Genomic DNA, 72,089 nt, shown 5'->3' on the forward strand with positions numbered 1-72,089 from the left:
TGTTCTAGGCGTTGTTCTACCCACAATGGGTTGGCATGTCATTTATTCTGGAATAAGCTTTCATGGACTATAGCCCACTTCATCTAAGGGTGGGCTAGGGTTTAAATAATAATTTTAGAAGTTTTGGCTGACTGAAGTAAGTTCTCCACAGAGGACCTGAGTGTGCAGGGTGGACTGTATGGGAGAAGGCAATCCCGCAGGTAAACTGGACCCAAACCATTTAGGGCTTTAAAGCGTTAAAGACTAACACTTTGTACTTTGCCCAGAAACTAATTGGCAGCCAGTGGAGTGAGTTTAATGTTGGGGTAATATGCTCACCCCTAGATGTACTGGTGACCAAATTGGCTGCCATATTTTGAACTAATTGAACTTTCCGAACTAGGTACAACAGTGGCCCTAAGTAGAGCACATTACAGAAGTCGAGCCCTGAAGTTACCACCGTGTGCAATACTGTCTTTAGGTCTTCCAACTCTAGAAAAGGGTGCAAATGGTGCAACAGCCGAAGCTGATAGGAGGCACTCTTGGCCGTCACATTTATTTGGGCTGTCATTTGGAGTACAGGATCCAGGAGAACCCCAAGCTGTGAATGCAGTCTTTCAGGGGAAGTGGAGCCCCATCCAGAACTGGTTGTCACACCTCCAAATCCAGGTCAGGGCCCTTGACAGCAAGCACCTCCCGTTTTGTCTGGATTCAGCTTCAATTTACTTTTCTTCATCCAGCCCATTACCACCTCCAAGCATTCATCCAGAAGAGACACACTGTCCTTAACTGATGTTGTTATTGAAGGTATAGAGAAATATATTTGGGTGTCATTGGCATACTGATAGGACCCTGCCCCATGCCTCTGGATGATCTCTCCCAGAAGTTTCATGTAGATATTAAACAGCATTGGGGATAGGATGACGCCTCGTGGTATGCCATACAACAGCTCCTTCTTTGAGGAGCAACTATTATTATTATTATTATTATTATTATTATTATTATTATTTATTTATTTATATAGCACCATCAATGTACATGGTGCTGTACAGAGTAAAACAGTAAATAGCAAGACCCTGCCGCATAGGCTTACATTCTAATAAAATCATAATAAAACAATAAGGAAGGGAAGAGAATGCACCAAACAGGCACAGGGTAGGGTAAAACTAGCAGTATAAAGCACTATCCCCAAGCATCACCATTTGGAACTTACTCCAGAACCACTGAAGCACAGTGCACTCAATTCCCAAACTCCTCAGGCATTACAGAAGGATACCATGGTCAATGGTATCAAAAGCCGCTGAAAGGTCCAAAAGTACCAGCAGGGACACACTCCCCCTGTCAATGCTCATGCGGAGATCATCCACTAAGGTGACCATAGCTGTCTCATCTCTGAAGCGAGTTTGAAATGGGTCTAGAAAATCTGTATCATCCAAGACTGTTTGGAGTTGGAAGGCAACTGCCCTCTCAATCACCTTGCCCAAAAATGAAAGATTTGACACCGGTCTGTAATTATTAAGGTCCAGGGGGTCCAGGGAGGGCTTTTTTAGAAACAGCCGTTCCACCGCTTCTTTTAAACATGGTGGAAAACTCCCCTCCCTGAGAGATGCATTAATAATATATTGTAGTTGTAGTCTGACTGCATCTCCTCTCTGGGCGACTAGCCAAGAAGGACAGGGATCAAGAAGACAAGTTGTCTTCCTTACATGTCCAAGCAGCTTGTCCACATCCACAGTACTCACCAAGTGAAACTGATCCAGTGTAATCCTACTTGCAGAGTTGGTGGACACTTCATTGTCACCTTCTGTTATAATGACCGCATCTAAATTGGCTCTTATCCAAGAGAGATTTTATTTGTGAAATGATCATTAAAGGCATCACAGCGAACTACCAAAGGCTATAAAACTGGGTTCAGCGGGGAAGGTGCCTGAGTTAGACCCCTCACCACCCTGAACAGTTCTGCTGGACGTGTATTCGCAGATGCAATTTGTGCAGAGAAGAAAGCTTTCTTTGCTGCATGTATTGCCACCCCATAGGAACAAAGATGTTCTCTATGTCATGTCTTGTCAGATATAAGTTGAGTTTTCCACCATCAGCGCTCCAGTTGTTGTCCTTGCCACTTCAACTCTCTGAGATCTTCTGTATACCAAGATGCCCGATTGGGCGGAGAGGACATTTGGGAGCAATTGTGTTGATAGCTCTAGTAGACCAGGGCTTCAACAGGATTGTCGATGATACCAGCCATGGCACCATCTAAGGCTTTCTGGAATCCAAGAGGTTCCATCAGCCTTCGAGGGTGGATCCTCTTAATAGGTCCGCCAGCCCTGCAAGGGCGGATGGTAGCCATAATACTAACCCTGACCAGAAAATGGTCTGTCCGTGACAATGCAGAGGTATTTATCACCTCCACCCACAGATCCAACTTTTTGGAACTGAAAACAGCATCAAGGGGTCTGAATGTGTGGGTCCAGAGACCAGTTGGGATAGGCCTATGTTTGTCATGGATGTCATGAACTCCCGAGCTGCACCTGAAACAACACCACTTCTGTGAGCTCAGCTAGGGACTCTGATAGGTAGCAGGGTGGCTGGTAAACTAACAGAATCCCCAGTCTATCCCTGGTCTTCAGACTCAGGTACACACATTCAATGTGATTCAATTCTCGGACAGGAAGTCTGGTCAGGTTAAGATTGTCTTTGTAGACCACAGCTATTCTGCCCCTCTGCTCATTTATCCTCACCTGCTCGCTAACAGCTGGGAGGGCCTGGGCCTATGTCGGGCCACTGTCATCTCCCAACCAGGTCTCTGTGAAGCATGCCAGGTTGGCATCCTCATCTGTAAGAAGATCATACATGATATTTGTTTATCATAACAACTGGAGATCCCCTTAATGCCAAGGGCTGAAACTTCTCAAGGCGCAAGACCCCAAAGAGGAGGTTTGACAACCTGAGTTTGATGGATATGGCTCCAACGGGTTTTTTTTTTAAAAAAAATAATTTTAAAACTTCCAACTTAGAAAAATTCTGTGAAATCAATGGATGAATGGATCTGATTCAAACTTGGCACAACTAAATTCCTCCTTAAGAGGAGGAATTCCTTAAGAGGAATTTAATGCTTAATGCTGCCCAGTTTCATCTCTTAATCCTTTAAAAATGATGGGTTTTCAAAAAATTGATTTTTAAAACCTCAAACTTTTTTAAAAAAACATTCCTAAAAATTAACGGATATGATTCAACCTTGGCATGGCTAAAGCCCTCCTTAAGAGCTATCATGGTGCCAAGTTGCATCTCTTTATTTTAAAAAAACGATGGAGCTGTAAATATTTTTGTTAATTCCCATTAAAGTAGAGCTGCCCTTTTGGTGGGGAAGATGGGAAAAATCCAGATTTTTCCTCAAATTTCATAATTCCCCCTGTTCCTAGGTTTGTTACCAAAAATCCTAGTAATCTGGGTTTTTCCTGGACACCCTACATTTCACCCCAGAGTGCAGGACACACGGAATAATGGAAGCCAGATTCCAGCTGGACATCAGGAAAAACTTCCTGACTGTTAGAGCAGTATGACAATGGAACCAATTACCAAGGGAGGTCATGGGCTTTCTTACACCAAAGGCCTTCAAGAGGCAGCTGGACAACCATCTGTTAGGTATGCGTTAAGATGGATTCCTGCATTAAGCAGGGGGTTGGACTCAATGGCCTTGTAGGCCCCTTCCAACTCTACTATACTGTGGTTCTATAAAATGACAAAGTTTATGTTAGAATCCTATATCTTGAGCAACAATATAACACTCCCAGTTGACCAGCAGCTTCAGAATTTAAAATCATGTTTACTGAGAAGTATTTGGGTGTATTTGGGTTTACTGAGAAGTATTTGGCTGGCATCAAACACAGCTCATAGTCAAGTCATTTTATAAATCTGCTCTTCCAGAGTTCGTCAAAATCTTGCAGGAAGGGAAACACCCATGATGTGATATTTATTTTATATTAGACTGTGATGAGGTCATGAAGTGGGTTGCCAAAAAAGCAGGCGTGTTTCTCTTTTCAAAATAAAATAGCATTGCCTGTTTCTGTTATGGCAGGCTAGAGAAAGATTTAATTCTTGATTCATTAACTTACCATTTCATCAATTAACAGTGTAGTCCAGGCAGTTGTCTATAGAGAAACTTTCTAAAAGCTGACAAGAGTCCAAAAACTGTCATTTTATATAGTCCATTATAAAAAGCACTTGATTCTGGTTTGTGCCAGTATTGAATAGTTATGTGTGCTAAAAGAACAACAACAACTTATAATTTATACCCCACTTCTCTACTAAATGTACCGAAGTGACCTACAGCATAATTGTAAAACCATGCAATAGAACCATACAAATACAAGAAATGCCTAAAAGCAGCAACAAAAATATAATTCCACCAACACTAAAACTAACAACTGAACGGTTGAAATACATTACTCATTAAAAGTAATCGATAGTAATGAAACTAATATTACATTTTAAAAGCCTGTCAAAGCATGAGTGTATGCCCTTTCTTTCTTTTACAGAAAACACAAAGAAGGAGCCTGCCAGAACCAAATTGGAGGGGATTCCAGAGATGTGGAGCAGAGAAGGCCTTGTCTCTTGTACTCACTCGGCACAATTCCCAAGATGGCACTGAGGATAAAGCCTCTGAAGTTCAGCTTAATTCCCAGGCAGGCCTATATGATAGGGTGACCATATTTTGGAAACCAAAAAGGAGGACAAAATGGCTGCCCTCAGGAGGCGTGACCACCCCAACATGCCCACCCCCAAAGCAGTGCCAACTCAACATGTCCGGCCTCCAAGGGGGCGTGGCCTCGGTCACATTTATTTATTTATTACATTTTTATACTGCCCAACAGCCGAAGCTCTCTGGGCGGTTCACAAAAAGTAAATGATAGCAACCAATGAGTAGCAAAGGCACACAACTACTATAATAATATACTAAATACTAAAAAAGGAACTTACACTTATATAAAACCATTTCTTTATTTTTTATAACATAATAAACAACCACAACAGTCATAGTACTAGGGTGACCATATTTGGGAAACCAAAAAAGAGGACACCTAGTGTGCATGTGGGGAAGCAGCTTTCTGAGTCCTGCAGAAAGTACGTTATTCCCCCGCCACCTTAAAGAACCCGATTGGAGTGGAGGAGGGGAAAGGATTTCATTCTGCACCACCACCATCCACTCCAATTGGGGCCTTTTCTATAATGTCCATGAATGACACACTTTCCCCTTTAAGACCTCAATTGGAGCTCGGGGTGGGAGAATGATGTGCCTCAAGAAAGCATGACATTCCCTCCTGCCATGCTAATGGCAGCCTTAAAGGGGAAGGTGTGTCATTCCAGGACATTATTGAAAATTATAGAAAATCCCCCCTGACACCATGGAAAGAACAAAAACCAGGACAAATCCGGGGCAATCCTGACAGTTGGTCACCCTACTATATGGAAGCAAGCAGTCTCTAAAGGGATTTGGTTCTACTCCTTTAAGGACAGGGATGGAGAAGAACAGGTTGCTTACCTGTAACTGTGGTTCTTCGAGTGGTCATCTGTGCATTCACACGTATTCACAGTGTGAATGGGCACAGAGCCCATTCTGGGACTTTTAAAACTGAGTAGTTTGGCAGGAACCCCTCCCCCACCGTCTGCTGCGCATGTCCTCAGGTTCCCGCCTATCCCCTCAGTTCTCTGAGACCAGTTCAGGCCCCAAAGCGAGGAGACAGCCACTTTGCATCGACATCAGTAGACATCAGCAGAAAGCGGGGATGGTGGGAGGGTTGTGCAACTGCACAGATGGCCACTTGAAGAACCACAGTTACAGGTAAGCAACCTGCATTTCTTCTTCATCGTGGTCTCTGTGCATCACACATATGGGCGATTTACAAGCTCACTTACCGGAAGTGGGTATTTATTTCTTTATTTAAAACATTTATATCCCGCCCTGTATCATTACGATCTCAGAGCGGCGTACAGATAAAAACATACAGTATAAAACAATAAATATGCACAGTTAAAAACAAATTAAACCATGATCCAAGTTAAAACGATATATAATTTAAAAGCAGAGATGTCCCAGCCCAGAATCGATGATAGGGCTGCTCGTCCAAAGTTGCAGTCAGCTCTGGAGTACACATCAAGGCGATAATGCGAAATAAATGTTGATGGTTGAGACCATGTAGCTGCCCTGCAGAGGTCCGGTATAGCGACTCCTCCGAGGAATGCCGTCGATGTTGATACTGCTCTGGTCGAATGAGCTTTAATAGTATCGTCGAGAGGCAAGCCAGCTATCTGATAAGACGATCTTATAGTACTGACAATCCACCTTGCCAGCCTCTGAGAAGACAGTGGTTGTCCTTGATTGGGTCCACTATGATACACAAAGAGTCTGTTCGTTTTGCGGAAAGAGTCAGTCCATGACTTGTAAAATGCAACTGCTCTCCTGACATCAAGAGAGTTCAACTTCGACTCTAAAGTTGTTGAAGGCGAAGGAAAAAAGGTTGGGAGGGTTATGTCCTGGTTTAAATGGAACTTAGACATGACCTTAAGCAAGAACTGTAGGTCCGGCCTCAGGATCACTTTGTCCTTATTATTTCTTTATTATTATTTATTTAGAATATTTATATACCGCTCCCCATTGAAAAATTTTGGAGCGGTGTACAAGGTAAAATGAAAGTAAAAACAGAATAAAACAGTTAAAACAAAATTTAAAAGAAGCAAGAACAGAAATCCAAGGCTGCATGTTAAAGAAAGGCTTCTTGGAATAAAGATGTTTTCAGGAGGTGCCGAAAGGAGTACAAGGTTGGCGCCTGCCTGACCTCCAGAGGCAGGGAATTCCACAGGAGGGGGGCCACCATGCTGAAGGCTCTTCCCCTGGTGGACTCCAATCGGAGGATGGATCTATGTGGAACCACCAGGAGCAGGCCTTGGATGACCTCAGTGACCGGGCAGGTTGGTAAGGGAGAAGGCGCTCTCTCAGGTATCCTGGTCCCAAGTTGTTTAGGGTGTTTATTGAAAGTAAGATATGGTGTATCTATTCGCAGAGCAACCAGTTCCCCAGCTCTGTGTGCCGAAGTGATTGCTATTAGAAAAGCAACCTTCCATGATAATAATCTCAGGTCTGAGGTGGCCATGGGTTCAAATGGTTTAGACATCATGGACTGAAGTACAACAGATAAGCTCCATGCTGGGATAATGGAGCATACAGGACGTGCCAGATTTTGTACCCCTCTCAGAAATTATTGAACAACAGGGTGAGTAAAACTTGAAAAACCTTGGATTGGAGCATGAGATGCAGATATGGCTGCTTAGTATATGCAAATGGAAGATAACTTAAGACCCTTATCGTATAGTGAAGGAAGGAAGAGCAGAATATCCTTTAGGGAAGCACAAAATGGATCAAATTACATCATCACAGCAAAGTTTGTGAACTTTGTCCATTTAGCCTTGTACAACTTTCTAGGTGTGGGTTTCCTAGTTGTGAGCAGAATGGAATTGATGGTGTCCCCAAAATCTCTCATTATATTATGATCCTGCATTCCGTCAGATTGAGTGTTTCTGATTCTAGGCATCTTGCCCTGCCTCTGTCCTTGGTTAGGAGCGTTACAGAGGTTGGGAGGCGAATGAAGCAGCTGTGTGACATTGTCTTTAGGAGAGAGAACCAGTGCTGGCGGGGCCACCACGGGGCCACCAGAATACAATTTGTTCTGTCTCGTCGAATCTTCTGAAGTGATTTGGCGATGAGTGGAAACGATGGGAAAAGGTAAAATAGAGTTCCTGTCCATTGGAGTTGGAATGCATCTCCTAGTGAGCCTTTGCCCACTCTCGAGCAATAGTTCATGCAAATCCTGTTATGAGCTGTTGCAAAGAGGTCCACCTGAGGTTGCCCCCAGGTTTGAAATAGCCGGTGTAGTATCATTGGGTCTAATTCCCACTCGTGCAACGTCCGGTGCACCCTGCTCAGAGCATCTGCTAGGTAGTTGTTTTCGCCCGCTATGTGGATTGCAGACAGCAGGATATTCCTGTTGATCGCCCAGGTGAGCATCGTTATAGTCAGGTGGTTGAGTTTTGAGGAATGAGTTCTTCCTTCTTTGTTTATGAACCAAAGAACCGTGGTGTTGTCTGTAAGGACTCTCACGTGATGCTCTGATAGGTAAGTCTTGAAGGAGCGGAGGGCCATGAAAACCACTGTAAGTTCTAATAGGTTTATATGTAATGCCCTCTCTGAGGCGGTCCACACTCCCAGTGCTTGGAGGGGCCTGCAATGTGCCCCCCAGCCAAGAAGCGATGCATCTGTCACTAATGTACTGGACACCCGCTCTGGGGTAAAGGACATGCCTTGTGGGAGATTCTCGATATCCATCCTCCATTGGAGGTCGAATTGGATCTCTGTTGGTATTGTAAGACTGACCCTTTGTGCATTTTGTTCCTCATGGAAATTCCGCAGAAACCATTCTTGGAGCTTCCCATCTGACCACCATGACCATGGAAGCCATGAGGCCCAGCAACCTCCATACCACAAAGGCTGTAGTCTGGTGATGACGGCATAGTCTGTCGGACAGTGTTGACAAAGCAACTTGTCTTTGGAGGGGGAGAAAGACCTTTTCTGATATGGCGTCTAGGGTTGCCCCGATAAAGAGAATAGTCTTTCGCTAGATTGACTTTGAGGCCAAGAAAATCCAGGATGTCTAGAACAAACACCACGACATTTGAAAGTTGATCTTTTGACTCCGCTACAAGGAGACAATAATCCAAACAGGGGTGTATCTCCACATCGTACAGTCTGAGAAAAGCACACACTGCTGCCATGCACTTTGTAAACACTCTGGGTGCTGTGACTAGTCCGAACAGCAGGACTTGAAACTCAAACATCTCTGTGCCAATTATGAACTGAATTTGCAATGAACATCCCGGATTACAATGTGGAAATAAGTGTCCTGCAGGTCTATGGAGGCAAACCAGACTCCTGGATGGAGGAGAGGTAGTATATCTTCAAAAAGGACAAAAAGGAGGAACCTGGGAACTACAGACCAGTCAGTCTGACATCCATCCCTGGGAAAAGGCTGTCCCCTTCCTGGGGTGGAGAGTATGGGTGAGCTGGAAAATATCTTAGATAGTATCCCCTGTCCCTAGAGTCATACTTTTGATACTTGTTACAGTATCAAGGTAATGGAGGTTGACTTGGTTGTGGCTGAGCCAGTGATCGCTGTGGTGATGGGGCCTGGATCTCGCCCTCCGAGATTGATGTTGTCAGGATGGTCTCGATCTTTGGTACCGATGGGTTGGGAGGAGCTGTCGGTATCGAGAGAATCTGTGGAATTGGTGATTGCGCCAACGGTGGCAGAGTAGGGATCCGCAACACTGGTGTAGAGGAAGGAGGCTTGTCTTTTGAAGACTTCCCCTTATCCTTCTTCCCCCCATCCTTAGGGGGCTTATTAGAACTAGCCTTTTTTAAAACATTTTTTTATAGTTGAGACTGCGAGAGACATCTCCAATGTTTGTGGATCTATTGACATCGTCTTGGCTGTGTCTGTAGCCTCTAGTGCTTTTTCCCCGAGTATCGCCTTTAGGCGATCAGCATGATATTTCTTTGTTTGTCTTGTGAATCTAGTGCAGAAACGGCAGGTCTCCACGATATGAGACTCCCCCAAGCACAGCAAACACAACAAGTGGCCGTCTGATGGGGGTAACTTACTTCCACATTCGAGACACTTTCAAAAAGGTGCCTTAACAGCCATGCGATCACTAAACAAAACTAAATAACTCTCTTTTTTTAGAAATAGAAGAAGATAGAGAAAGAACTATATACCGAAACTCAGCTAAACTATCTCATTTGAGACGTTTGAAGAAGTCCCTCATAAAGTGTCCTTGCAAGAAGGTGGTTGAAGAGAACTGAGGGAATAGAGGCGAACCCGAGGACATGCGCAGTAGATGGTAGGGGAGAGGTTCCTGTCAAATTTACTCAGCTTTAGAAGTTCTGGAATGAGCTCAGCGCAGGCGCAGAGCCCATATGTGTGATGCACAAAGATCACGATGAAGAACCTCTGGCCGCCAGTTGGATATGGCCTGTAGGCCATATCCAACAATGTTCCTTCCTCAGGCTTTGTTCCTCCCTCCTGGCAGGGAAAAGCTCCCATCTTCAATAAATTGCTGACTGGAGGAGATTAGAGTTTTCTTTTCAGGACAGAGGGCAGCAGCACATGGGCGGGATGCTACTGAGTGATTCAATCCTGCTTGACCCTGAGGTTCATCCTGCTCATTGTGAGCAGACATGCAAAGTCTTGCCCATCTTATGTGTGAATAGACATGCTATTCATGCTTATTTGTGAGTAGACATGCGGGCGCTTGGTACTTGGAATGCTATTTGAAAGTGCTGCTGAGCGATTTAGAAATTGCTTACTTGTGAGTAGAGATGTAGAAACTTTGTTTTGCTTGCTTCCAAATAGGCTTCAAACAGGTAATAATCACATTTTGGCCCTGGCCCGACTGCATTTGTTCATGCCCACATTGCGTTTGGCCCCACCCACAGATGAAATGTGGCCCCAAGACCTTTTGGAGATTGGAATTAGGTCCTCAGGCTGAAAAAGACTCCCCGCTCCTTCTTTCAGGGTTTTAAAGGCTAACATTAGCAGTGTGTGTTCCAGATCTGGGTAGATTAGGTAGTGCTGAGATGGTGTGAGGTAGGTCTGCTTTCTTATATACAGATTGAGTCTTTTGTTCCATTAACAACGGTTCTGTAATTAGGGTGACCATATTTTGGAAACCAAAAAGGAGGACAACATGGCCACCCTATGAGGGGGTGCCCACCAACATGTCCAACCCCCAAGGGGGCATGCTCACCAACATGTCCAGCCCCCAAAGGGGCGTGCCCACCCAAACATGGCCTTGGTCACAGGTCTGATTTCACAGTACACAATTAAGACAAACCTGTTCTACGTAACATCTTAATTTTAAAATCACTGGAATAAAGTATAAGTGAGACATTCAATGTATCTGAAATTAACTTCACTCATTCCTACTTTTGTAGCTTTTGCTGTACGTTGAAGCTTTTGCTATACTGTGTGCTCAGCTACACCAAGCAGGGTATTCCACTATGAAAGCGGTATATAAAAGACAGGAGCCACACTATTACTTTATAGATTGATTGAACTGCACTGCAGGATCTACCCTACTGCTTTATAGTGGTACTGAAGTGCACTGACAACTGTTGGGACCCATGACACATCTACACCAAGCAGGATATAACACTATGAAAGTGGTATGAAAGCAGTATATGGTATGTGTCATGGGCCCCAACAGTTGCCAGTGCACTTCAATACTGCTATAAAGCAGTAGTGTGGCTCCTGGCTTTTCTCTACCATAGTCTAACCTTTCCTAACATTTAACACTGTTTCCCCATCACCTTACTGCATACTGCTACCACTGAACAAATGAAGCAGTTGACAAGTATACAACAAACAAACAAACAAGCATTCAGAAACAGTATAAACTATTAGCCTGCAAATGTTAGCCATGGAACAAAATGGACTAAAGGCTACCACCTCTTAGCTTGTTTCAACTTCAACCAGACATAACAGTCAAAAACAACTGAGAAAAACACACCTACTTCATTGAAATTGCAATACCTAATGACAAAAATATTGCAGAAAAGGAAGAGGAAAAGAGAGAGAAATATACACCACTGGCTATGGAAGTTAAAGAACTATGGCAACAGGAAAAACTTACAATTATTTGTTAGTCACATCAGTCACCAGCATGACATCATTGTTTTTTTTACAGAAAACCTCCAGAAGTTAGGCCTACCAAAATACATGCACGCCAACATCTAGAAAGCAGTCATACTTAAATGTTCAATAGTGAGGACATTTCTGAATCAGTAAAAGTCAGCATGACTTGGCAAAGCCCATCATGTTCATCTAGAAAAACCACCACAAGCAAGAGAGAGAGATGATGATGATGATGATGATGATAATAGCAAACCCTGTTAATTTTTTAAAGTTTCTTTAAGAAGGATGAACAATTGTCAGCCACTGTTACAAAATATACGTCATGCCAATTATAGCAAACAAATTGGAAAGAAAGGTCTATGAGTCTAAAATGCATTATTCAATAGGAACATCACCTCCAAATCATCCCCCAAACTCACAGAAAACTACAGCCACAACAACATCACACTGATTAGAACATTAGAACATGGACCCAAAATGTTTTGGACCTGTGGGCACATTTGGGAATGTGAGAAACTGCTCTGGGCACCACCACAAAACTAGATGTGGCTAGTCACAAAATGGCTGCCATGGAGGCCTAGCTAGTCAAAAGAGAGCTAAAGAGGGAGGCGGAAGAGCAAGGCTAGAAGCTAGAAAGGCAGATAAAGAAGATGGTCCTAACATTTTTCAAGATTTTCCTTAAAAATAATAGTTTTGAAGGGGGCTGGGAGGGCACAGCTTCACATAAAATTATTCAAATAGTCTTTTATCAAAAGGTTTACACCTTCACCTTCACACAATTGTTCTTTTCTGAGGCGTCTAAAACAACCAAAAACAACTCTTTTTTCTTTTGACCAGTAAAAACCAGCATGCCTTGGGTTGCGCTGCAGTTCCACTGTCAAAACAACTCTGCCTGGCCTGCACCCCATAGGTCCAAAAGTACACTTTCCAATTCTATATCACGAAACACACACAGCTGTAGCCCTTGTGTTGGCCTTAAGAAAAATTCCAACACCCATATTCACGTTATACATTAGCGTTATGAAAATTAAATGATGGGGGTCTTTGGGTTAAATTAGAATGTTGATTTCTGAAGTAGACTATTCCAAGGAAGCACATGTGCAAATCTAGCTTGAATGAGAAGCAAACACATGTGTAAGAGTGAAAGGCTCAACATGGATGAAAGGCCAAGCCAAGACTAGTGCCACTGAACAGCAATAATGCCCATGGTTACGACGTTGCTAAGGTAATTGTGACATGTCCTCCACTTCTTCATGAGCCAGGAGGGCAGAGTTGCTCAGTGTGGGAAGAGGCTGAATGCTTTCAGACCACAGTTGGTTAGATCATCGGTTTCCGATATCTTAACAGAGAGAGAGAGAGAGAGAGAGAGAGTGAGAGAGAGTGAGAGATGTAAGTGGAATTTCTTAGCAGCTTCTGCATTCTTGTCTGATCATTGTTCACCATGCTCCCTAGTGGGTTCCTTCTTCTGGTGGGATTTTCTGTAAAAGATCCAGATATTCAGAGAAAAACTTACATACCTCCCCCCTACCCCGCCCATATCATTGAGAAGGGATGGGGAAGATCAGCAAATTATTCTTTGAATATTTCTGACCACCCTCCTCCCTATGTAAAACATTTCATGGTAGGGTACAAGTCAATCAAAGTAATTTGACATCAAGTCACTGGGCTCCTGTATTTGAGTGATTTATAGCACCCTCATGACTGGCTGCTCACGGATGTTCGTGGCTCATGTTGACGCTGCCATGAGCCACCTGTAAGTCTCCTTTCCCAGTCTTTACATTAAAAAATAAGCCTCAAATAACCCGACTCTTCTAAAATATGTTGGGATTTGTCAGCATTTCCTGCCATGTGCAGGTGAAGCTGCGCTGCAAAAGAATCACTAGAGGGTGCTGTCCCATTCTAGGGTGACCATATGACAGGAAAAACCCAGATTTGTTTGGATTTTTGGTAACAATTCTGGTAAGTGGGGGGGGGGTGTTATGAAATCTAAAGACAAATCTGTATTTTTCCCATCCTCCCAACCCAAAGGGCAGCTCTGCTTTAATGAGAATTAAGCCACAGCAAAATCCCACAATCCAATATAGCATCAGCCACAGTAAGCCCCAAAGTTTAGTCCTGCAGATCAGGAGGCCTCTGCAAGCCCCGTTCCTCATGTTCTCCTCACTCTCTTTCAGGCTGTCCAAGCTGCAGCGCTTATTTCACTCCCACCAATCTAAGGTGGACCCAAAAAAAGGAAGCGGCGAAGAACCGGGAGCCGCTGCAGCCACGTCCTCTGGAAATCGCAGGGGCTGGCAGTTCCCCTCTTTCCTGAGGAAGAATAAGATCAAGCCCCTGCAGAAGGATGGTGGGCTGAGCCCAAAGGCCAGATGGTTCCCCATTTGTCCGTGGAAAAAATCCATCTTGCTGGACAATGGGGGACAATGCCCTGGAGCCCCCAACATCGTGGCCCAGGGAGATGCATCTGCACAAGACAAAGGCCACAACTCACAGAGATGCCTGAGTGCAGGTGAGGAGAAGCCCGGGACTTGGGAGGGGAGGGGGAAGCTCATCAGGAAAGTGCAGCACCGCTGTGTATCCAGCCAAGATAGTCAACTTCGGCTATTCAGCGGAATAAAAATGCAATAAATAATAAGTTAAATGACATGACATGGGCTTGGGGGAAATTGCAAGGGTTGAAGAAGTAAAAAGTATTGACGGAAAACCTGAAAAGTGGGAGGGGACACACACACACACACACACACACACACACACACCTGTTGGGTTTAAATGGAAAACCGGGGGAGCTGGAAGGGAATAGATAGGCTGCCATCATGAAATGGAAGCACTCCACATCCTGGGAAAGTGCGTGTCAAAAGCCTATGAGCTTAAAGAATGCTGATGGCAGTGGGGCTGGAAGAGAGGGGTGGGAGATCATGTCTGAAGCAGTGGAGGGGTGCAGGATCGGTCCTGGTGATCAGCTTGTCCACCAGTGTCAATCTGGACAGCTGGATGATATCGGGGTGGAACAGCTGAAGCCCCGCCCCACCCCACCCGTAAGCCCCACCCCTGGCATCATCTGGGCCATTTTGCTTCTCTCCACGCAGAGAGAACTCTGTGCCCACCAACCTAGCAGATTCATATGGGAGGAGGTGGTCCTTCAGCTATCCCAATCCCACGCCATTTGGTATATTACAGTTAGCACCAGCGCCTTCAGTTGCACCTGGAAACAGAGGGGCACCCACTGCAGCTGATACAGGACTAGTGTAATATGGTCGACAAAGGACTTACCAGAAAGCAATCATATAGTGATCGCTAGTATAGCTAGAGTGACCAGATACAAAAGAGGGCAGGGCTCCTGCCGCTTTAACTGTAGTGATGAAGAGGGAATTTCACCAGGTGCTGCATACATACAAAGGACACCTGATGAAATGCCCTTTTCTATACAATTGTTAAAGAGACAGGAGCCCTTTCCTCCTTTCCATATGGTCACCCTAATTCCACGCTAGTTGCCGTTTCTGAATAGTCTTTGATCCATTGCACCTATAACTGAGAAAGGTTGGGAAGTTTGGGTAACATGGGATTTTGGAGAGACAGGTTGGGTGGAGGGAAACGGAGAGGATTCCTCCAGGGATCTATGAGTAAGAGAGGAAAGGAAATAGAACTGCTCCCCCCCAACTCCACTAGAGATAAAAAGAATAGGAAGGGCAAGCCAGGGAGGGCAGGAATGAAGGTGTCCACTCATATCGCTGCCCCACTCCTGAAACAACCCCCCAAGGGCCTCAAACAAAGGCACTATAGGTTAGTAAGGTAAGGTGGGCTTCCTTGAGAAGGATCTGGCTCTGCCTTTGGTGAAGGAAGGGGATATGACTATGAGCTCCATCCGACAAGCTCGTTACTGGGCACTCATGGAGTTTGCTCAGGTCCCTCACATGACGTCGCCTGCCCCTTCTGGCCTTCCTTGCGTGACAAAAAAAACCCCTCACTTACTCTGATGTTTTTTAAAACTCGGAATTGCTGCTGTCTCTCCTGCTGCGTGCAGGAGAAGCAGCGCCATTAGAGCAGCAGACTCAATGGGCCTCGTGCTCGTTCTGTACTTCCTCTTTTGAAAAGAGGAAGTAACTGAGGAACAAAAACACGGGCGGAGAAGTGACGGTAGGGAGAGCGTTAACCCTCGGTGTGATGGGGCTTTATGTCTACTAGATCTGTGTGTTCCCTCTCCCCCCCACCCCAGAATCCGCATCACAGACAAAAAGTGACATCTCCTCTTCATGCAAAGCTGAGGATCTGTGCATCATCATCCTGGAGCGTATGCGCGATGGAGAGGAGGTAAAAACAAAAACAAGCAAGCAAACACTTCCGCAGAGATATTCCCCTCACATGTAAGAGACCTTTAGGGCTGCCCAGCCATTGCCTTTCAGCAGTCAGGCGGAAGCTGCATTAAAACTGTGCAATTCAGCCAGTGGTACTAAATCCACCGCTATGTTCCCCATAAAAATCCCCATGGACAAGGGCCTCCACTACTGGACGCTTACTCAGAAGTAACGCCCATTCAGCAGCTGTGTCTTCATTTAGTCTTCTCCTCCTCCTTTCTTTTAAAGTAGCTTCCGCTTCCTGGCTTCTGCCCCTTTGGGTGGTTGCTTCCTATTCACTCGTGCGACCATGAATCAGCCCAGAATGACTCAGGTCCTGTTCCCTGTAGAAAAGCGGGCTTTAATGAATAGTTTTTTATGTGCAGCCCAAAGAATTCCTCTTTAAATTAAAATCTTGAATAATCACAATTGAGCAATTATGATGAGAAGAAAAGAATATGAATGAACCACGCCCCTGATTAACAGCCTGACTCTCTTCCTACCGCCAGATCAATCGGGATGACAAAGAGGACATCCGCTTCCTTGACAGCATCTCCACTTTATGTTCTGCTATTAATCAGAACCATCAGGAGCAACTGGAGCTTCCATGCTCCAAGGGGGAATTGGCACGGGCCATAGTGGTGAGTGAGAGGCAGCACCAGAAATCTAGTGGGGAAGTGTCAGCAAGGCGGTGGGTGGAGAGCCCAGGGTTCGAATTTGTGGGAGGTTTTGTGGAGGCCTTAGAAAGAAAGACTATGCAACCATTTAGAATAGGATCACTACTTTTGCCCGTGATAGTATAGAATTGGTACTCCTGTTCTGAGGGTTATGCGGAGGGCTCCAAGGTGCCCGAGGGCTCAGACAAAACCAGTCGGAGGGTCAGGTTAGGATGGAAGTGTAGGACTGGGGCTGGAGCAGCCCTACTGGAGTCCATATGGGGACCTGGCCCTCACTTGCTCTGTTCTGCCCACTTGGTTTTCTCCTAGGTGGTTATGGAAACTCTCCCGATGCCTTCTGCACTGTCGCCAGTGCTCCCTAGTGCCATGGCCGCAATCAATCATTTGAGGTATGTCTTTTTGGGGGGAGAAGGGTCAGGGAGGGGGAGATCTATAAGGGACAGATAAAGGCAGGGAACAGAACATTTTCAGAAAAGCAAACAAAATAGTAGAGGCACAAGAGGAAGCCAGAAAGCAACCAACCCATTAAAAAACCACAGTCTGTCTCAGCAGCCCTCAATGCTATCAAAACACCAGAGAGCCCTCTGAGCTCCACAGTGCAGAAAAGGGCACTCAGGAGCGATTGCATCCGTGGCCTGTAGCACTTCCCCATTCCACAGCGCGACAAGGGACTCAACAGAATCGCCAGCTCTAGTTGCTGAAAAATGCCCCAATGCATTCAGGAATTGCTGGGATTCCATAAGTCTTCACTGGTGGGCCATTTTAATAGGTCCCCCAGTCCTGTGTTGGGCCAGTGACAACCTGGGACAGCTTGATGGTTGTCATGAAAGACATGATGTCCCGATTTGGTCCTATTAAGGCATAGATGTTGAAATCTCCTGGAAGCAGAATCCTAAAGATTTCCAACATCACATCTTAGACCACCTCAGCCAGGGAATCCACTGGGCAGCAGGGTGGGCAGTACACTCACGGTATGCCCACGTACAGGCGTTTGCCTCGTGTTACCTTGGGGGACCTGACCTCAGTGCCCAAGGATCTCGTCCTCCTTCCCCTTCCACCCCTGGTGGGGACTCCCTCGGTCCTCGTCTCTGCACCTCTTGGTGTTCAGAGTCTGAAGGTCTGTGCTTCTCCAGGCCCAAGTGGAGCCTCCATGTAGGAGATTTGCAAAGGGAAGTTTAGAGCTGGTAGCCAATCATCCTGAGAGGGATAAAATCAAATATCAGCTCTCTAGCACAGCTAAGCCTATTATGTTTAACACAGGCAAATTTGCCAGGGAAACTTCCCAACTTAGGCAAGCCTATAAGGCTAATGCTTTTGTCGAAGGACTTCACCTCTTGTGCATGATCTAGGTATTGTATATGTTTGATTTGTTTGGTGGTAAATTTCCTTATTGATCACAATTTGTAATTGGCATAAGAAACATGATTTGGAATGGGCAAGTGCCAGGCAAGCTATCGGTTCGGGCATCAGTTACTTTCTGGTGGAGTCAATCTGGATGGCCGCCCCTCCCTCTAATACTTTCCCCTCTGCCCTGCCAGCAAATTCAGGCCTCCCCTTGCGCCGGAGCTGGAGTCCAGCCTCCTTCGCTTGGCTCTGCAAGCTGTCATCAACGTGGATGTGGCCAGCAGTGATGCCAGCGACCAGGTAAGTTCATGTTGAGCTCATCAGCATTGTGGCAAATGCTCCTACTTCAGAGCCTGTGGTACTTGATTCCTTACCTGAATCTCTGAGACAGTTTCTGCATTTGGGGCGCAGCGGGCAAAACTCTGTGCCCAGAAAAGGTAGGAAGGGGCGGTGGGGGGGGAGTTATTATTCATAAGCTCCATCTTATAGTCCAGAATCCACAGGACCACTTCTAGTACAAAAGTCTCTGTTCGACAGGCAGAACGACACAGCTTTGTGTCGCCTGCATGCAGGAAGGCCTTGTTAAGGAGAGACTCCAGCAAGCACAGTGTGGCTTTCTCTTTACTTTCAGGCAGCATACAGGAGATCTTTTGCAGCCCTGGAAGCAATGCTGGAGTCCTTACTAGAGGAGGACCCCACGACAGCACACCTCCTCCGAATCTTAGATGTAAGTACATTGAAGCAAGGGTGGAAAAGACATTTTTATGTGCTGGATAGGGTGACCCTATGAAAAGGAGGACAGGGCTCCTGTATCTTTAACAGTTGCATAGAAAAGGGAATTTCAGCAGGTGTCATTTGTATATATGGAGAACCTGGTGAAATTCCCTCTTCATCACCACAGTGAAAGCTGCAGGAGCTATACTAGAGTGACCAGATTTAAAAGAGGGCAGCGCACCTGCAGCTTTAACGGTTGTGACAAAGAGGAAATTTCACCAGGTTCTCCATATATACAAATGACCCCTGCTGAAATTCCCTTTTCAATACAACTGTTAAAGATACAGGAGCCCGTCTTCCTTTTCATAGGGTCACCCTAGCGCTGGAGGTGAAGGACAAGATGGATTAATAAGATGAATATCACTGAGGAGCAAATTATTTGGGGGTGCACAACTGCCAGTAGCATGTCATCAAGACTGGGGAAGATGTTCGCCCAGCACAACGTTTCTGAGGTGTTGCTTCCCCTTACAGCACATCCACTTCTGGTTCCAGTCGAAGGATGTGAAGGAGAGAGCCAGGGCCATCAGGAACAGCGCCTCCATCCTTCGCTTCGCTACTAGGATGGCGGGCTTTGACGTAAGTAGCCCACAGGTGCAGACAGGTGCTTTGGCTCAAAAGGGCTGCAGAGTTCTGGGCTGGAAAGCACGAAACCTAGAGAAGTGGGCCAAAATTCCCATTGCTCTTTCCCTTTGCTGTGCGGAGCACATTGGGGTTCCTTATAGCAAAGTGCCATCGTTCTGAGCTTCCTCGTTCAGCTTGCTTTGTGAGGGAGTTGCTCTTCTGGCAGTATACAGATCGATGGAGATTAAAATCCCACTTTCTCTCCTTCCCCCTAGAACACCTGTGAGCTCCCGCAGCTGGGCCGCTATGTAGCCGAGTTCTCCATTTGCATCAATGACTCCCAAAACATCATCGGTCGCCAGGCCAGGGAGGCCGTGTTCCGCTTGTATGAACTAGCGGTCCACCAGAAAGGTAAGTTAGCGACAGCAGCTACTTGCTGGAACATAATGCATTCTACCAAATGCCCTGGTTTCCTATACCAAGAGAAACTGAAGAGCAACTATTTATTTATTTATTGATTGATTTATTAGATTTTTATACCGCCCAATAGCCGAAGCTCTCTGGGCGGATCACAAAAATTAAAACCATAATAAAACTACCAACAGGTTAAAAACACAAATACAAAATACAGTATCAAAAGCATACTGTCTCAGTTCTTGTCTCAGTTCTTCACACAAGAGACTACCATCTTATTCAGTTGTAATTTCCTGATACCGTTCTCCCTTCCTGAGGGCCGGACCAAGACATTTGGCTGTCTGAGGCACAACCAGGCGTGCCCTCCCCACCCTATCCCATCCCACCACACCCCACTCCGCCATCCAAAGCCGCCACCCAAAGCCAGCCAATTTATTTAGGCAGTTGAGGCAGAAAACCTTACACACACCCCACCCGCCCCCAGTAGAAAAAAAATACAGTGGTAACAACCTGAATAACTAAAGATTTGCTGCCCTCAAAGTCTGCTGCCTGAGGAAGCCACCTTTACTCTGCCTGATGGGAAGGCCTGCACTACCATAGGCCCCCGCCTTGTCCCCTGTTTCTTGGCATTCAAGAGCATGTGAGATTCCTTCTGGTGAGGCAGACTTGAACCTTCTTTACCTCAGTCTTGCCTTAGACCACTGTGACAATTAGTTAGGAGAAGCGTCAGAGAAATCCTCTTAAGATTTCTCCAGAGAGCTCCGGCTATTGGGCGGTATAGAAATGTAATTAATTAATTAATTAATTAATTAAGAGATAAGTCTGGAGGCAGCCCTCACAAACCCAAGAGCCGCTATGTGAGAAAGATCCAGAATCATCATGAGTGGGCAACCTGGGGCCCTCCAGAGGATGCTGGATTGCAACTCCCATCATCCCTCACCATTGGCTAGGCTAGCTGGGGATGATGGAAGCTGCAGTCCCAAAACATCTGGAGGGTCCCACATTCTCCTTTCCTGCCATAGATCATCATGTTCAGACCAATAAAGCTTTATCTCTTGGTGTCTCTCTGTCAGGGATGACCATGGACAACACAGAGGAGCTCTGGAGCAGAAAATATGAGTTCGAACCAAAGCTGCTCTCTTACATTAACATCATGCGAGTTGGAGAGGTAAGAATGTCCCTCTGAGAAGGCTCCCCCGCCCCCGTGATGAGGTTATTACTTGTTATTTTTTTACCTAGTACAACCAAAGTACACGGCCCTTTACAGAGTAACCTGAGCAGAAGAGACAGGTTGGGACGTACAATTTAAATTGTGAGTGTGTAAGAAAATATTGAAAGAGAAAAGGGAAAGGAAGAAAGGTGAATATATATGCAAGTCCAATAGACATCTTTTGACTTCGTTTTGGTGGGAAAAGAAGACTGGGGCCCTGTTCAGAAGACATCTTAAATCATAGCTTTAACCACGATGAATAAGGCAAAAAGCCTTATTCACCATGGTTAAAGCTGTGGTTTAAGGTGCCTTCTGAACAGGGCCAAAGAGATGTTCATTGTCTATTTTTAGGTGTTTGGAAAGATCTTTACTGAAGAGCAGCGATGGTCTTTTCTCAATGTGGCTCTGCTCGCCATCTACCACCCCCTGCTAAGGGTGTGTGAAGCTGGGCTCCTCCTGGTCTACTCCCTCCTGGGCAGTGGAGAACAGCTGCTGGGGAATGAGGTGAGCTGCAGGGTCTGGCTTGCTTGGGCAGGGAGGGGGCAGGCCTCAACGCAGGGCTCCCCAACCCCTTGGGGTCACTGGGCACAGCTGGGAGTTTGAAAGTGTTGTGGGTGCTCTCACAACATGGCCACCCTGGTGTTGTTTACTGATCATCAAATGGTTAAAATGGTGGGTGGGGATGGTTACAAAATACTTATTTCCCAGAAGGCAAAGTGGTGAGACTCAAAGAAAAGTGCCCCAGAACCTCAGTACAGATCAGAGGTGGGGTCTGAGGTCTAAAACACCCAAACACTTTGAAACCAAATAAAGGAGGTGTTGGAGGGAACCACCTGGCTTTGCAGTTTGCCAGCATCCCAGTTGGGTGAATTTTTTTAAAAAATCTTAAGAAATAAAACAAAAATCAGGAGGGAGCCTGGAGGGCCCAAAGAGAGATGTCCATGAACAAATCAGTGCCCGTGGGCTCCATGTTGGAGATACCATCTTTAAAGTGCCAGCCCTTTTCTTGGATTAAAAATGGTTTCTAACATTGGGGGATTTTTCTTCCACCTCTCCAGGCATGGGAAGTGAAAAACAAGATCCGCCACCAGCTCCAGAAAATCCGGGTGTTTAAAGAGCTGCCCGTTGCCATCCAGAGCCTCTCTGCGTGCAAAGGTATCTACTTTTTTTAAACTGTTAACCTTGAAATCCACCAGTTACACACTGTTACAGAAGACACATCCTTAGAATTAAAGCATTCTGAGGCCAGGAATCAACTGAACAGAGCTCAGAGTCTTTTCCAGGTTACCCAAACCCTTCTTCATTTCAGAAGGATGAATTTAGGGTCAAGGGGAGATATTTTGTTGTCGCAAGATGTCCTTGCCAATCTACTAATAGATACAAACCTACCTTCTGCCCATCCCTGCTGTAGTGTGTGTGCACCCAAATATCCTAGTGGTCATGTCTAGATTGGTCAGAAACATGTTTATGCCTCAGATCAGTCCTTTCTTGACAACATGCGCAAGTGCACCACATCAAGAACACTGCGAACCATGGCAGATCAGCTCCCATGGTTATGAGCCATAGCAGGTGTGCCATGGACATGTGCCAGTATCCAGGGGCCTCGGACCCTGCTGTATCCATCCCAGCCCTGTCCTCCTCCTCCTCCTCCTCCTCCTCCTCCTCCTCCTCCTCCTCCTCCTCCTTCAAGGGCCTAGACATCCAAGCTGGACAATCCAGTTTGAATGAACTTTCTGGGTGTCTATCTGGAAAATGCATCCAGAAAAGTTTGGGTGGATACCCATCCCTGATGAGCTTCTGGCCCAGGTACTCTCCTCTAGCTGCACTTTTTGTGTTCTGTAGCTCATTACTCTCCCAAGGCTACACTAGATGAACCACTGGCCATGCCAGCTGGCAAACACCATTCTTGCCGAGAAAGTCCCTACACCCAAGCCCCAGGTTTGGAAGCAGCAGTTCCCACCTACTTTAGGCGCTTTAATGCTAGCACCAAGCCATAAACCATGTTGCCACATTTTAATACATCCTATCTAGTGTACTGGTCAGAGAGGTGGACGGTTAAGAGGTTCAACTCCCAAAGGCCCAGGTTCAAATTCCCACTCAGTCACAAAGCTCACTGGTTAGCCTTGGACCAGTTACTCTTTCTCAGCCTAACCTAACAGGATTGTTGGGAAGATAAAATGGGGGTGGACAGAACCATGTACACCACTCTGAGCTTCTTGGAGGAAGGGAGGGATAAAAAGGATATCATCTGTTGCTGCTATCACTATTGCTCTGCTGACCTTTCCTTCCTTACCATGTCCTGAATCTCATAGAATTACATCCCCTTTCTCTTCTCTCCCACCCAGGTGATGTGCTGGTGGAGGATCTTGACGTCGCAGAGCACTAAACCGCCTTTTGCCATGCCCTCACCAGAGGAATCCTCCTCAGAGGATGAAACAGGGCCTCCAGAAACCAGGGGGACACCGCCCCATTCCCTGGCACCAGACCAGGAGGACCCTGGGCCATCAGAGGAGACAACTTCCCTGTCAGGAACATCGGCTTGGGTTAATGCTTGGCCTTGTGGTCAGCCCTACATCTAAGACTGCTCCGAGCCTTTGTGGAGGTGGGGGCTTTAGCCCAGGAAACCATCCCGTTAAAGAAGCAGATGGCCCAGCTGACAGCTGATATCAGCAGGCTCCAGGCTCAGATGCCTGTGCAACGGCCTGTAGCTGCACCTCCCAGGCGGAAGTGCCCTGTAGCAGCTCCTGGGAAGCTTGATGGCTCACCTGAGCAGTTCCCTGCTTTCCTGGCACAGCGTGTGCTGTATATGGAATTGCGCCCTGAGGACTTCTGAAAGGACAAGACCAGGGTTGCGTTCCTGATCAGTCTGCTGATCGGGTCTGCTGCCAAATGGGCAACCCCGTACCTGCTACAGGCCAGTCTGCTCCTCTCTGATTTCAAAGGCTTTCTAACCCAGATGTGCCAGGTCTACAAGGACCCACAGAAGGTCAAAACCATTACGTGTAACATCAGGTGACTTCAAGGAAGGGAAAATCAGTTACTGAACATACAAATGATTTCCGTCTGGTGTCCTGAGACTTGGAAAAGAATGAAGCGGCCTTAACAAACCAATTTCAGGAAGGCCTGTCTGATGACATCCGTGATGAACTGGCATGAGTAGGAAGACCATCAGCCCTCCAGGCCTTGATTCACTTATGCCAAAGAGTAGATGGATGGCTAGAAAGCCGGCAGCTTGTGCATCATTAGACCCACACCTGGGAATCCAGGCTTTCAGGAGAAACCCGGCTGAAATTGACTCATGAGGAGAAGGACCGTCAGAGACAAGATGGTCTCTGCTTTTGCTGTGGGACCATGGGACACCTTGCAGTCACCTGCCCTGCCAAACCTCCATGGCCTGCAGTTCTGAGAGACGCTGCAAAAACTCAAAAAGTGGATATGGCTCCAGAGCCTTGTCCCTCTGTACAGTTTCGCAAAAACACTTCCTCGTACAAGTGACTCTTCAGTGCCCAGGGCACGCCCTGATGCATAGCATTGCTGTGATGGATTTGGGAGCCTTAAGCAATTTTATGGACATTGCCTTTGCTGCTGCTCACCAGATCCTAACTCTGCCCACAAGCCACCCAGTGGTGGTAGAGACAATTGATGGCAGGCCTGTGACTTCAGGGCCTGTCATTGATAGCATCAAAATGTGTCCCTCACCCTGGAGATCCAGGAACATAAATAGGAACTTCATTTCTATCTGGCAGCGACACCACACTTTCCCCTGGTATTGGGAATGACTTGGCTGGCCCTCCATGACCCGCAGATATCCTGGTCCCAGAGTGACCTAACTTTTTCCTCCCTATATTGTCAGGAGCACTGCTTACCTGAAAGAGGGAGCTCCACATTGGAGGAGATGCCACTGCCTGACCTCAAGGATCTTCCTGCTAAATACAGTGCTCCATCGGCTCCATGAACACCGTTTAGATGCCCAGACAATTTTGCAGCCACCCAGATCCTGCTATCTATGGCAGAGCGGGTCCGGGTTCAGCAGCAGCAAGACAAATATGCACAGGCCCACTCCGTGAATGTCAAGATCCAGGTACCCCAGAAAATTCCCTTTTTTCAGTCCAAAACAGACTCTTCTACAACCGGGAACATCTTTATACCCCATCAGGGTGCCTCCAGGCAGAAGTATATCAGCTTTGCCAATGCAGCTGACCAGCAAGACATTCCGGCCTTTTCAAGACCCTCCACTTAGTTACTAGGGTCTTTTGGTGGCCTAAAATACAGGAAGAGAAACTGCTCAGCAAGAGAAACTGCTCAGTTCATTTCGAACCTTCATTTCTAATAGCTCCAAAGAAAGCTGGCGTAAGGTCTGGGATGAAGATCTCCGGATAAACACTTTGTACATACCAGGTGAAGTTTTTGCAATGTAACCGCTCGTTCAGCTCAAGACGCTCAGTAAGGTCTCCGTGTGTTTTCTCTCTAGCCATCTGCGAGGCCCGCTGGTTCCTCCTGTCAAAGATTTCCTTGTAGTCATCCATCCAGACTTCTGCAAAGTACACCTGGTTCCTGGAGATCACTTGAGTCCCTTTCAGGAAGGTGTGGAGACTTTTGGAACGGAACACGTGGCCAACGACTGAGCAAGGAATGATCTCCAGCTGACCTCCACTGCCAAACCTGAAAGGACATCTCCACATTTCCCCCTCCCCAGATCTCCATCTGGCTGTCGTATGAGCCGATGTGTTCAAAATAGGACATGGAGATGGCAAAGAGGCCACCAGCAAATGTGGGGGTCTTGATAGGATAAGTCTCATCTTTCCTCCTCTGCCTCTCATGTTGAGGGATGGACTCCCATCCCAAAGTCAGACTCCAGTCAAAGTCCCCTCGACTGTGCACCTTCCCATATTGAGTTGGCTTGGAGAACTCAAAGGTGTTCAATTGTGAAGATATCTGGACTGACCACAGCTGTGGGCTCTTCAGTAATTCGCGATAAGAGAGGCTCTAACCACCCATGGAAACATTCACAGTGAGCATCCAGGAATGTGAGTACATCTCCTGTAGCAACGCTGGCACCGAGCAATCGGGCTGTTATTAAACCCTTCCTTTCCAGCTGCCAGACGACCTTCACTATCTGCAATTGCTTCACATAGTTGTCTAACTCTTCTTTCAAGTAATCATCTGTACTGGCATCGTCCACAAGAATGATTTCTTTTAGCAATATAGCTGGGGAGGCATACAGAACACTGCACACAGTGCGAAGCAAAGTTGACCAGGCCTCGTTATGGAAAACGATGACGACGCTGGTGGTCGGGAGGGGAGGGCATCGTTTGAATTGTTGGTCGATACACTCTGGAGGCCGGCTGTCTGGTCTTAAGGCCCTTTGGAGAGAGATCCGGTCAGTGGCATAGGCATTGAAACAGTGCTTGTCGTAGCCACGTTCTTTCGCTTTCGTCTCCTCTGGTATCCACTGGTCCTTCTTGAAAGGTTTGCCATCAGCTCCTGGGCTATTGGGGTCTTGGGGTGGACATTCCATGAAGGGCTTCAGTTCTGCTGGTGTGTAATATCCCGGCAGGCAGGACTTGCTGTTCCGGACAGGCACCTCTTGCTGAACCGGAGCCCCAATCTGCAGCTTTGGCCTGGAGTCCTGGATGTTGTTGACGGCTCCCATCATTATGTCAATCATTTGGTCTTTCCTGACCACAGCGTTCTTTAGCCAAGGCTCCTCCCTTTGGTCCCCATTGCTCACATCCCTTTGCATGATGAAGAGGAAGTCCACAAAGGCAATGCCCCCCAAAGCCAGCTTCAGTGGGCCGTAATGTCTTCAGAGCAGCCTCATCGTGAGCGTGGCTTCGGCGACTACTCCTACATCAAAGACGCAGCCTCTTCAAACCTCTGCTTATTCTGTGGAATCTCACCATCTTTCTTCAAACTGAAAACGGGCATCTGGAAAAGTTTGGGTTGAAAGGAGCCCATTTAGAACCTTTTCTGCCTACATGGTTTACCAGAATCCATAGTCTCAGACCACAGCACCCAGCTTCTGGCTCATTTCTGGCAAACCCTGTTATAATCATTGGACCTACAACTCCACCTCTCTTTGGCCCATCATCTCCAAACAGATGAGCAAACTGAGAGTACCAACACTACCCTTGAACAGTACCTCCGGTGCTATGTCAACTTTCACAGGACAATGGGGCAGAATTGCTGCCCTTAGCGGAGTTTGCATACAAGTCCCAGCATTCCTCTACCCACCAAACACCATTTTTGTACATTATGGGTACCACCCATGATACTTCCCTTCGGTCTCTCCACCATCGTTAGTTCTAAACACAGATCAAGTAATTCAGAAACTCTACATCAGGTCTTATGGGAGCGACTGGATTGGGCCAAAGAAGCATATAAACGCAGTTAAACAATATCAAGCTGACCCAACATTGGCGGTGGGAGATCAGGTATGGCTATCATCACGGCATCTCTCCGCACACCAACCCATCCGCTGCATACTGGACTGCCTGCCTGTGCTAGGACGCTTTGCCTGTTTGCCTGGTCCTGCTTTGCTTGAACTCCCTCAAACAGAAGCCTGTCTGTTGGAACATTTGCCTTCGTTATTACTGAGCCTTGTGGTCAGCCCTATAACTAAGACTGTGACAGCCAACAGAAGACCCCTGTCATCACTTTCTTTCTCTTTTCTTCCCTTCCCTTTCCATGTTTCTCTTCTGTCTTTTTCCCTCCTTCTCTTCCCCCCTTCCTGCCTTTTTTTCCTTTCTCCTCTGCTGGGCACAGCTGGAGAAAATGGGACACAGTCATTTCCCCCCTCCAGCTGTGGATGCGCTAGTCTATCTCTATCTGACAAGGTTTTTTTAGAAACTCCATAACTCCCAGATCTTTTTCAAACCAGATGTAAATAAACCATAGGAGCACTTGTGACAATGTGCTGCACTAGTGCTGCACCATTTTGGGGGTATTGCCTGAAGCATCTAACCCTTCATTGACAACCCAGAACTGAGTGAGTTATTTTGTTTGGTCAGTTTGGCTTTTAAGTTGTGCCAAGAGAGTAGCCCTTTTCAGCTTTCTGGGCTCAATTTTGAGGGTATTTTCCTTCTTTATTCGTCTCTGTTTGAGTGTGTATATATAGTTTTCTCCTTATTAGTAGAGCAGCTTAGCATTAAAACCATGCACACTGTGATACAAGTGTGAAATTTGGTATGGTGGTATTTATAACCATGTAGTTTAAAATTAGATATGGGGCAGCTCAGGAAAAAATGGTAACAGCCGTCATCTTGGAAAATGGTGCCCAAAATTCAGTTTTTTCACAATAGTGCTGTTATTTTTTATCTCACAGAAAAGATTTCTCATTACAAATTTAAAAAGCATGAAATTTGCTACCAAAAAGAAAAGCTCCTCATTAAGCTTTTCTAGGCGCAACACTTGTCGAGATAGTAAGGTTTTATTCCTACCCATTTGTCCGAGAAGTCAACAACAGGGCCGGCGCTACCACAAGGCGAACTCGGCAGCCGCTTAGGGCGCAAGCCTCAGAGGGGCACAGCAGCACTGCCCAAGCACCACTCGATAGGGGCTGACGGTGCGGATCATCGCTGGGCTCCGTCGCCCCAAAGCAGGGAGAAGCCCTACCGGGAGAGAGACAAAAGGTAGTTGTTGACGTGGGCCTTGGAGAGAGAGACACCTGAGGGCTGGGGACACAAAGGGACAACACACCGAGCACGGCAGGAGCCAGGCGCGCATGTCGTGCTCTGCCTGGCTGCACCCAACAGACCCACCCGGCCCGCCCCTCTGCGCAACCCTGGGATCCCCAGCAGGGGACCCACCGAATGCCCTCAGACCTCTTCTGCCTGCCCTCTGCCTGGCTGCGAGGCACTCCCGGGTGTTGGGAGTTGGTCCTCCTCAACGCCCTCTCCAAATGCAGGGAGGACGCCAACTCCTTTGCCTTCTGGAGCGGGCGCTTCCTTTGGCCCCTCGCCGCCTCCCTGCATGGCGCTCGCCTCACCCCACCGACTCTGTTCAGCACAAAGGGTTAATGGTTCCCTCTCAGCCCCCCCTCCCCTCGTCTTGCTACACCCAGCAGCCTTGCCTGGACCCTGCCGGCCTTCCTACATAGCTGAACATGAGGATTTGTTTCAAGAACGGGCATAGCTGCAGCGGGCTCTGAGAATGCTCAATTGGGTCTTAGCAAGAGCAAGGGACACACTTTTTTCCTAAGGAAGCCAATGCGGAAATGGGCCAGAGCTGGGGGTGCCTCTGCCTAGGGCGCAAAATAGTCTGGTACCGGCCCTGGTCAACAAGATGCACGATCTCACCCTCATTTCACTCTTGCATTTTGTGTTGCAAGCCTGAAACTTCCAGAGAACATTTTACCCCTTTTTGAACACACACATGTATTGTGGCATCAATTGGGGTGGGGTGGGGTTAGTGAAAATAATATGAAATTTAAGAGGCTGCTTTTTTATTTGAGATTGATCTCAAGTATGATATCGTTTAGTCCTCCTATTTTAAACTTTTCTTTCTTTTTTGTTTCAGTTTAGATCACAACAAAGAAGTTTACAATGGAAAAAAGTGCCAACAAGGGGGAGGGGGCTTACCTGCCTCCACCGTCCACCTGCACAGTCGGCACCCAGAAAAGTCCGAGTCGCCTCGGAGGGGCCGAATTTTGCCTCAGCTTCAGCCCCGAGGTGGGTCAGGCCACCCCCGAAGCATCCCCGAGCCGAACCAGGGCTGCTTCGGGGGCTCCGAACCGGCCTCCGAGGCGGATAGGGAAGTGGGTGTACAGCCCTAACCCCTATAGCACTTGAGAGATAAACGTAGCCTGGAATACTTGAATAGGTAAGGGAAGATAATGTCCTCCTTTCGTATAGAAGAAATGCAGGAGGACCTTAATACCATGAGCTCGAACAGTGAAATACAATACCCAAATATCAGGAAAATGTGGCCTCTTCAATAGGGTGGTTGTTGATCTTTTACTTATGCTTTATTCTCCTTCTTGAGAAGACCATCACCTTGGATTTTGCATAGTTGATCGGCAGTAGTTCATTCTTACAATAACAGTCCAAAACTCTTAAAAGACATCTTAGACCTATACTTGTCCACGATAATAGAACTGCATCATCTATGTAGAGGAGTATAGACAGAGGTTTATTTGCTAATTTCAGGGGTGGGTGGGAACATCCCTTCTCCAAATCATTCATTAGTTACTTAATATAAAAGTTTAATAATGTGGGCACCAGTAGGCAGCCTTGTTTTACTCCACTGAAGATTGACATTCGCCCTGTTAGTGTCCCATCCTGTTATATCTAACCCATAAGCCAGTATTAATCACTGCTTTATGGCCCATTTTAGTTCTGTCTCATTATATTTTAGTTGCCAGTTTTTGTGCCACTTGCTAGAGTGTTTTCTTAGTGTAATTTCTATTCCTGCTCCAGAGTTTAATCTTGTGAATGTAATATTACGTGGTAAAGTTCCTAGTTCATTGGATGAAATTAGCCTTTCAGCAACTGTTTTGACACCAGCACCTTTTTCTTTTGGAAGTAGCAGGACACTGAAGATCATCGGAACAATCTTCTTGGGAAAATGTGCATTTTGTCCAATCCATTTCATTTCAGTCAGGTTGTGGGCCTGATGTGGAAGTACCTTGTGAAAATAACCTGTTGGCAATTTTTTCCATTGTAAACTTCTTCGTTGTGATCTAACCTGAAACAAAAAACAAAAGAAAAGTTAAAAATAGGAAGACTAAATCATATTATACTTGAGATCAATCTGAAGTAAAAAAGCAGCCTCTTATGGAATTTTCTCATTATTTTCACTAACTCCCCCCCCCCCCCCCATTGATGCCTCAAAACATATTCTTGTTCAAAAAGGTGTAAAATATGACCTCTGGAAGTTTCAGGCTTGGAACACAAAGTGCAGGATTGAAATGAGGGTGAGATCGTGCGAATTGTTGACTTCTCAGACAAATGAGTAGGAATAAAACCTTACTATCTCGACAAGGGTTGCTCCTAGAAAAGATTAATAAGGAGCTTTTCTTTTTGGTAGCAAATTTTATGCTTTTTAATTTTGTACTGAGAAATCTTTTGCGGAATGGAGAGCGAGAAATAACGAGACGAGACATAAAGCTGGGTTTAAACAAGGGCCACATTTATTGAAAGATCTGCAAAAGAGGGTGAAGGTCTAAGCAGGAATCCTTGTTTGGACTATCCACAGGCCATTCCTGCTTCGGCCGAACCATGCACAGTCAGAGAAGTGGCGCCTAGTGCTTCGCCACCCCACTGACTCCACTGAGTACGGAGGCCTTCCGGTGTCACAGCACCCCTGCCGCAGGGCTCTTGAGTGTGTGAGGAGGGTTGGCCTCAAAGGTAATCTGATCTTATCCCAGCAGCTGGTGCTGTGACTGTTCACCAATAGCAAGCCCCACTCAAGATGCCCACACTTACCAGCCCAGAACAAATGTGACCAAATTAGATGAGCCAAATTAACCTAATTTATTCTCTCCTGCTGCCTTACAGAATGAAGTAGGCGAAAAAAATCATAATCAAGTTAGGTTATGAGCAAAAAATTCCTACTTGGCCCCCCAAAAGGGCAACCAGCAAGCCCATACTGTCTACAAGGAGGGGAGGGAGGGAGCCGCGAAGTGAAAGAGGAACCGGGAAGGAGTGAGCAAGGCTTAAAACGCCTCATAGTCTCCTCCCTCCTCAGTGGCACCATATGGAGGCCACCAGTGGTGAGCCCCCATGTCTGATCTCTCTCGCCCCCACCCACAACTGGCCACCCCCGTCCAGGCAAGCCGAGCGTGGGAGGGGGCATTTCTGTGAGATAAAAAATAACAGCGTTATTGTGACAAAACTGAATTTTGGGTGCCATTTTCCATGATGACGGCTGTTACGATGATTTCCTGAGCTGCCCCTATATCTAATTTTAATCTACAAGGTAATAAATTTCACCATACCAAACTTCACACTTGTATCACAATGTGCATGGTTTGGTCAGAAATTGATATTAAGCCGCTCTACTATATAAAAATTGCATTGCTTAATTAAATGATTGGATTCAGTGTGTATTGGGATAGGAGAAGTCACAATTCAGAATTTTAATGGTGGTTTTTATATAAAAAAATATTTTGTTGGATAATAGGAATAACTCTGCATTCTTCCAGACACTAGAGTGTTACAGAGAATGTCATGTAGCTTGGTCAATTCTCATTTCCTGCTCCCTCCTCTTCCTCTTCCTCTTCCTTTCTCTGCAACAAGCATCATGTGGTCTCTCCAGAGAGGAAGCAAAGATCCAATATCTCATGCCTTTGCTTACTTGCACTCACACACCTAGCGTTAGAGGGTGCTTGTGATTTAACAGTCTTAGATAGCTTTCTCTGAAAATGTATGTAAAAGCATTTATAAAGTTGATTGGAACTTCTTTTAAACTGGCTCTACCCTACATTTATTGCCTCCAATACTGGATGTGTTGCCGTGCTTTCTCTATATAAGGCCATTCTGCTGTAAGTCATACTAGACTTTCCAACATACTTAAGACAAAGCTATTTCAATTATAATATGTCTTCTCATTAACTACAACATATTTAGATGCCTCTCATAATATGATGCCCTAAGCTATGGCTGGCTTGGCTTGTGCCACAATCCGGCACAGTTCTTATATAATGACAACCCAAAATACAAGTTGAATATCAGTTGTTGAATCATGGGTTGTTGTTGCGTGCAAACTCTCCACTATGGTTTAACTAGAGGTTCTTAACCATGAACAATCAAAAGTCCACAATCCAACAATAAACCATGAGTTTGCTTCCTGGGTTGTTTGTGGTTAACAACCCATAGTTAAAACATAGTGCCGGGTTAACACATAATGAAAATCCATATTTCAAGAACAACCCACAATTCAATGACAACCCATACTCTGGGTTGTTGTTACTATCGCCCTACAGTGACCTGATTTGCACATCACAAGCAGCCACCATGGGGGAATTTCCCAGTGGGGATGCTTGTTGTGGTAGTTGCCACCATTCTTGAATATTTCAGCCTGTTATTTGCAAACTCAGCAAAGGTGGTATGTTGGGAGGGGTTGACAAGTCACTCATAACCTCTGGGCTTTTTTAGGGTTGCACATGTTAACCACCCCAATAACCCACCCCGGCTGAGTTAACATTCAAAATGGCAGCTGCCGCCATGACAAGAAGCCCCAGGAGGGATTCACCAGTGGTGGCTCCTCCAGATGTTTGAGTCGGGCCATGGTTTAAAACACTCTCTAGCAGTTAGTGGTCTGAGCACAGGTCCTCAAAAGTCTGTTGCTGTGAGGAGGCTCCATCTACTTAGCCTTTTATGTGTTAATCCTTTGTTGTCCTTCTCTGAAACTTTTTCAGGGCTCTCAGTGGGTGTCTCCCCACTCCCCCAAGTTTACTGATGAAGCTGAACCAGTCTGTTGCTTGCCAAGTGTTTCAGTTTCCAGAGATAGGGGAGATCATCATTATTGGGGTGGAGTGGGTGGGTCAGTTTTCTGTCCTGAACTTGCACACAATCTGATAAGTACTACAATTATTGGCCAAAATGGAGTATTTACAGAAAAGATACCACTGCGGGAATTATCTCATAAGATTATACAGCTCCAGAATAAACATCATTTATGGTTTTTTAAACAAAAACTCTGTGTGTGATCCATCAGTTTGTGGACTAACAAATGTGGGAACTCTGCAATTTATCAGAACAGGGAACGGATTTAGTATACAAGAGGATATTTCCATCAAAGTAACTCATGGGCAGCACAAGAATTCTCAAGGTGGGGTGATAATGTGGATCAGTGGAAGTCTGTAAGAAAATCATGAATATCAAAACAAAGAAAAAAAATTCAAAGGACAAATAGAAATTTGTAGCAGCATTGAAAGATAAGTAAGCAATTTTTAGAATCTCAGTTTATGAGCTTTGATCAAAAGAGCGGCAATAAATGTGATGAAACTGAGAAGGATTTGAAAAACAAACAATATTTAAAGACCCCATTGGACTTTGAAGAGACTAAAGAAAAAAATTGGCCTAAAGCATTAAATGTGTTAATGCCCTACAAGAACATCAAGAAGTATTGAATAAAGATTGATCAAGGGTGCAATCCTATGCATGTTTAGACAGAAATAATTCCTGCCACTTGTAGGATGTATTTCTGTCTAAACATGCATAGGATCGTGGCCCACGTAAGGTCTTCTTTTAGAGGGGAGGGCAGACTTCAAAGACAGATATACTTAAAAAACCTAGAAGCCTACTTTTCAGCGCATTCTGAGGCTAGGAATATATTTTCAAAAGGAAAACTGAGCTGAGGTCACAGGTAGGGTGACCATATGAAAAGGAGGACAGGGCTCCTGTATCTTTAACAGTTGTATTCCAAAGGGAATTTCACCAGGTGTCATTGGTATGCATGTGGCACCTGGTGAAATTCTCTCTTCATCCCAGCAGTTAAAGCTGCAGGAGACCTCCCCCTTTTGTATCTAGTTAAGAGACCAGGGCTCCTGCAGCTTTAACTGTTGGGACGAAGAGGGAATTTCACCAGCTTCTGCATGCATGCAAATGACACCTGCTGAAATTCCTCTTTCAATACAACTGTTAAAGATACAGAAGCCCTGTCCTCCTTTCCATATGGTCACCCTGGTCACAGGCCTTTCACACAAAACTCTCCTCCTGTTTATCCCAAGTGTTCTTCATTTCAGCAGCCTAATTTAGGTGGAAAAGTGAGTTTGCTATTGGGAGTTGGAAGGTCCGGCCAATGTACCGCCAGTCACCCAGAGATAGATCAGGATCTACTGATCTATCTTCTGCCCACTCCTGAGAAGGCTGTAAGAAGTCAAATGAAAGCTCAGGTACTTGAAGACAAAGTGAAGCATCTCAGGTAGGGTGACCATATTTTGGAAAACAAAAAGGAGGACAACATGGTCGCCCCTAAGGGGGCGTGTCCAGCACCAAGGGGGCGTGCCCACCCGAACATAGCCTTGGTCACATGTCTGATTTTACAGCACACATTTAAGACAAATCTCTTCTTCATAACATCTTAATGTTAAAATCACTGAAATAAAGAACAAGTGAGAGATTCAATGTATCTGAAATTAACTTCACTCACTCCTACTTTTGTAGGTTTTCCTGTACTTTGAAGCTTTTGCTATACTCTTTGTGTTATTTTATTTATTTATTTATTTATTTATTTATTTATTTATTTTATTACATTTATATACCGCCCCACAGCCGAAGCTCTCTGGGCGGTTTACAACAATTAAAAATAGTAAACATTAAAAGTATACAAAAATTTTAAAAACATAAAAACAGTATAAAAACAACAGTATAAAAAGTGTTACATTCTCCCCTTCCCTCAAATATTTTTTCTGACTGTATCTTCACTCATTGCAAGCTGCTGTTTTTGTTAACAGGGTTTGCTACTGGCCCCAGATCTGTTTCAAATTTGGTATGGCTAAAGATCTACCTAAAAGCTATCATCAGCTCTTTATCTTTAAAAATGACAGTTTAAAAAATAATAATTTAAAACCTCATTTTTTAAAAAAATTCTAAAAAATCAATGGATGAACGGATCTCTTTCAAATTTGGTGTGGCTAAAGCTCTACCTAAATCCTATCATGGTACAAAGTTTCATCTCTTTATCTTTAAAAATGACGATTTTAAAAATAATAATGTTAAAACCTCAATTTTTAAAAAATTCCTAAAAAATCAATGGATGAACGGATCTGTTTCAAATTTGGTGTGGCTAAAGCTCTACCTATGTCCTTTCATGGTGCAAAGTTTCATCTGTTTATCTTTAAAAATGACAATTTAAAAAATAATAATTTTAAAACCTTAATTTTTAAAAAATTCCTAAAAAATCAGTGGATGAACAGATCTGTTTCAAATTTTGTATGACTAAAGCCCTTCCTAAGAGCTACCATTGTGCCAAGTTTTATGTCTTTATCTTAAAAAATGACAGAGTTATAAGCATTTTTGTTAATTCCCATTAGAGCTGCTCTTTGTAAAAAAATCCGGATTTCCCCCCCTCCTGGATTTGCCGGTTTGTACCATAAATCCGGCCAGATCCGGGCAAATCCGGGTCATATGGTCACCCTATCTGTGATATAAAGACTGCACAAATTCTTGACATTTTGCTTTAAGAAGAGGATATTAAAGGAAATTTTAGTAGCTGCTCTTCTTTGCAGAAGTTGCAGAACTATCAAGCATGGGTTGCCTGGGATGTGTCTGGAAGTATTATGAGATCTTTCAACACTAAGTCAGTTTCATTGCTGAAGGCAATAGTGTTAACTCTACATCAAAATCAGCAGTACAAACACTGTTCAGGTCAGTATTATCTCATACTATTCTCTAGCTTCTTGTGCAATAGGGTGCATGTTTTCAGCTTTTGGTATGTGGGATCAAACAGAATAGCTTTGAATTTTTGTGTCAAGAAGATAGATACATCTTTCTGCTGATATTGAAATCCTCCCACTGTGGGGTCAGATAACTAGGGCTGTGCACGGACTCCCCCCCCCCCCCCCGATCCACTTCATGGCCTGATCCAGAACACAGGTAAACCTCCCTCCTCCCTGCCCCCTTACCTGGCTCCACTGCCACTGTCGCCGCATGGATGGTGGCGCTGCCAGTGGCGCCAGGTAGGCTACCCCCTACCCCCTTACCTGTGTCCATCGCAGGCTTCCATTGACACCCCGGCTTGAAGATGGAAGAGGCCTCGGCCTTCACTTCTGGCTTCAACCGGGGCCTCAACTGAAGCTCGCAATGAACCACGACGGACACAGGTAAGCCTCCTTTCTCCCTGCCCCCTTACCTGGCTCTGCCGCTGCCACCGCATGGACGGTGCTGCCACTGGCGGCACCAGCTAGGCCAACCCCCCATCCCCTTACCTGCGTCCGTCGCGGGCTTCAATTGAGGCCCCAGCTTCAAGCGGAAGAGAAGGCCGCGGCCTCTTCCACTTGAAGCCAGGGCCTCAATTGAAGCCTGTGATGGACTGCAATGGACACAGGTAAGCCTCCCTCCTCTCTGCCCCCTTACCTGGCTCCATTGCCATCGCCGCAGGGACTGCGGTGGCAGTGCCAGCGCCAGATGAGTCCCCCTCCCACCACTTACCTGCATTTGGAGCTCCAGATCGAGGCGATCCTCTTTGCCTCAATCTGCAGCCCCCCAACTCGCTTCTCCTCCGCCTTTTCTGGAGGTGAATCAGGCTGCCTCACTATCGCTTCTATGCTCCGAAGCGAAGCAGAGCACAGCCCTACAGATAACGCATCATTATTTCCAGAATAAATTACTTTGCCGGTCAGCTTCCTTTCTGTAGCATCCAGTTTTACTTTCCCAGGCAGGATCTACACTACTGCTTTAAAATGGTTTATATTGGTATTGACAACTGTTGAGGCCCAGGACACACTCTACGTGCAGTTTTCAAATCATTTTCAAAGAGTCACGTCCTGCTTAGTGTAGATCTGGTCCTGATTTCATTTTCTTCTCTGACTCAAAATGTTCTTGCCATTTCTTTAAGTTAATTGCAATTTCAGCAGGCCAACAACCACCTATTTGCCAAGTAAGACACATCATGGGTGAGTGGAATGAACCAATATTCAAATGAACGAACAAAAAACAATTGTGGCACACCCAGCCATAATGTACAGCACATAATGTACAGTGAAGGGCAACGAAGTCGCATGTCTTCCTTCACTTCCAGAGCCCAGCTAGTTTCTGCTGGCCAGAACAAGTGGTATGTGTGGGGTGGGTGGGGGGTGGGCTTTGCAGCCCAGGGGATCTTTTACGTTTAAATCCACCATGACCACTGAGAAAGCAAGGGCAGAGTTGCTACGGATGCATCCCCCTCCTCCACTTGCCTGCTGGCCAAGTTCCTCTTTACTGGCAAAGGAGGGACCTCTGTCCAAATCTAAGTCCTCCTGAACAGCTACCTGCTGGGGGAGGGGATAGGATTGATATGTCCTTCATTGACAATATTTCTAGATCACTTTTCAATAACAAGATAACAGTGTATTTCATTCAATAGAAATCTTAAAAACAAACGCAAATATTCCACAAAACAGCAGTAAGAGATACCCTCTAAAATGTGTAATTATAGGAAGCGGAATACTAGGACCATGGCAGAATAGTCAAGTTTTCTGCTATGCCCTTCCCCTAGGAGGTGGCTACCAGGTAGCCATCATCTGCTAGGCACCACCTACTGACATTATGGTCCCCCAGTTGTGAAACTCCCTCCTGAGACAGATTTGTCCGGCTTCTTTTTGATCGGGAGTGGGAAACTTATTCGTATTAGAGGCTTCTGCTGTTAAGTTTACAAGCTGGTTTGAGTGCTTTTATAGTAGAAAGGTGAGTTATAAATCACTTAGGTGGGTAGATCAATCAATCAATAATAAGATCTAAATCTGATCATACTCAGAAGAGAAGAAGACAGACAGACTACCTGAGAAGCATATTCTGGGACCACTACAAAAAATTTCTATCCCTAGCAGGTGACAGTCTTACTTCTTGAGAGAAAAGAATCTGAAATAAGATCTCATGGTGATGGATGATGATGATGATGATGGTGATAGATGGGACAGGCTGTGATGTACAACACAAGTTTTTATTTATTTCACTTATATGTTGCCTATTAAGCTTGGCTCAACCAACCCATTCACTTTATCTGCTGGAACTTTTGCTAAAGGATATCATACCGTATATATTATGAGATTTTCCAGGACTGCAAAATCTCTATGAGTGTAGGTAATAAAAGCTCGTTGGCCTTTCTTATTTATACTTGACATGGCCCTGAGTTTCTTACTGATTTTTTTTTCTGTTTTAATTGCATTGATTAAGGCAAAGACAAATAGTTGCAACTGTAGTTGGAAAAGCCAAGGCTTTTGGCCGAGCTTTGAGTCTGCATATGCCAGGCAGCTGTCCATTAACAGCTGGAAAAAAATAGCCAGTGGAGTTAATGAGAGAAAATCTATGATGCTCACATTCCAAATTGTTTCCATTAATTTTTTTAAAAATTAGTGTATCAGAAAGATGACATGGAGGAGAAAAGACACATTGTAGGTACATTATTATTAGCCAGTATTGTAACTGGCTAATTGTAAAGAGTTACAATTCAGTCTTGATTAAATGTTATTTTGCCTACAAAGGCTTTCTTTAATGATAACAAAAATTTCTGCATTGGGCTTCTTCTCTGAGTATCCCTAAACTCTGGGAAACTGAAACCTGATCTACATTGAGTATTAAACTATTTTAATCAATGAGTTTTTAATCACAAAAACATGCTATGGTCGCCTTAGTGAATGATCTTCACAGGAGTATTGACGGGGGAGTGTGTCCTTGCTGGTGCTTTTGGACCTCTCAGCGGCTTTCGATACCATCAACAATGGTATCCTTCTGGATCGCCTGAGGGAATTGGGAATCAGGGGCACTGTGCTTCAGTGGTTCTGGTCCTACCTCTTGGGTAGGTTCCAGATGGTGATGCTTCGGGATAGCTGCTCTTCAAAGAAGGAGCTGTTGTATGGCATACCATAAGGCATCATCCTATGCCCAATGCAGTTCAACATCTACATGAAACTGCTGGGAGAGATCATCCGGAGGCATGGGGTGGGGTGCTATCAGTATGCTGATGACACCCAAATATATTTCTCTATGCCTTTGACAACAGCATCAGCTAAGGATAGTGTGTCTCCTCTGAATGAATGCTTAGAGGTGGTAATGGGCTGGATGAGGAAAATCTAACTGAACCTGAAGCCAGACAAGACATAGGTGCTTGCTGTCAAAGGCCGGAGCCTGGGTTTGGAGGTGTGTCAACCAGTTCTGGAAGGGGTGACACTCCCCCTGAAAGAGTGCATTCACAGCTTGGGGGTGCTTCTGGATCCATCGCTCCAAATGACAGTCCAGATAGATGCGATGGCCAGGAGTGCCTACTATCAGCTTTATTAATCTTCTCCCTAGTGGTAGTGTCAATCCCATGCCTATGCCATGGGAACTAGGCTACTGGTTTTCTAAAAAGTACAGAGAGTTAATTTTTAGTTGCAGTGGTTAAAGTTTTTATAGTGAGAGAACCTTGTGATGGGGATTTTCATAGCCCTAAATCTCAATTTTTTTAAACAACAACAACAACCTAATATTGGTGAGAAAACCAATGTGGTTTTTCAACATTCAGTAACATAGGTGGGATAACCCATATATTGAGCTGTTAATCTGCTGTATTTGCTTTCAATTTCATCACAGAATTGAGATCCCAGCAGTACACAAATTGCATTTCCTTGTCTGCCTTTCCACTACATATCCTCTAGGTGGCACAGCGGTATAAAGGAATAGCACAAATACACAAACATAAAAAGCAGAGAGAATTCCACTTTTGCAGATGACAGTGCATTTTCTGTGCTTTCAAAAAAACCTCACCAAACGTGCTGCTTAAAAACAGAATGCCATCATCTAAAGAACTGATAAACAACCATGACGAGGGAATAATGAGCACACAATAAATGCATCATGTAGAAAAGCTCATTGTCTCCACAAACCTTAATAGGCTTATATGTCCATCTACTCTCAGGAGTTCTTATCATTCTCCTCCAATTCTTTATTTATCAAATAAATTAATTCTTTTAAATAGAATAACTCTTATGGATTTAATTCCTAAAAAAATACTTTCAAACTTTTTCTATGCTAAAAGTTATTAGTTCATTAATAAAGTGCTGTGATTTTTCATCCTTTCTGTTTCGTGCTAAGGTTCCACTATGATTCAGTGTTGAGTCTTTGTTTAAGTGTTTTTTGTTTGTAAAATGGAAATCTCATCCTGGAACCTGTGGATATTTGGATCTATACTACAAAATATAACTGGCTAAATATCCGCCAAGGAGAATATGAGAAGTGATTCTTTCAGGGGGCAACAAACCTCTGACAGAATTTTCACCACTTCCCCCAACTTAAAATTCCTATGATCCCTTGGTAAAGCCATGTTAAGTTCAGTTTACTTTTGTAGTATAGATGTGGACTATATTTGAATGATCTCTAGAGGATACTGACTACTCTCTTATCTCCAGTTTATAATGGAGAAAACATTTTTCACATGTGAGTTTTATAATGTCAAGGTAGTTTAAACTTTCATTCTCGTAAAGATAGCAAAGCCCATTTATTAAGGAAAGTTAGCTCTGTGCCTTTTTTAAAAAATCTATATTTTGGAAATATCAGTATCCTTGACTGTCTTAGATTATATGTAAAAAGTCTGAGCATGCATGACAGAATCTTTCTAGCAAGGTCCTGACTTTTCACAGGTAGGGAATAAATTCATTGCAGTGCATGCTTCTACCTGGTACAGAAGTTAAACCCCACAGGGGGGATTTCTTGCCAGAATATTAATCAACTAATCATAAATCCATGTTTGGTCTTAATCTCAAATTACTGTAAATCACCTGATGGGAAAAGGGTTGAAAGGAAAGGGCTCACTTTGGGCAGATTTACTGTGGCTTTTTGGGACTGACTTACAATAACAGCCCTGATACACGATTATGAAGTGTTGGCATTTGTATTCTGAAATCAACTATTCAAATCCTAAGTGGGCATTTGTCATAATGTGTTTCCTAGGTAATGCTAACAATGTTGCTGATATTTGTGCCTGCCATTTGTCCTGGACCTGGATGAGAGGACAGAGAACGATGAAAGAAAAGTGCAGCGGTTTAATGCTGGGTGGTGGCAGTCCTAAGTCAAGGTCACAGAGCAAGTAACAACCCCAATAACATTGTTATAAAGAAGCAAGGTTTTTGAGTCACAGCAGTCTGGGAAATTGGACATCACAAACAGTGCACACTGAATGTTCCATCTCTCCCCACCCCACCTCCAATTCCTTTTGCAATCTCTTTTCTGTTGGAACTATCAGTGGAAGTGTAGAGTTATCACTTACCCAGGCTCAAAACAGTTTTTCAGAGAGTTGAATAAGGCATTGTGCAGAGGTGTCCATACTCATTCCTTCCACTGTCATCTCTGGCCAAACTGTTTTTGCAGGCTTTTAAAAGGTTATTTTTTAAAAAAAAATCCAGTGAATTGTGATGATGCCTCTTTTTGATCATGACTTGTCTCTGAAGGTCTGGCTATGCAAGCATACAGGGGGAAGGGTCCCTGATTCCCCCCAACCCCACGCACAGCATTTTGATCCATCTGAAAACTGCTTCAGCAAGCTTGGACAATGACCAAAACAGCTTTTCAGACATTACAGAGGTTTCAGATGCTGGCAAAGAAATCTGTGTCCATCTGCCTGCATGAGCACAAGGCCCTTCTGCCTGTGCAGCAGTATCTGCACATCAAAAACAGTGAAGTTTGATCTCAAAATTCAATGTTTTAATTTCAGAATTCAAATTACACATCAACATTTCAGATGCAACTGTTTTGATTATTTAGATAACTGAAAGATATAAAATCTGCAAAATTCAGTCAAGTGTTAACTACTACTGTATGTCAGCTCTCAAATCTTCTTAAACATTCACTGCTTATATGTTTGATATTGTCAAAATCTGTTACCACATGCCAACTGCCATTGCAGCAGAATATGCATTGTAGTGTGTGGATTTGATAAGAATTTACTGTAGCTTATAGGTGTGGTTAGTTCTGTGTGTCTGTGTTGTGAGATAACTATGAGTAACAGCATGTAGTCTTGGAAATGAAGGAAGGCTGCCATAAATGGCAAATCAAGTACTGGAAGCAGCACGCTGCTTAGCTTAGCAGGGATACCTCCATCTGGGTGTTACTGGTGTCAGTGGTGGCCTTACTACATTGAGAAAAATGGGAATAGTGGAACAGCCAGGTCCAAAACTAAGGATGAGGTCATCAGCATTATTCATCATTATTCTTTTAGTAATTATAACTTATGTACATTTAGGAATGTTTGTGATCTGCCACATCTTAGCTAAAGCTTGTTATCTTCTTAGACTGTTTGTGCAATAAAAATGTATTCTTTAATACCAAATTTGTGTTGTTTGGCTTGAGAGAAGTTTCAGGGACTACTACTCCTCTCGTGCAAGCCCTGAGTCATTACTGACTCTTGGAGGGACGCCAGCTTTCGTTGACGTTTTCTTGGCAGGCCTTATAGCGGGGTGGTTTGCCTTTGCCTTCCCTGGCTAGTATTACCTTTCCTCCAGCTAACTGGGTACTCATTTTACCGACCTCAGGAGGGTGGAAGGCTGAGTCGACCAGAGCCGGCTGCCTGAAACCAGCTTCCACTGGGATCGAAATCAGGCCGTGGGGAGAGTTTCAGCTGCAGAAACTGCTGCTTTACTGCTCTGTGCCACACAAGGCTCTCATACATTAATTCTTGAAGCCCAAAACACTTGGTAAAGATCTGTACATCTATCACTGAATGGGGTCTGTCCTTAAAGCCTTTGTGTTCTCTCTTGATCTGGTGAGTCTCACATACAGCCATTCAGGTTTGAAAGCAAGCTAGTCAGATGGAACGGGAAGCAGTTACTCAACTCACCATGGCACAGTAACACGCTCCACATGCAGTAAGTTCAAGGTTCAATTTCTGGCACCTCCAGTTAAAAGAACTGCGGACAGTCTGGCAGGGACGGGCCTGAGAAGTAAGAGCGGTGCTGTCTACCCCAATGGACAGAAGAGAGCTACAGTCAGCACAAGGTGGCTTCATCTGTATACTGTCTATGTCAATCCAAGTAGTTTACCAGTAATAATAAGCACATCTTGGTGACTAGTAAAAAAGCCCTTCTAAAATGTATCAATTTGGATCAGTGGAATCCAAAACACCCTAGTGGTTAACTATGCCAGGTCTGAAGAGAGACACAAATATCACCATGGACTCAGAATTTGACTGGAACACATCAAACACTTTGGTTTTTAAAAAACTAAAATAAACAATTTAGCAGTTGGCCTGCTAAACATAATTTCAGCAAAGAATTACACAGATCTTAATATACCATATTAAAGGTTGTCAGTAGGTGGTTACATGAACATACTTTGTAAGCTCCTCTATGATTACGTTAATAGCAGTAAGAGAAAATGTGACATAAATCTCAAATTAATCAAAAGGGATGCAGTTGATAGAACCAGCACTAAAAAGATCCTAGCACGTAAAATTGCAATTTGGACTCTTAGCATAGCCGGCAGCCATCCATCCATCCCTTCAACACTTTCTTGTTGCCATAGTTCTTTAACTTCCATAGCCAATAGTGTATATTTTCCTATTCCTTTTCTGCAACATTTTTGTCATTAGGTATTGCTATGTCATTGAGGTAGCTGTGTTTTTCTTTGTTGTTTTTGACTGTTATGCCTGGTTGAAGCTGAAACAAGCTAAGAGGTGCTAGCCTTTAGTCCATTTTGTTCCATGGCTAATGTTTGCAGGGTAATAGTTTATACTCTTCCTGAATGCTTGTTTGCTTGTTTGTTGAACTAGCTTTTTCTGTACTTGTCAACTGCTTTATTTGTTCAGTGGTAGCAGTATGTGGAATCTATGAGTATGGATATGAGAAAGGTGATGGGGAAAGAGTGTTAAATGTTTGGAAAGGTGAGACTATGGTCATCCAGTGAAGGATTTGCAGTCAGAAAAGATATTTGAGGGAAGGGGAGATTGTATCACACAGAGTATAGCAAAAGTTTCAAAGTACAACAAAAGCTACAAAAGTAGGAATGAGTGAAGTTTCAGATACATTGAATGTCTCACTTGTTCTTTATTCCAGTGATTTTAACATTAAGATGTTATGTGGAACAGGTTGGTCCTAACTGTGTGCTGTGAAATCAGACCTGTGACCAAGGCCATGTTTGGGTGGGCACGTCCCCTTGGGGCCTAGGCATGTTGGTGGGCACGACCCCTTGGGGGCTGGGGATGTTGGTGGGCACGACCCCTTGTGGGCAGCCATCTTGTCCTCCTTTTTGGTTTCCAAAATATGGTCATCCTAGATAAAGTGAATTGTTTCATCATGTCATGGATGGGGAGGGGGAACTAACTTTCACTACTGGTGAATCCCTGCTTTACAAGGGTTCCCTCCCTCAAAGTATTACTGACAGGGTGCCTTCAGGCAGGATGAACCTCTTGACGCACCCTATTCTGCCCAGTTACTTGGCCTTATTGCCAAGGACCACTCCTTGCAGCACAAACCTGTGTTTGGAGTTTTCTTGCCCCAAACCCAGAAATGCAGACAATAACAAAACCTTGTAAAAATCCTGAGAACACAAATGATAATTTTGCAACCATGCAGTCCTTCATGTGAGGAAGAGTGTAGTGAGAATTCCATTTTACAACAACATAGCCAAATATGTGTGTGTGCCGGTGGGGTGGGGTGGGGGAGGAAAAATGAGAAAAAACAAGGGAAGGCAACAATCACACACACACACACACACACACACACACACACTTCCAAATAAAATTTTAAAAATCCATCCAATGACTCCACAAGAATAATGTGTTTGTTTTTGTGTATTTAATTGTCCAGTCCAGTGTGGAATGGAGTCCTCCATCCATCAGGCGTCATTCCTGTAGGACTGCACTCTTACAGTACATATCAGCTCAGCAGTCAATCTCATTGAGTTCAAATGGACTTATTACCAGCTAAGTGTGTATAAGATTTCATTCTTACAGTATTTGTAAGAATGTTCTACTTGGTCTTATATTTGGATGATTAAGAGAACTCCTGGGAGGAAATGAAGAAGATTTTTTGCCTTTAAAAAGATTGCTCCACACATCTCTGTCAAAGCCATACTGAGAAAATACAGGGCTCTTATTCTTAAAAAAAATGTATTTTTATTTAGCTGGTTTTCAGAAAAATTCTTGGGGCAGATGGTTTGTGGCCCTTGGCGCAGTTGTTGTAATTTTCACTTTTAAACAACTTTGTAAGCCATAATGTTATAAAAGAAAGCCTCTGAGGACATATATTGCATGAGCACTGCTTCATATTCAGCTGATGAACTGCAAGTTAGTTTAGCTGCTAAAAGGAATTCTTTTTTTCCACTTAGAAGACCACTGATTACAATCAGCAAAACTAAGTTGACATCAGAATGAAAACATTCTCTGTTCAATTGAATGTATCAAGTTGCTGCTATGGGTTTGAGTTGATGTGACTCAATATTACTAGCAAGTGGGAAAAAAATAGACTCTTCCATATACATTTTGTCTTGCTTACAAACGTGGCTATGTGGCCGAGTGGAGCCAGTGCGGTGGCGTAGTACAAGGGTGGGCAAAAGGCAGACCACAGTCTACTGGTATATCACCAGCCCAGTTCAAAAAGATCACCTAGTGCCAGCTGCTTGATGGAAGTCTTGCGAACTATGCTGGAATAGGTTAACCTTTTTCTGTTAATACTGCAAGGTACTCGCACATCCTTAAGCAATAAAGCATAATAGATTAGTTTTGACTTAAACTGTCCAGGGATCCTAAGGATGCGCTTTTGCTTCATAAATGTAAAACACATAGCAAAAGGTAAGAAAGAAAAAGCAAGGCTGATGCCACTTCTCTCCAGGGGCAATGCATAGCATCAGATTTGGACTAAGAGTCCTGAGCTGAGGTCTCTGCTCAGGTGTGACATTTAGAGTGTTATGAGAAGGGGGGAAATCACATTTCCTTACCATCGCTTTCCTCCCGCTTCTGTCCTACAATACTTCCTTTCTTCACGCAGGGGAAGAAAGAGGAAATAAACAATGACCCTGTGGCCCATTCAGGGGCTGTTTTTATCGCCCTGCTTTTCCTGCACACAATGGGAAATGTCAGCATGTTCCATTTAAAAAAATGGATTTAAAGGCAGATGGATGTCACCGTCAAAAGGACCCGCGAACATGTGTAAGTGGGGAGTAACGAGCGTGTGATAAAATGCTTGTCTGATGACCCTCTTAGACAGTTTAGATAGATAATGCTGCCAGTAGAGTAGCACCAGTGTTAAGTCTGCTTACTGGGGATGAGGTTTCCCCATCTTCTAAGCCCCACAGTGACTGTGCAGTGGTGCTGGTTCAGTTACACAACGCAGATGCAGACTTGCAGCCTCCATGGGGCTTTTCATAAAACCTGTGCAGTAGAAAAGTTGGGAACTTGCCCCGACTTTTCTCTTCAAAGCGAGGTCACCACGGCCCTTCTGCCGTGTGACCTTGTTCCAGGGTTGAGCTGGGGGTAGATGGTGACCCCTGATTGGTTGCCTGAAGCCAGGCAGAGGGCAGGGTTGTATTAATTAACTTCTCTGATGCTGCGTTAATTCACCCCAATTTATATCCCAAACTCTGCATTTGTGGAGGGAGCTTTTATCTTTTACTTTGCTGATGCTCAGCTGCGTGCATCTTCAGTTTATAAAAATAGATCTGCTGCTTCCCTGACAGTTAGCTGTAATGGGGTGAAATTGAGGCAGGGATGCTCTCATAGGGAGAGCACCCATGCCCACACCCCATTTTATCCCTTTCCAGCAAACTATCAGGGAACACAGCAAATCTCTATTACAATAAACTGGAGATGCACAGCTGTGTGTCAGCGAAGTAACGGATAAAAGCTCCCTCCACCAATGCGCAGATCCTGCCCTGGATAACTTGGGATTTCTGTTTCTTCTCAGAACAGTGGGCATAATGGGAAGAGGGGGTGCGAGCTATTTCCCCACCCCCAATCTGGAAGTATATTTTTCCTGGCATTGAAAATCCAGGTTTTAAGGACAGCTAACTCTGCCATGTAATACTGATGGAGCAGATCTGATTTCATCATACTGGGGAGAATAACAGCAATGTGCTTTCCTCCCATGCTCATCAAGATGAAGCCTGGATTGTGTCACCCTTACTTTGGAAGCAACTTGCATTTCTGCTTTCACTGAAGAAAAAAAAATAGATTTCTTGTTGAGGTTGAGAAAATAATCTAGGGGGAAATGTTGATGTGCAAATTACTCACAAGCCTTGCGTGCTTGGAAACACTGTGTGCCTCTAAGGAATTCTGACCTCCTCCTCTTCCACAAATCTAAGATAGTCTCCATTCTTTTATTTGCTTGATCACTTCTCCCATGGTTTAAAAAGGTATGTCAAGAGTTCCTGCTTCTTTCGCAAATCACATCAACTGAACTTGCAAATAAATCAGAGGCCAGGGCAAGTTAAGACATTGTTATTTGAGATATACAACTATTGTCAGGTCATACATTTCAGATTAAAAAAACCCACACACCTCACATTGCTACAACTGGTATTTTAAAAAGTCACTTAAATGGGGTTTAGCTTGGTTTTTTTTCTGTAAGTTGCTCATCTAGTGAGATAATGAATTTGCTGTGAAGCAACTGTAGCCAAGAGAGGGACATCAATTTCCTTTTAAGCAGTACTTCTCAGACTCTAACTCAGATAATTTAGGAAGTGACAGAAGAGACTGGAAAGTGTTTCTCAATTATTCAAGCAACCAGCAACCAGAAATATGAGGTGGCTGGCCAACACCTGTGGCGCACTCTCCTCTTCAAGATGGAGAGTTTCCAAGGAGATGAAAATAACATTATTTTGGAAACATATGTTACCCAGCAACCCAGTGTTGTAGATCTGAGTGATAGTTCCTGCAGAAATCTCCATATCTGGTTTCTTGGTGTAAAATACTAGAACCACACCTGGAAAAGCACTGAAGAGCTTCGCTTACCAGTCTCGTGCTGGTACTTATCCCATGTCCACAATGCCAGCACCTCATATTTCCAGAACTGAACAAGAGTTCCTCTTTTACACACTTTAATATATAATAGGATGTATAAGTGTTGAAAAATCTATCAAATGTACTGTGCACCTGGGACTTGGTAAGATTTTAAGCTACAAAGTTTGGGCATTTTTATAGTGTTTCCCCTCGTACACATGTTTTTTCACTGTTGAATATATAGTTTTCTCCCCACCTTATAGGGTTGCAATTTCAGGAGCTGCTTCATAGCAAAATCATTCTGCTTCTGCTTCCACAACCAAGCAGTCTCTAAAGATTACCAGCAGCACCAAGACCCACCTTTTCCTTTTCTTACAAACTACAGTTGTTGTTGTTGTTGTTGTTGTTGTTGTTATTGTTGTTGTTATTATATTTACTTAGGGTGACCATATGATCAGATTTGACCGGATTTGTCTGGGGTTTTGATGGCAAATCCGGGAGGGGGAGGGGAAATCTGGATTTATTTTCAAAGAGCAGCTCTAATGGGAATTAACAAAAATGCTTATAACTCTGTCATTTTTTAAGATAAAGACATGAAACTTGACACAATGGTAGCTCTTAAGAAGGGCTTTAGTCATACCAAATTTGAAACAGATCCATTCATCCATTGATTTTTTAGGAATTTTTTAAAAATTGAGGTTTTAAAATTATTATTTTTAAAATTGTCATTTTTAAAGATAAAGAGATGAAACTTTGTACCATGATAGGATTTAGGTAGAGCTTTAGCCACACCAAATTTGAAAGAGATCCGTTCATCCATTGATTTTTTTAGATTTTTTTAAAAAATGAGGTTTTAAATTGTTTTTTTTTAACTGTCATTTTTAAAGATAAAGAGCTGAAAGTTGGCACTATGATAGCTTTTAGGTAGAGCTTTAGCCATACCAAATTTGAAACAGATCTGGTGGCAGTAGCAAACCCTGTTAACAACAACAGCAGCTTGCAATGAGTGAAGATACAGTCAGAAAAGATATTTGAGGGAAGGGGAGAATGTAACACACAGAGTATAGCAAAAGCTTCAAAGTACAGCAAAACCTACAAAAGTAGGAGTGAGTGAAGTTAATTTCAGATACATTGAATCTCCCACTTGTTCTTTATTTCAGTGATTTTAACATTAAGATGTTATGTAGAACAGATTTGTCTTAAATGTGTGCTGTAAAATCAGACATGTGACCAAGGCTATGTTCGGGTGGGCACGCCCCCTTGGTACTGGACACGCCCCCTTAGGGGTGACCATGTTGTCCTCCTTTTTGGTTTCCAAAATATGGTCACCCTATATTTACTTGTATCCCACCTTTTGCCCAATACTGGGCCTCAAGGCGGTCTTATAAAGTTTAAAACGTACATTTTAAAACATAGGAAAAGAAAAGAAATGTAAAAAAAAAAAGAAGACGTTTAAAATACAGAACAAAATTATAAGTCATTAACAAAGATGGAGGCCTGCTGGAACAAACAAGTTTTAGCCTGCTTCCGAAAGCCCATCAAGGAGGAAGCCAGCCTAGCTTCCCTGGGAAGAGAGTTCCAGAGCACTGGAGCAGCCACCGAGAAGGCCCTCTCGCATATTCCCACCAAGCGCGCCTGTGAAGATGGTGGGACTGAAAGAAGGGCTTCTCCAGAAGATCTCAAAGCATGGGCAGGCTCATAAGGGAGAATATGGCCTTTCAGATAACCTGGACCCAAGCCATATAAGGCTTTATAGGTCAGAACCAGCACTTTGAATTGCGCCCGGAAACAGACTGGAAGCCAGTGGAGCTGTTTTAACAGGGGAGTTGTCTGCTCCCTGTAACTAGTCCCGGTCAACAATCTGGCTGCAGCTCTTTGAACCAGCTGGAGTTTCTGAACACTCTTCAAAGGCAGCCCCACGTAGAGCGCGTTACAGTAATCCAATTGGGATGTAACTAAGGCATGTGTCACCGTGGCCAGGTCCGACATCTCTAGGAACGGGCGCAGCTGGCGCACTAGCTTTAACTGTGCAAATGCACTCCTGGCCACCACTGAAACCTGGGCATCCAGGCTCAGTGCTGAATCCAGAAGTACACCCAAGCTGCGGATCTGTGTCTTCAGGAGGAGTGTAACCCCATCCAGCACAAGCTGAATCCCTATTCCCCGATCTGCCTTTTGACTGACAAGGAGCACCTCTGGCTTATCTGGATTAAGCTTCAATTTGTTCACCCTCATCCAATCCATTACTGCCAACAGACACCGGTTTAGCACAGAAACCGCTTCCTTGGAATTGGATGGAAAGGAGTAAATAGAGTTGGGTGTCATCAGCGTACTGGTGGAAACACACCCCACAACTCTAGATAACCTCTCCTAATGGTTTCATGTATATGTTAAATAGCATGGGGGACAAAACAGAGCCCTGAGGGACTCCATAGGCCAACAGCCAAGTCCCCCAGTACCACCTTCTGGGTCCGTCAATCCAGGAAGGAATGGGGCCACTGTAAAACAGTGCCTCCAAGTCCCATCCCAGCAAGGTGGCCCAGAAAGATACCATGGTCGATGGTATCAAACGCCACTGAGAGGTCCTGCAGAACCAGCAGGGACACACTCCCCCTGTCCAGTTCTTGGCGAAGATCATCCACCAAGGCGACCAAAGCTGTTTCTGTCCCATAACCAGGCCTGAAGCCAGATTGAAATGGATCAAGATAATCCATCTCATTCAGGAATCCCTGGAGTTGGGAGGCCACCCCACGCTCTAATACCTTGCCCAAAAATGGAATGTTGGAGACTGGATGGTAGTTATCCAATACCGTGGGAGTCAAGGAGGGCTTTTTCTATGTGGGTCATACCACTGCCTCCTTCAAGCAGGCTGGTACCCTACCTTGGTGAAGAGAGGCATTGACCACTCCACTTAGCCACTCAGCCAGTCCCCCTCTGGTTGCTTTTATAAGCCAGGAAGGGCAAGGATCTAGTATACATGTGGTGGCTCTCACCAATCCAAGGACCCTGTCCACATCATCGGACTGTACAAACTGAAAGGAATCCAATAATACTGGACAAGCAGGTGCCAAAGTTACATCCACTGGGACTGTATCAACAATAGCATCCAAGTCAGAACAGATCCGAGCGATTTTGTCTGCAAAGTGCTGGGCAAATTGGTCACAGCGGTCTGTTGAAAGGTCTGAAATCTCCTCTTGGGGGCCAGAGTGTAGAAGGCCCCTGACCACCCAAAACAGCTCCACTGGACGGCTCTTTGCAGACGCAATAGTGGCAGAGAGAAAAAGTTTTTTCGCTGCCCGAATTGCCACAGAGTAGGCCTTCAAATATTTATTTTATTTATTTATTTATCATATTTATACCCCGCTCCTCATCCAAAAAAGGCTCTTGGAGCGGCTTACACTTAGCAAAAAAGACAGTCCCTGCCCTCAGGCTTACAGTCTAATAAAGACATGACACACAAGGAACAGGAGTTCGGGGGGGGGGGGAAGAGGGAATAGGCTCTAGCCTGTGTTCAATCAGATTCACTCCGAGTTTTCTGCCAACGTTGTTCTAGCCTCCATCTCACTCATTTCATTGCTGTCAGTTCACTGGAAAACCAGGGGGCTGGTGTGGCTCCACAACATGAGAGAGGATGCTCAGGAGCAATCGTGTCCACCGCCCTGGTCATTTCTCTATTCCAGAGATCGACCAGGACTTCGACAGAATCACCTGCCAAGGCAACAGGAAAATCCCCAAGAGCTGTCAGGAAACCAGTCGGATCCATCAGCCTCCTGGGGCGGACCATCTTAATCGGTCCTCCGCCCCTGCAGAGGTTCTGAGTGCCAGCAAGTCTAAACCCTACCACGTAGTGATCTGTCCATGACAACGGAGCTATAGAAAGTTCCTCCACTCTCAGATCCCTGTCACCTCATCCAGCACAGAAAACAAGGTCCAAAGTGTGCCCAGCAACATGGATGGGGCCAGATACTGTTTGGGACAGACCCATAGTTGTCATGGCGGACATGAAGTCCTGAGCCGCTCCCGACAGGGCAGCCTCAGCATGGATGTTGAAATCCCCCAGAACAATAAGCTGGGTGGACTCCAACCCCAACCCTGAGACTACCCCAGCTAGCTCAGGAAGGAAGACTGTTGAACAGCGGGGTGGGCGGTACACCAACAGAATCCCTATTCTATCCCAGGCACCCACCTTCAGATACACACATTCGAACCCTGCAGACTATGGGACAGGGCACCTGGTCAGGGGGATGGAATCCCGATAGACCCCTGCCACTCCACCTCCCCGCCCTCCAGGCTTTGCTTGCTGCTGGACAGAGAACCCTGGTGGGCAAAGCTGAGAGAGAGGAACTCCCCCAGCTTCATCCAACCAGGTCTTTGTAATACAGGCCAGGTCAGCATGCTCATTCAGGATCAAGTCCTGGATAGCCGTTGTTTTCCCATTACCCGACCTGGCATTCACCAGCAGCAATGTCAACCCAGGAGGTCTGTTGCCAGGGACATCCAGGTTATTTGAATTGGGGGAAAGTTTGGGGACAACCAACACCCTGACGTTGCACCCTCTCTTATTACAGTGCAACTCTCCTCCCCCCCTCCCCGTATCTCCCTCTGCCCTGTATAACTGTGATGGCAGCTCCTGGACTCCCATCACCTCCTCCACTCCCAGGAAAGCATATACTCATGACAAGCTGACAAGCTGGCAGAACCCTCACACGATATAAAAGGAGGCAGTCCAGCAGGCCGAAAGTAGGGGGAGAAAAGAAAAGAAAAGAAACAAGGGGACAGGTCCTCGCCCTCGTGTACTTCCCCAAAGGGGCAAAACCCTTTGGTGTTGCCCCGTTTGGTGGCGACCCCGCTGGTAGCAAAGGCCGCCCCCAAAGGAGCCTGCCTCTTAAGCTCCCAGTCCCAAAAAGATGTTGCAGCTGGGGGTGAGATGGTTCTTTGCTGAGGGCCTGAGTCTGCTAGGAGGCAGTTGGAAGGTTCTGCAGGCTAGGCAAACCCCCACAAGGCAGGACAACAGCAGCCCCTGATTGGCCCCTTGCTTAGCTGTAGGCTTCCTTTCCTGGCTGGATCAGATGGACACGATCCCAGGTAGCCGGAGCCTGCCTCTTAACTACTTGTCAATGCCATAATCATCTCTTGCTGAAACCATTATATTCCTCTCCCTGCTAGCCTTCCAGTTTGGTGCATCTTTATTATTCAGTCAGTTCAGAACGATCTGCTAAACTCTTTGTCCTGTTGCTATGATTAGTGATGGTGAAGGGCCAGATTTGGAATAGCTCCAGCTAGTTAATTTGGGAGAGAAAACTGAAACAGTTAGTTTAGCTTTGATTTGAATTGCCTCACAGTAACCAGCTTTCCTAACCATGAAATTGTTAACAAATCAGCCTTTCTGAGGAGGGGCTGGCTGGAGGGCAGCCTCCGTTTGTGCTGGGCAATGAGTACCTCTGAACATGTGCCGTGTCCAGTGCTTACGACTGGAGGCCTGCGTACCACCCATGCTCCCTGACAAGGGATCATTTGGGGAGGGGGAATGGACGGTGCCACGACACAGGCTCTGAACACCAGGCTTGGCCGCGGCTACTCCCTGCTCAAGCCAAGCACCACCGCTTGATACGCCTGAGGCGAGGGATAAAAACCACCTTCCTCCAAACTATGTGGAGAAAGGGGTTTAAATGGAGTGAGTTATATGTGCTGAGGTGAATTATTGACAGAGTGGGTGCTAAATGTGTAAACTTTAGATGATAAATGCCGAACAGACACGTGGGATTCTTGTGATAGTTAAAACAAAATGATTAAAATTTATTTTTAAAAGTTCACAAGCTTTGTTTCAAATAAAACATTTAAAAACCTTTTTGAAACCTTTCATCCAATCTTTTCATTCATTCACATACACACTTTCCTTTTTCTCACACAATCAATCTTGAACTTTCTTTATTATCAGTATTGATTAATATACATCAACTACATGCACACCACACTCCAAAGATACCACTCTCTACACTGACCCTCAATTTCCCCAGAACTTAAGTACCCTAAATACAGAGAGCACTAAAGACTCTAAGAGTACCTAACAAGTCCCTCGCGATCCCCTCAGTCCTTCCCTTATATATCACTCCTCCCCCTCCCAAGACATTCTAACTCCGCCCACTCAGGCCAACATTCTAAACTCACCACAGACTTACAAACTGCAGACATACATTTGGGAACTGACTTGTGGGGTGTAACGCCACAGATGGCCTTGTGAAAGGCTATTCTGGAGGGGAGCATGGGAATGCTCTAATGTATGTGTTTGTGTGTGCAATAGGGCCAATTTTCTAGGGGTGGGGGAGGGTCTGAGCCTACTTTGGAAGGAACTTGGGGGCAAACCCTTCAATTAATCTTTAAACCTCTTCTTCTAAGATTTGGCACTGTCACCCGCTATTGTCATCCTTCCCATTAAATCTCTTCAGTGGCCTCATATCAATTGTCACGTAAAACTCAAGTTTTTTCATCCTAGCTTCAAAGATGTCCTCCAGCTGTGCCTCTCTCTATGTTCCACACAAAACAGTCTTATACTGGTCTCCTTGACTCTCTTCTCTTGTTCCATACTCCGGGTTTGTTGCTCTGAACATAAGAACATAAAAACAGCCATGCTGGATCAGAACAAAGGTCCACCTCATCCAGCATTTTGTTCACACAGTGGCCAACCAGCTGCCCACAGGAAACCCACAAGCAGGACAGAAGTGCAACAGCACCCTCCTGCCTATGTTCCCCTGCAACTGGTGTACATAGGCATACTACCTCTGATACTGGAGGTAGCACATAGCCACCATCAGGACCAGTTGCCATTGATTGCCTTCTCCTCCATTAATTTATCAAACCCCCTTTTAAAGCCATCGAAATTGGTGGTCATCACTACATCTTGCGGTAGTGAGTTCCATAATTAAACTATGTGCTGTGTGAAGAGGTACTTTCTTTTATCTGGCCTGAATCTCCCACTAACCAGCTTCATGGGATGGCCCTGGGTTTTAATATTTTGAGAGAAGGAGAAAAATATCTCCCTATGCACATTCTCCACACTATGCACAATTTTGTACACCTCTATCATGTCTCCCTTTAGCCTCCTTTTTCCCAAGCTAAACAGTCCCGGTCCCCTCATAGGGGAGATGCTCCAGTCCCTTCACCAAGCTGTCCACCCACCACACTAGGAGTGTCATCACACAGGGGGAAATTGTGTTTGCTTATCGTTGCATCTCCACCCACCTGTTTGTCCTTCATTACTTCCTCTTTTGAAAAAGGAAGTAAACAACGTGCCCATGGCCCATTCAGTGGGCCGTTTTGATCCTGCTGCTTCTCCTGCACACAACAAGAGATAGCAGCAACCTCCATCTTTAAAAATAAGTTGGACTTACTGGAGTGTGTTTTTGTTGCGCAAAGAAGGCTAGAAGGGGCAGGAGGCGCACGGAAGGCAGATGACATTGAGAGAGGAACCTGTGAAATCTGTGAGTTCCCAGTAATGAGTGCGCAATAAAACGCTTGTCTGATGGAGCTCTTGATCAGTCACTGCTAGCTCAGATACAAGCAGCGTAAATGTGAAGTTGGGATTTTTTTGCCCCTTCCTGCATCACTTTGCACTTCCTTACATCAAACTACATTTACCATTGTGATGCCCATTCTCCCAGTTTCAAGAGATCCTTTTGGAGCTATTCAAAATTCCTTTATGAACTACCTCACTGCTCACTCCTAATTCCAGGTAATTTATGAACAACTAAAAAGGCATTGCTCTCCAAAAAGATCCCTGTGGAACCTCATTGTTTACATCCCTCCATTGCAAGAATTGACCATTTATTGCTACTTTGTTTTCTGATCAATAACCAGTTACTGGTCCAGAAGAGGACCTCTCCTCTTATGACTGCTAAGTTTGCTCAGGAGTCTTTGGTATGAGACTTTATTAACAAACCTCTGGAAGTCCAAGTAAACTATGTCCACTGATCACCCCTGGCTATATGTTTCTTGACACTCTCAAAGAACTCTAAAAGGTTAGTGAGGTAAGACTTTCCTTTAAGGAAGTCATGGTAATTCTTTTTCAAGCTGGGCTTTTCCTTTTATATGCATACTAATTTTACCTTTAGTAATGCTTTCTACTAATTTACCCAGTATAGACATTAAGCTAACTGGCTTGTAATCACCATCCCTGCATCCCAGATTCCGTTTTTTAAAAATTGTGTTATATTACATTGGCCATTTTCCATTCCTCTAGTACAGAGGCTGATTTTAGGAACATGTTATATATTTTTGATAGAATATCAACAATTCCAGATTTGGGTTCTTTGAGAACTCTAAGATAGACAGCATTTGAGCAACGTGATTTGTTAGATTTTGATTTGTCAGTGAGGTCGAGAACTTCATGACTTGTCACCACTGTTTGTCTCAGTTCCTCAGACTTCTCCTCTTGGAAATATCAGTTTAAGCACAGGCAACTACCCTATGTCTTCTGCAGTGAAGATAGATAAAAAGAATTCATTCATCATTTCTGCTTTCTCACAACAATAGCCACTGTATTCTCCATTTGTCCAGACATTTCTTTCCCTTTCCTGTTAAAAGTCTTCCCTCAAGATCCACACAGCTGCTTTTCCTTCTAACTAAAAATGACTGGCTTAAATATGCTTTTTTAAAAAGCACAAATAATATAATATATAGTTTGGCCTTCCTTTTTATTTTCCTGTTATTTGTATATGGTTTAAAATGTTGTCTTTTCATTTTATTCCTATCACACTGCTGTTTTGTAGCTTAAATTGTTTAACGTTATGTTATGTTACTGTAAATAGTTATGGGAATTTTCCTTACAAAATAGCAAGACAAACTAACAAAAGGAAACCTGGCCTTTCCCTCCTTACTGTAACCCAGCAGGGATTATCTCAGTGGTATGGTATGTGTAGTTGTGCATAGTACATAGTTTACTCTACGTACATGCTTAATAGCAGTAATTTAATGAGGATGTCTGAACTCTGTAAATCAGAATGTATTCTGTACATCAAAACATGTTTTCTGTTTGGCACTCAAGGACACAGTGTTCTCATGAATGTTTTACATGCCTTCTAGCAATGCACTAAAAACAATCAATTTTAAGTATGACTAATGTCTTTTATTCAACTTTCAGCAGATAAGGACAAGGCAACAGACAATTAGTAATTCGGTAGAGTTCTACTTCTACTTGTTTTGCCAGACTTTTTTTTTTAAAGCACATTTGCACAAGACTTCCACTTTTTAAAGGAAGCCTCTTGCCTTTTATGGCTTCCATGCTGCTGCTGTTGGCATCTTTCTATCACATTCAGAACGATTTATCACTTGTACCTTGGGGGCTACAAGGCAGAATCCACAGGGCAGAAGGTGGGGCAGCAGGCGGCGATTGAGAGGAGCTCCTCTGCTGCCAATGGAGAGAGAGAACACTTATTTGGTTGCAGTAAGATGTAGCAACTTTTAATTTTTAACCACGGCCAGGCCCCGTGGTGACAGTTTTGCATGGTGCCCACAGGCACCCAGCTTGACATGATTTGTTGTGTCATGTGAACCCAGGCGCCAGGGTAGTTTGAGGGTTAGACAACCCTCAAATAACCCATGACTTGTTTTGCCCTCAAATAACCCCTGCTGCCTGGGTTTGCATGATACAACAAGCCACAGCATTCTGGGTGTGGGTGTCTGAGAGAGCCATGCAAAAATGGTGCCTGCAGGCACCCACCATGAAGTAACATCCCCATGTATAAATTAACCCATGGAGAGCTCTTGTATCATGCAAACCAGACCCTTGAGTCTTCTGGAATGTTAAAGGCCAGGAAATTGATTGTATAATTTTTTTTGAGAGCTTTGTCAAACATGTTCTGGGGATGTATGGCTTCTTTGTCCCAAGGCGTGCAAGTGGCACTGGACATGCCCACCCATTCATTGAGCAAGGGGTTGGACTCGATGGCCTTGTAGGACCCTTCCAACTCTGCTATTCTATGATTCTATGATTCTATAAAATGTTGTTTTGTGTAAGCAGTAAATTACTTTTGTTCAGGTTGGCCTATGTATGTATCCTTTTTCAAGTGCCTATAAAATGGGCACCCTTTGTCCTATCATGAAATTGGTTTTATTCGATCCATTGAGGGGATAGTATATTGACTGAAAATTTAATTCTCATTGGTTAGAAAACACCAAAGTTACAGGCACCAGAAGATGGGTGGGTCTTTCACTGCAATCAATGGGAAATGCTGGAAGGAGGGAGTAACAGAAACAAATTAACTACTTATATCTCTAATGAAATGAATATAATACTAAAAAAATGAGTAACAAAACAAACAAAACTTTTAATAATGGAAATGAATGGAAAAACAAAACTTGCCCCCCTCCCTGAACACCTGAAAGGATCATTTCAGGTAGTCCTCCAATCAGAGGTGAGATAGATAATAGAATCATAGAACAGTAGAGTTGGAGGGGGCCTATAAGGGGCCACACAGAGGAGGGCCAGGATCTCTTCTCAATCCTCCCAGAGTGCAGGGCATGGAATATTGGGCTCAAGTTACAGGAAGCCAGATTCCGGCTGGACATCAGGAAAAAAATCCTGACTGTTAGAGCCATACGACAATGGAACCAGTTACCTAGGGAGGTTGTGGGCTCTCCCACACTGGAGGCCTTCAAGAGGCAGCTGGACAACCATCCGTCAGGGATGTTTTAGGGTGGATTCCTGCATTGAGCAGAGGGTTGGACTCAATGGCCTTAAAGGCCTCTTTCAGCTCTACTATTCTATGATTCTATGGGCTAGTCCTCATTGGGGAGAGCATGTTCCTATTGCCTAGTACCCATATAGGATCCAATAACAATCAACTAGTCTAAAGCCCGTGTCACCACAGGCACTAGAATAATAATAATAATAATAATAATAATAATAATAATAATAATAATGTATTTATTTATTTCTTACCTGTCTCTCCCTTTGGATTGAGGCAGGGAACGACATTAATACAACAAATCAGAACATCTTAAACATTCTTGGTTTCACATTCATCTGGGTAGGCCTGCCAGAAAAGGCTAGTCTTTAAAGCTGACTTAAAATCAGAGAGAGAGAGAGAGAGAGAGTTAAGTTTATGAATCTTCTCCAGCATGCCATTCCACAGTCTGGGGCCAACAGAAGAAAAGGTCCTGTGGGTAACAGTTGTCAGTCTAGTTTTGGCTGACTGAAGTAAGTTCTCCTGAGAGGACCTGATTGTGTGGGGTGGATTGTATGGGAGAAGGCGATCCTACATGTAGCCTGGACCCAAACCATGTAGGGCTTTAAACACTTTGTACTTTGCCCAGAAACTAAGTGGTAGCCAGTGGAGTGATTTTAATGTTGGGGTGATATGCTCACCCCTAGATGTACTGGTGAGCAATCTGGCTGCCATGTTTCCAAACTAGGTACAATGGTAGCCCTATGTACAGCGCATTGCAGAAGTCAAGCCTTCTGCAGTCGAGCCTAAAGACGTGCACTACTGTTCATCTAGGTGACACACAGGGAATCCAGTGCTCAGGCAGAGGCGAACCCTGGATGATCCCAGGATAAACCTTAGGTCTAGCTGTGGCCTTAGACTATATGACTGGGTTTGCACATGGTGCTAAGCCATGGTGCTAAGCCATTAGTGTGGGTGGCCACAGAGTGGTTTAGTGTGATGTCTGAGCCCAGAACAGTTTTCCTTCATGGGTAGTTTTGCATAAACAAGCCACCCTGAAAATCCATGGATTGTAATAGGTTGCTTAGGGTGATTTTGAATCCAGCCAGCAAGAGTGGCAAAAAACAACAACCCTGCCGCTCCTCACAATCTCGCTAATGCTTCCACCATTCTTCCTCATCCCTTCTCAGTCTCAGGGTGGATTTTTTTTTAGGGCTCATGAGGAAAGGACACTGAAGACAGTCCTGAGTGTGTTCATGGTTTTTTTTAAAAAAAAAATATGTGCAGGAGCAACTGACCACTGCTAGGAATTTCATGCAAGTTTTGCTTCTATTTTACTGTTGTCTTGAAATTTGCGCAATTTCCCCCCTCTGTTGTGCTGCTCTTCCTTGAAATATGTGCAGTTTCCACCTTCATTTTATTGCCCTGCCAGGAGATTTGCATATTTTTTGCAGTTCTGTTCTTTGGTCTGTAACTGTCATGTAATGAAGCTGGCAATTGGAAGACAGAAGGCAGGATGAAACATACAAGGACACTGACAAAATAATGTTTTGCTTGCAAGCAAGGGAAGCATCCAGGTAGAGAGCATTGGTAAGTAGTGGGGAATTGAGAGAAGGTGGCTGCAGGAGAGCAGGGCTTTGGGCAAATGCGCCTATTTCAGTGTAACATGAAGCAACCTTTTTTAAAAAAGGGTTCGCTAGCAAGGGAAGCCCTGACCAAGTGTGTAGTAGTGGCTAAAGTGCTGGACCGGGAATCGGGAGATCCAGGTTCTAATCCCCACTCGGCCATGGAAACCCACTGGGTGACTTTGGGCCAGTCACAGACTCTCAGCCCAGCCTACCTCACAGGGTTGTTGCTAGGATAAAAATGAAGAGGAGAAGGAGAACTATGTATGCCACCTTGGGTTCCTTGAAGGAAAAAAGGTGGGATACAAATGCAATAAATAAATAAATAAATAAATAAATAAATAAATAAATAATATCAAGAGAGGGATACAGATATGTTTTTTTAAAAGTCTGCTTCATGTTACATTGAAGTAAGAACATCCACCAGCAAAGCACCTTCTCTCCTCCAGCCAGCAGCTCTGTTGCTAGCTGGCAGAGGAATATGAGGATTATAGACCAGTGAACACGATCAATATATAATATGCGAAATTCATGGCAGAGTATTAGAATGGAAGGGAAATTTGCAGATTTCAGGGCAGGAAAATTGTGAATTCCTCTGTTCATAAAGGCTTGGAAAATTATTTCCTTTTTTGTGATCTGATGTAGGGGCGGAGAGAGGGGAGTTTGCCTCATCAGCCAGCAACCGCGGCAGACCAATTGTAGAAAGGGCGCTGACGCAGGGAACGAGGAGAGAAGGATTTCTGCCACAAAGGCCCTGGGGATATGTGGTGGCAGCAGCCTGGAGGACTGAGAGGGTCTCAGGAAGAGACAAGCCATGGCAAGCTGCCAAGTGGATGATTGTCTGTTGGGAGTAAGGGACAAGCCACCCACCCACCATGGCTGAAGCTTTTAATTAAGCTTCACTGCCCCTGTTCTCTTCCTTTGTCTTCCTTGGGCAGGATCTACACAACTGCTTTAAAACGGTTTATAACAATAGTGACAACTGTTAGGGCCCAGGACACACTCCATATACAGTCTTCAAAACATTTTCAAAGTGTTATATCCTGCTTAGTGTAGATCTGGCCTTGAAAGCGCCTCTTTTCTGCTCACGCTGCAAACACTTAATAACAGCTTCTATCCCTTGCAGTCAGTGGGCCAAGAAGCAGCAGGTGTGTATGAAGGACAAGTAATGATGGTCATTCTAGATATGTACTCAATAATAATAATAATAATAATAATAATAATAATAATAATAATAATAATAATAATAGTAATACTGACATAGAGACTTCAGGGTGGCCGATGTGGAGTTTTTCATCAGCTGCTGCATACTTTCAGCCAAGGGACATTTGTAGGCCTGTTTGCTGACCACCACACATTAAACTCAACGGGCCTATTCAGACAACACACTAAGCCATGGTTGGGTTGCTAACATTTTGGCAGCATGTTTAAACTGTGGCTATGTAGCCACCATGGGTAGGAATGGTGCACACGACTTGGGAAGTCATGGTTGACGCACTAAGACATAACATTTAGCTCAATCTGAACAGGGTCAATCTGGCTTGACTTTTGGCACCCAATTGTAATCTTTTGTAGCGTTGGCAATCACATGCCAAAACTAATCTATGCTGAATTCAAAGTGACAGTCACATGACCGGTTTATAGCCTATGGCAGTATGGATAAACAGCAGAAGCTACTGAAAAACTGGCTGTCTGAGTTAAAAGGCTCCTATAATCAACTCTGAGTGCTCCTGTTAGGCAAAGAACCCATTCCCATACAAAATTGTCCTCTATAAAAAGCCAAGGTCTCAAATACCCTGGCTATCTTGTTCCTTTCTTGAGAGATTAATTGAAAATAAAAAGTACTTACACACAAGGATCTCCCATATAATATAAGTCATTAAAGTTGTCACTTTGAAGTGCATCCACTCCTTGAATTGGAATTGGTGTGGGAGTCTTGAACTAACATCAGAATAAAAGAGGGCATGTTTAAAGTAATCAGGAGGAATGTTTAATTAAATTCTCATAGAGGTTGAACCTGGATCAAGAACCATGCAGTCAATGGAATAGAACCAAATACTGGAGGAAAATGAACATTAGCACCTAGAAGCCAATACGAAGCCAACAAAGATTGATGTAAATTTCCAAAGATGGAGGAAACGCCTCCTCCCATATGTACCTGCCCAGACCCTAAGGTCATCCTCAGGGGTCCTTCTCTGTGAGCCCCTGCCAAAGGAAGTGAGGCAGGTGGCTACCAGGAGGAGCAGGGCCTTCTCTGCTGTGGCACCCCGGCATCTGCATTATATGCTTTTAGACGCCAGGTGAAGACCTTTTTATTCTCCCAGCATTTTAACAGTCTATAAATAATTTTTAACTTGGTGTTTTAAATTTGTAATTTTGCATTGCTGCTGTTTTTATCTGGTTGAGCTTTTATATTGTATTTTATAGTATGGTTTTATACTGTTGTTTTATACTTTGAATGTTTTTAATTTTTGTGAACCGCCCAGAGAGCTCTGGCTATTGGGCAGTATAGAAATGCAATAAATAAATAAATAAATAAATATTTAGCCACTACTGGGTTAAATGCGGTAGCAGCTGAAGCCACGGTAGCATTTTCTACCTAAAATAGGCCACAACTAAAATCGATAAGAGACATTGAGTCACCATTGTTCTATGTTTCTTTGCTTTTTTATCCTTGAAACATGATGCAATTGTACCTTATCTCCCTATTGCTAACTTATGGCAGGGGTCCACATCGTGGATGCCATTGCACCCATGGGAACCTCCAATGTCACCCGAGAATGGGTAATGAACATGGTGGCTGCAGACACACCCACCCACCCAAAAATTGCGTTTTTCTCACCATTTTTAAATATACATACATGGACTTGTATGAAATGTATACAACTTTTGAGCAGTTATACATGTGCTCCAAAAAAGTGGATTAAATATCCAAATATCCAGCATTTGAAGGTGGTATATATATACCACTGTTTCAAATACTGAAAGCTTTCTAAGGTCTTCAATCCATTGCATTATAGGAAGTGAGTGTTTATCCTTCTAAGGCTGTAATATCAGTATTTTAGCTGTCAAAGGGGTATTTATTTATTTACTACATTTTTATACCACCCAATAGTCGAAGCTCTCTGGGCGGTTCACAAAAATTAAACAGAAATTTCCATTTATGCTGACCATTTGTTAATTTCCGTGAAGCAGGTAAATCATTTAAAATTTTAAAGAGAATGTACATCGGGGAATATTGAAGACTGTTCCAGTACAAAATTTATCTGTATAATAAGGAAATGAAAGTCATTACTGACTCTTGGAGGGATGCCAGCTTTCGCTGATGTTTTCTTGGCAGACTTTATAGCAGGGTGGTTTGCCTTTGCCTTCCCCGGCCATTATTACCTTTGCCCCAGCTAACTGGGTACTCATTTTACTGACGTCGGAAGGATGGAAGGCTGAGTCAACCCGAGCCAGCTGCCTGAAACCAGCTTCCGCTGGGATCGAACTCAGGCCGTGGGGAGAGTTTCAGCTGCAGAAACTGCTGCAATTGCTACAACGTTTGTTTAAAGGAAGCATTAGCTGCATTGCACCACCAGCAATTATCTGAATTAGACAATTCCTTATTAAGGAGATGTTGCAATATCCAATAGACATGAATAAGACACAGGGCTTTGCTAAACCTATCGGGTGTTCCGTCGTTGAGGAGCGGTGAAAGTGGATTTCCCCGTTCAGCCGTGACGCCTCATGATCCACACCTTCGTTAGATTTGTGGCGGAAGTTTGCGCCGGTTGTGCTGCTGCCGCCTCGAGCACGGCTGCGCAGCCACACCGGCCTGATTTCCGTGGGGTTTTTTTTCGCTCACCGCACGGTTTGCGCAAGTCCGAAAGACCGCAAACAGCGTAGATCGCTTGCGCAGCCGTCAGCGATGCCGCCGCGGCACTGGCGGCGGCGGCGGCAGTGGCAGTGCCAGCTGAAGTGCTGCTGCTGCTGCTGCTGCGTACCAGCCCCCTCAGGCACCAGCGAGTGCCGGTGTTGAGGGTGAACATTGATGCAGTCACTTCCTGATGGGGGTCGTGGCAGGTGTAATATGACCCGAGGTCAGTCGTCTGCATGGACACTCTGTGCCTACATCTCCCATCATGCCTCTGAAGTGTCGGTGGTGATGACCGCCTCTGTGCCCTCTCCCCCATCCCACAGAGCCAAACCACATCTGGCCGTAGGCATGGCAGCAGCCCAGAAACAGCTGTGCCCTCTTCTAGCCGCGTACTCACACCAACAGGCACACAGCCCTTCATGCCTGGAGCGACCCCCTCAGTCCCCACTAGCCTTTACATCTTCGGCGCAGCGTACAGCGCTGCCATTATGCGGCCGCTGTGGCTGCCCACCCGAGGAGTCACCAACTTCCCATGACTGTGGGATGCCCGCCTTTCTGAAAAGTGACCCACGCAGAGGTTGAAATAGGAAAAACAGGTGCACATCCCCAACCCATCCCCCACCCACCCCCAGCAGCACACCAGCCACTTTTCCGGTCCTCAATTCCTGCACAAACTGCCACTGTGGGAATAATAAAAAAAAGCCGCTCAGCTGTGTTGCCCCAGCGGCGGACTGGGCGCAAATGGCGGAGGTAGCTTGACCGAAGCTGCTGGCCACTCCCCTTAGCACGCCTTTTCCTGCCCAGTGCGGACTGCAGTGACCTCACATCCTCCCACACGTACTCCAAATTACCGCGGGCCGGCAGGAAAAGGCGCACTTAAACTCACTTTTTTAAAGTCAGGAGAAAGAGGCTTCACCTCAGGATAACGACGGATCCTCGTGAATGTCATCTGGAAGCCTCGACACGACTGCGGAAGGTAACGCGCACTACAGCCTCGTCTAGTAACGCCCACAGTCTAAGATCCACAGACACGATAGGTAGTTGCCAAGGCAGCAATCCACTGGTTAGGCTTTTTGTTGTGTTGCCCATAGGAGTTCCTCAAATTCCCAAATGTGCTCCCCAGTCCAAAATAATTGGGGACTGCTGACTTATGTTATTGGCTGGCATGGGCAGAGAAACACACCGTATGATTACATCACACCATGCATTGTGTTATACAAAAGGTTACAAGAAAGAGGGTGTAAATTGACCTGGAGTGTTAGCACTTCCATTTCTCTTACTATGTCTGCTTCCAGTCTTCACTTTCTGATACCTGTAAGCAATGAGGGCAAACACTGATGTTCTGCTCTTTAAGAACAGAAAATGGGCTGCCTAATATTTGTGCCCCCTTTCATATTGCAGTTACTGTTGCAACTTGCGCTTGATAAAATTCACGTAGAATTAGGGGATCTGGAATGCCCAGGGGACTCCATATTAGGCCTCTCATGTTCACCAGTGCTGTTTTTTGTGAACCATCTGAAGCATGGTGTCCATGCAGGCCATTGTTGGGCCATGTATCAAGGGGCAATTGCAGATCTGTTCTAAGAATTATATTGCTTGGTTGCACAATAAAAGCAAACACCTACCAAATAACAGCACCTGTTGGGTCTTTTAGATTGCTTTCACTTACAATGCCACCAAGAGGGAATACGGGTTCTGTCCCTGCCTCCTGCAACGGCATGTGTATGTATATATATGGAGGGGGGGCCTCTGCTGAGAAATGTGGAGCAGGAGCCACAAGGACACACAAGACCTGAGGAAGGAGCTCCTTACTTTGCGGGGGCCCAGGGCAAATGGCCCTAGTCCCCACTGGAGAGCCCAGTGTATTTATTCTTCATATAATCCACATAGGGCAACCAGTGGAGGCTAGTGGCTCTGATTTCGATGGGGCTGCGATTCCATTCTGTGATTTAGTCAGAACTCTAAAGAAGCTATCCAAGGTGCTGAACCCTCAGCTCCTTGGAGAGCTCCTTTAGATTTCTGGCTGGTTCTGAATGAAACCCAGAATGGAATCACAGACCCACAGAAATCAGAGCCTCCAGCCTCCACTGATTGCAACTTAGGTCAAGTTGGCCAGTCTTGAGAATGCACAGAAGAGGGTCGGTGTTCCAGGGCCTCATTACTGAGCCAGTCTGCCAGTGCATTTAAGTGGTCTGTAGATGACATGGGTAAAGTACAGAGCCCATAGAAATGTAGACACACTGACCTTCTGGGGGAAATACATAGCCCGAATTTGAAGCGAACGTACTGTGGTGTTCTTAGAGCCCCCTTCAAGAAGACCCAAAGAGTAGAAATATTTGAAGTCTAATTCTAAAGACACGAAATGCCCAGCTTGAGCTTCAACCGATGATTAGTTCTTCATTTGCAACAAATGATCCGCAAGGGGAAAGAAGCAGGATCAGGGTTAATTTATGCCATCCAAAAGGGGATTACGAAAAAGAGGTGATGTGGCCGTAATCCTTAAACCACTGACTCTGGAATAGCTATGCGAAATCTGTGAGACTTTCTTGGGGTGAGCATGGCATGTCAATGACAGCCAATCTATTCTTCCCAGTTATTTTAAGCAGTCAAAGGTGAAGTGTCACTCATCATTCTCATCTCATTAGGAAAGTGGCTGCTTATGAGGCAGTACATTTTCTTGTCTGTATGGAAGAAGGTCTGAAGCTTAGCAATAGCATATTAAATACAAAACACACACTGAGAGTTCCCAGTGGGATACGCTCTATTATCGGCTAATTCTTTTAAAACGTTGTACACAGTAGCTTGGGGGGGGGGGGAAACAACGACCCAGGGAGAAAGTAAAGGAAGCTTGTCTAGACCTTTATTTTTGTGCATTTGAAATGTTATAGGCCTGGGGGGGAAACGGAAAAATTCAGGAAAAAACGTTCCCCCCCCATTTTTCCCTGAAGTCTTCTTTGTCCCCCCCCCCCCCGAAAAATTGGAAAAATTGAAAAAAATGAAGAAAAATGGATTATGGGATGATTTATTTTAACATGATGAATAAAATGTTTAAGAAAAGGTGTTCAGATATTTACTTCTCCAAAAAAGATTTCTGAAAACTATGTACAGTATTAGATTATTACAATGCCTGTGCACCAAGGACAAGCAAGTCCTAGGTTGCAAATTGGAACTACAACTCTCAAATGCACGAGCAAGATGCATTTCTGCCTCTAGGGGGCAGCACTGCCATTGAAGCAGAGACTGAAACTGAAAGTGATACTGATAGCTCAGGAAATGAGTCTGATTAAATTTCATGCATATTCATTGAACCTTGGTGCCCCCCCCCCAACTTTTTCTCAGTTCTTTTTATGGGGATGGGGGCTTTAATGTCTGCTTGACATGGTGGAGGACTAGCAGAGACATAAATATTTTCTTTGTTACTAATGTTGATGGTTTCCTCTGTTGTTGTTTTAAATTATTTTTTGTCTGCTCATAAACTGGCAAAACCAAAGAGGTTCCTTACAGTTCAGGTGTTCCTAACAGCTCAGGAGCTTGTAGGTTTTTTTTTTTTTTTTAATAAAGTTTGTAATAATTGTTTGAATACACTGTACTTTTGATATACCAAATGTAATAATTTTATGCCAAACCAACTTGTACATAATTACATTTTATGTTCCTAAAGTAACAAAGTGACTTTCAATCTGTAAAAAGTGCTAATATTGCATTATTTCAGTTTTCCCCAAAATTTCCGTTTCCCCCCCGAAACCCCCAGAAAAAAACAGTTTTTTCCCCATGGCTTCAAAATTTCCAAAATGTTGCATCTCTATTATAGACTAACAGCAACTTTAATCTAGAGAAAGAATTTTCCATCCATCCATTGACAGTTGACCTGTAAAAGGCTCTGGCACCAAAAGCACTAGTGGACAACACTACACATGAATTCTAAAAGCGCTACAGCTTGTTCATAGAAAATAAGAATCTCAACAGATACTCAGTTGGATGCAGAAGTTATCCAATACTGTAATATTTTCATTTGCAAGAAGCAGGGAGTGGATGTCAGGGAACAAACTAATCTGTTAGTATCTTTAGAGTAGGGGTTCACAACCTTTTTGGACCTGTGTGTACATTTTGGAAATTTGGAAACTGCTGTGGGTGCCACCACAAAATGGCTCCCATGGAGGATGTAGCCAGGCACATAATGGCTGTTTTGGGGGCCTGGCTAGTCAAAAGAGGGGGTGGGGTGGGGCAGGGGAGAAACAGTGAGCCAAGCAAAGGCAAAGAAATAGCTCTGTTAGAGGCCAGGAGAGGAAGAAAAAGTTAGGTAAAGAGGTGAGGAAATAGCTCAGCCCTTTGCAGAAACCCTCGTTTTTGCTGGCATCAGGACTTCCCCCTGGAAGCACTACATCGCAGCTGCATGCAGACCTGGGCTGGCAGCACAGACACGGCCCCTACTGGATACTAACCATGGGGCAAAATCCACAATTTGGACACCAGCTTTCATGCATCTATCTCCCCTCGGGATCCATTTTAGAATGAACCCAGACACTGACTGAAATCCAGGCTGATCCAGAATAGATCTGTTTCAGCCACAGGGCCTTTCTGACACTCCCCCCCTCCACCTTTCAAACGTACCCATGGGCAGCAGAGGAAGCGCCAGAGACCAGCTGCAGTAGACCTCAGGCTTTAGGCCTCTCTTCTGGATGATATTGCCTTAAGCTTTTGCTGCTTCATCCACAGCTACCAGGAACAATGCAAAACATAGGCCACCTGGCTCCCAGCGGCTGTGATCATCAGTGACTCATAACACCAAGAGTTGTACCGTATCTACATTGATAGTGTTTGATAGTGATTTTCCACCCCACCCCCCAATATTTAATGCTGAGTGTAGTAGCTTCTCTGATTCAGCAAGGATAGTGTGAAATAACGTTCAGTAGAATCTGTACATGGAATAATTTTGTACTCTTCACAACTTTTGCAGTTGTGTACTGCGAAGTATGAATCACCCTGAGTGGTGAGGTCCTCTCCCCTCGCACACTTCGCACTGTGAGGCCAATGCAGAATCTCAGCTTGTATTGTTTTAACCTTAGAGGCAAAACTCATGCAGGGATATTACAATTTCATGGTTCAGAAATCCAAGTCCTGTGTGGAGAATTGAGTTCAAGCCAGCCGCCGTAAGGTGTTTCCTCTGGAATGCTGATCCTTTCCCCTTTGGAAGAGTGAATATTGCACCCAAGGTCAGTGAATGAAGCACAGTTTGTCAGGGTCATGTTCTACTTATGAGGAGAGGAAGGGGCTTGAGAATGCTTTACATCCTACCAGAGGAAGTGATCAAGAGATAAGAGGCAAAATCTGAAAAACTGTAGCAGTGTGTTTGTTGAAGCAGAAGGCTGGAACTGAGTGCTTGCTAGCATTTTTATTCCATGAGATTCATCTGACTGATTAAATAGACTTTCTCCTTGTGTCTCTTACTTAATGTCCACCTCACTTCCTTTTTAGGTACCACCTTAACTAGACAATGGTCCAGAGATATCTTTTAAAGGCCTTGCTTCCTTTTACAATGGTATTTACGAGAGCCTTCTCATTAGGTTAATTTTCCACAACCTTGCAAGTACTTGATTTCCCCTTACACTGGAGATACAAATGAACTGTCAAAGAGGCGAATAGGAACTGCTCAATTATGAAGATTATTTATAATTTTCACTAGGAATTTTTACTGCTATCCCTAAAAAGTGTGGTGTAGTGGCTAAAGTGTTGGACTGGGAGTCGGGACATTCAGGTTCTAGACCCCAGTTGCCCATGGATACCCACTGGGGGAATTTGGGCCAGTCACAGCCTTTCAGCCCAACCTACCTCACAGGGTTGTTGTTGTGAGGATAAAATGGAGAGGAGGAGGATTATGTGTGCCGCCTTGGGTTCCTTGGAGGAAAAAAGGGCAGGATATAAATGCAACAATAAATAAAATAAATAAAAAAGTAAAGAAAGTATTCATTAGGATTGGATGTTCGGTCAGACTTAACCTGTACTATAGTCCCTTCAAAGGGTATTTACCAATCTTTTAAGAAATGTATTCCACACTTTTCTGCAGATGGTCTCCAAGGCCACTTATAACAAGACTGAATCAATAAACATAAAAAAACAATTGTTAATGTCACATCCAAACTTCAATAGAAATCAGAATTATGACCATGAATCTGGCAGCTCAGAGTGTGGGAAATTCAGACAGCTTTTGCTTAATGTGACAAAGTCAGCACCAAGCCAACCTGTCTGGGGAGGGTATTCCAAAGTCAGGGTTCCATTACAGAGGAATCCCTGTCCCTGGGAGCCACCTACGCAACTTCTGAAAGTGAGGGTGCCTGGAGCAGTGCATGGACTGCTGGGTATGGAAGGTGGTCCTAGGCTATTCAGGGCTTCATGAATCAAAACCAGTACTTTGACTTGAGCGGAGATGCCTCCATTGTGGGCTGTGCTTCCCTGAAAACAAAGGGGAGGGGGGAGAGTGTAATTACAGAGCCTAGTGTGGGGAGTTCACTGCACCAACCAAAGGTTTTGTTTTTCCAGTTTCCGTGCTGTCCCTCATTCAGATTCCAGCAGGGAAAGGAAGGAATTATGCTGTACAATCATTCCACTACCCATTCCTCTTCCTCTCATTTCATCCAGATTTGAGCAAGGAAATATATGAGGTATTTGTAGAGAGACTCACATGATAAGACCTTATTTCCTATAGACAGCCTCAGATTTTTGTCTTCTCTTAGACTTGGCCTTTCCCCATTGGCTGTGATTATTACAGGAAATGTGATCCATTTTTCTTCCTTGCTACCAACTTGATCATTCACACATTATACACATGAAGGGGGGTTCTACACATAGAAGGGCTGCAGGACCACACTGGTGTTCCCACCTTCAAAGTCTCATGCATCCCTGGGCCTGCCCAGATCCTGTAGATACCGATATGCATAGGCTTCTCTGCTGAGATGTTCAAGCTCAACGCATGGGAGGTAGGGGTAAGAATGGAAATCCATTCCCCCACCACTTGTATGTGGGAAGAGGGTTCCACATCTATAATACATGAAGGGAGCTAATGGCCTCCTCCATTCCAACGAGCTTCGAGCTTTTCTAGGGGACAAATCATTTTGCATTTGCCTAGTTCATTCTTGTATTGTTCTCATGCAACTTTCATGTATAACTGCGATGTTCCTGAGGCGTGGTCTTTAGCTATGGTCAGTCAGAATTAGGGATGGATGGATTTTGTTAAATCCACTCTGTCTGTTTTTTGCAGATTTTCAGGTGTCTTTCATTCTGTCATTCACTTATTGAAGGAATCGGATATTTCAAACCAGAATTGCATTGTATTTGTGCTAATTTGCCCTAGCATTAATTTGCATTAGTGCTAATGT

General features: G+C 44.6%; 1 pseudogene; it reads right to left on the bottom strand.

Moving 5' to 3' along the window:
- Positions 1-25,335: 25,335 nt before the first annotated feature.
- On the bottom strand, positions 25,336-26,849 carry LOC134391946 (polypeptide N-acetylgalactosaminyltransferase 6-like; annotated as a pseudogene).
- Positions 26,850-72,089: the final 45,240 nt, after the last annotated feature.

This window comes from Elgaria multicarinata, chromosome 2 (genome assembly GCF_023053635.1).
Source record: "Elgaria multicarinata webbii isolate HBS135686 ecotype San Diego chromosome 2, rElgMul1.1.pri, whole genome shotgun sequence".
NCBI classification, from domain to species: domain Eukaryota; kingdom Metazoa; phylum Chordata; class Lepidosauria; order Squamata; family Anguidae; genus Elgaria; species Elgaria multicarinata.